The sequence below is a fragment of the Talpa occidentalis genome, unplaced genomic scaffold, assembly GCF_014898055.3.
Source record: "Talpa occidentalis isolate TD23 unplaced genomic scaffold, MPIMG_talOcc4v2.1 talOcc4.8, whole genome shotgun sequence".
Classification (NCBI taxonomy): Eukaryota; Metazoa; Chordata; class Mammalia; order Eulipotyphla; family Talpidae; genus Talpa; species Talpa occidentalis.
In genome coordinates, this window is record NW_023605194.1 from 79864372 (window position 1) to 79936041 (window position 71670).

General features: G+C 42.1%; 2 protein-coding genes and 1 long non-coding RNA gene across 11 annotated transcripts; 1 reads left to right on the forward strand and 2 right to left on the reverse strand.

Annotated features, from left to right (window-relative positions):
* Nucleotides 1-23819: 23819 nt before the first annotated feature.
* On the reverse strand, nt 23820-48193 carry LHX9 (LIM homeobox 9). Of its 7 annotated transcripts, XM_037495877.2 has the most exons (8): nt 48051-48193; nt 47154-47258; nt 46836-46903; nt 41401-41519; nt 39245-39447; nt 37739-38094; nt 31244-31446; nt 27187-30082 (listed from the first exon to the last, which is right to left on the reverse strand). In XM_037495877.2, exons 3-8 carry the CDS (start codon nt 46861-46863, stop codon nt 29825-29827), a joined length of 1167 nt encoding a protein of 388 aa, XP_037351774.1. In that variant the 5' UTR covers nt 46864-46903; nt 47154-47258; nt 48051-48193; the 3' UTR covers nt 27187-29824. The 7 variants fall into 7 exon arrangements, with proteins under 7 accessions (XP_037351779.1, XP_037351774.1, XP_037351775.1 ...); XM_037495878.2 differs by lacking the exon at nt 48051-48193 and having other exon boundaries at nt 47154-47263; XM_037495879.2 differs by lacking the exons at nt 47154-47258; nt 48051-48193 and having other exon boundaries at nt 46836-46930.
* LOC129144954 (uncharacterized) lies at nt 39555-47304 on the forward strand. 3 transcript variants are annotated; one of them, XR_008549817.1, is made up of 4 exons: nt 39555-40239; nt 43846-44015; nt 45466-45623; nt 45921-47304. It is a non-coding gene; the product is annotated as an uncharacterized LOC129144954 (long non-coding RNA). The 3 variants fall into 3 exon arrangements; XR_008549818.1 differs by lacking the exon at nt 39555-40239 and having other exon boundaries at nt 43699-44015; nt 45921-46092; nt 46230-47304; XR_008549816.1 differs by lacking the exon at nt 39555-40239 and having other exon boundaries at nt 43699-44015.
* Nucleotides 48194-51920: 3727 nt separating the features above from the next.
* Nucleotides 51921-56553, reverse strand: CUNH1orf53 (chromosome unknown C1orf53 homolog). Its single transcript, XM_037495951.2, has 3 exons — nt 56296-56553; nt 53535-53636; nt 51921-52298 (listed from the first exon to the last, which is right to left on the reverse strand). Exons 1-3 carry the CDS (start codon nt 56551-56553, stop codon nt 52227-52229), a joined length of 432 nt encoding a protein of 143 aa, XP_037351848.1. The 3' UTR covers nt 51921-52226.
* Nucleotides 56554-71670: the final 15117 nt, after the last annotated feature.

The following is a 71670-nucleotide window of genomic DNA, read 5'->3' on the forward strand; positions in this document are numbered from 1 at the left end:
TAGTTAATGTCAGACTTGAAGATTCCTGATATGGTCTGAAGATATTGCAAATATCAAAATGTTTTGCCTTCAAACAGAGGACCAGATCCAAGGGTAAGAATACCCCACCAAATGATGGTTTCCCTGTGAACCCTTCTAGCTTGCCAGCCCATCTGCTTCCACCAATTTTTTCTCTGACAATGAATCTTTAGCATCAACCATTAGAGCACAGCAAGAACAACTCACTCAGTAGGTGACTTCCACCCACAAGAAGATCAACCATCAGACGTCATTCTCTTTCTCACACATAGAATAAGAAGAACCTCAAAGTAATATATCTTGCTGAAGTCCTTCCATTAAGAGATACCAAAGCAACAATGAACATTCTAAGCTCTACTGTACATGCTGACATTATCTCAAATCCATGGTCATACTTACAGTCATTTATCATTTCTCTTATTAAATAGTACCCTCTATTGCTAAAAGACAATAGTAGGAAAGATTATCTAATAATCTTTACACAGGTATTCAATCTTCGTATACTAATCTACATATTTCATAAAACTTGGCTAATATAGGAAGAGCTGTTTTTATCTTTCCTTTCTGGTTTTCAATGAGAGTCTTCTGATGACTCACATAAGATGTTTGAAAGCTGTTTAAATGAAAGTGGAATCTAGCATTCAATTCTTAAATATAGTCATATTAACACTGCCAAACATAAACTAAATGTCTCCCAAGAACATTAGAGAATTACAGAAAATTTCACAGTTTACTTCTGGTTAAGGATGGTGTCTCAAAATACTAACCCTTTGGTTTTTAAAAGCTTCTTGGCCAAGAGAAACATACCAATCAAAAGGTATATAGAGCTTGAAGAAGAAAAACAAACCCTAAATTATATTTCAAAAATCTGCTAAATTAAAATATGTATTCTATTAAGGAAAAAGAGAGACACTCCCCTCCCCATTTTACTCTCAAAAAGGAGGATGTGTGAAATATTTCAGCCCCCAGAGAGCAATATTTGACTCACAACAAACTACATAGTTTCACACATTTGTTACTATATGAGTCCAAATAGATGCAGAAATACACAGCCACTCATTCAGCAAAGAGTTTCTAGGATACTTAGGAAATTCAGAAATCTTCCCTGCAAATTTTTCTTTTTGTGTATCATGTTGCTAGCATAAAAATATTTTACTCAGTGGACCTAAAATCAAATTTATTGAAAATCTTTTGTATTGCAACTTCCTCAAGTATTTGAAAAAGCAATGAAACCAATACATTTAAATACATATTTTCTATATTAATATTAATAGATTCAGAGACCAAAGAAAAGTGTACTCCACCTTAGTACTATCCATGATTCCAATTCATTGCATAAAGGAGACAGAGGTTCCAGAAGGCAACTGGACCCTGTTCACTACCATGAGCTCTATGCATTCACACCACATCACTCAAAGGCCTGTGAAAATGGCAGAATAGTGATTCACCAGCAAGAAGACCCAGACTGAACTAGCAATTAACAATGATACATGATATTCCCAAATCCTATTCAGTCTCAGGGGAGAGATTGCTCAACATGTCAACAGGAACACAGTTGTTCACAGAAGTGAACCACTATGCAAACTATACATCTGCCCAAGTTCCATTTAAATAGAACTAGTGATATAAAGTCTCCAATATTCCAGCCCTCTTGGGGAGGTGCCCCAGCCCACAGCTTTCTCAAGGAACTTCTGTTACCCACTCCCCTACAGGGAGGATATTGGGCCTTCTGGTGTTCACTCTGTGACCCTACCTCACCCATGTGGCCCTGACCACAATGATCCCTGTTAGAATCTCAGTCTAGATATTTGGAATTTTGAGAGAAGCAAGTTGGTCAGCCACAGTGGCCCTTGACCCCAGCAGACGCACACACAGGAGATGTGGTGCTGCCATGTTGGTCCCAGTTGAACAGCAGGGCAACCAAAATCCTACTGCAGAGAGAAAGAGGAAAGGAAGAAGGAAGGGGAGGGGCAGAGGCAAAAGTCTGAAGGATATGGGCCTGGGAAGAAGGGGAGAGAGAGAAAGATACTGCCCTGTTCCCAGAGTCATTCCACTTCCTATTTCTAGTCCCACAGATTTCTTTCTTCTAGTTCCAATTTCCCTTAAGCTAGCTTGAGTGAGTTCTACAACTTAGTCAATTATAGCTCTTCTTACCTTCCCCTTTGACATATCTAATCATTCCCTACCTTCTTTCCATATGAAGCACACCACCTTGAAATAGCTTATTGCTTCTTTCCTAGTGCTTCTTTCTCAGACTTTTCAGTTAGAATTCTTGGAAAATGTTTCCGTAGGTGTCTACAGCTGTAGTAAATGAGACAAGTTTGTAGGAGTCCATCTTTATTCTCACTTCTTTTTTGAATATGGAGCTTTTAGTTTCCTTTATTACAAAGCATTTCCTTTTAAAATCTGCTTACCTTTAATCAGAACCAGAAACATAGACCCAGCAGGTTACAGCAATCCCAGCAGCAGCAACAGGCCTTAAAGAGTAGTTGTTTCCCTTCACTTTGATTACTACTTGGTCTGTCTGGTACACAAGCTGCCAGCCTTTAAAAAGGAAAAAGAAAAGAAAAGACCTTCTATCTAACTTTCCATATTTTTTAATGATTTAGCGCAGTGACCTGCCAAAAAGCCCAAGGCTCAAGACCCTAATAAGGCCTTGTAATAATAGAGTTTCTCCTCAGAACAAACTTCCCCTCAAGAGCACCTGAGTCAGCTGTTTCGCTAGGTAACAAGTCACCTAACAAGCTCTTATACTAGAAATCCCTGAAAAACCAAAAAAGAGACTTGTGTTCCACAGCTGGAACCAGAGAATTCCAAATACAATTCAAGCTGATGCCAAAAATTAGCCAAGAGATAGTTTCAACCTATGATACAGTATGGATTATTAAAAATACACACACACACACACACATACCCCAAGAGCTTTAGAAATTTGAAAATTGCCCTTTTTTTTTTTTTTTTGATGTGGGGCTCATGAGTTTTCTGACTGAGATTCTGTGCTATTGGCACAAATGTACATGAAGTGAATAAAGGTGTTTTTTTTTTATATGGAGGGGTGAGATATTCCCAAGTCAGGCACTATGATGATTTTTTTTTCTTTTATTTTGGTGTAGAAGAACTGGTTACAGGCCAGAGGGCAGAGGGGTGAGAAGATTCACCAGAGACAGAGTGGGGAGCAGAACAGGTAGATCTACTGAAATACACTGCTGAGGGGAGCAGTGGGCCAGACAGGAGAGGTCTGCTGCACTTTAGGTGAGTCAGCTCCCCAGCTGGGGATAGAACTCAGGCTATAGTGCTGAGACTTAACCCTTAGGCCACCAAGGAGGCCCCATGATGAATTTTCACATGGACCTGATTGCATGAAGGAGAGGTCTCTCTACCTTTTGCCAGCAAAAACCTTTTGTTATCTTATATTTTGTATACATGAAACCCTAAGTAAAAATGTCCTTCTGGTGCTTTCTAGAGGTTATTAAACAGATTATTTTTGACCTGCTTTTCCCTCTCCTGAAGGAAGAAATTTACATAGGCTTTAAATTCACTAAAAGTGTTTTTTAAAAACTACAGCGGATAGACAATTCTAGAGAAAATGAAAGACTGTCAGGAGGTGACATTTTCTTCTCCAAGGTGGGGGGAGGGAGATGTCTGGACTAGGACCTCTTGAAGTTTGCTTCCAGGCATCAGGTTTTATTATTAATAGCTTCCGGGAATACATTCACATTTTTATTTGCCCATTTGTTGAATGAGTCACAAACAGAAGTCACAGCCACGGGGCACTTTTAGACTCTAAAACTCATATTAATTTATGGATTTTACCTGTTAGTCAAAGGCCTCTCTATAAATTGGACTTTTGGGCCAGGGACATAACAGAGACAATCTCCTCATCAGAAGGTCATTCGCTGGCCTCCACCTCCCCTGTTGCAGACTCCAGTCCTTTTCTGGTCTAGGGAACCTCAATCTGTTTATCATGCCACCTTTTCAAGTTCTCTCAGCCCCTGGTGTCATCACTCTTCTCCCATAGCAGATCAGCTTTCCTATTCCGTTGTGGTAACAGTTCCCACAGCCATACCCTTCACTCCCTGGCCCCTCTCTCACTCATCTCCTTCCTCTCCTTCACTGGCCAAACTTCAGCTCCTGGCCTTACCTGCCTGCCAGGAACCTGCTCAGTTCCTGCCTGGAGACAGGGCATCTCGGTTGAAATTCGGAACTATGACCTTTTTTTTTAATATTAATTTTTTTTTACGTCATTGTTCATTTTTAAACAATATTTGCTTCCCCAGCCCTCAAGTGTAGTCCCACATAGAGTTTTCTTCACCAATGCACCCCGTGCACCATCAACTCAGTTCCCTGTGCTCCTCCCTCCCTCCCTCTGATCCCTGTCCCTCCTCCTCTCCTGCAGGATGTCTCTGATTTATAATTGCCCATTTTTGCTTTGTTGTGTTTTGTACTGTTACCATTTTTTTTTACACTGATGTCTTATTTGGTTCCCCTATATTCTGGCTATAAATGAAATCATCTGATATTTTTCTTTTTCCTTCTGGCATATTTCACTGAACATAATTCCTTTTAGTTCCAGCCACATTGCTATGAACGGCGTAAGTTGATCTTTTTTGATTGCTGAATAATATTCCATTGTGTATATATGCCTCATGTCTTGATCCAGTCATCTATTTTGGGCATTTGGGTTGTTTCCAGCTTTTACCTATTGTAAATAGTGCTGCAATAAACATAGGGGTGCAGGTGTTCTTTTGAATCAATGTTTTTGTGTCCTTTGGGTAGATCCCTAGGAATGGAATTGCCAGGTCGTATGGTAGCTCCATTTTTAGTAGACTGAGGAACCTCCAGACAGCTTTCCACAGTGGCTGGACCAGTTTGCACTCCCACCAGCAATGTAGAAGAGTTCCTTTTTCACCACATCCTCACCAACATTTGTTGTTGCTAGTTTTTTCAACATGTGCCATTCTTACTGGTGTAAGGTGGTTATCTCCTAAGGGACTGATCACAAAGATATACAAAGAACTCACATGACTGAACAAAAGCAAAATAGACAATCCAGTCAAGAAATGGGCAGAAGAACTTAAAAGACATTTCTCCAAAGAGAAAATGCAAATGGCCAACAGGCATATGAAAAAATGTTCAACATCCCTTATAATCACGGAACTATGACCTTAAAGGAGCCCTGGTTTGCCAGCCTCTACTCACTCCAGCCTGGGCCCTTTTCCCCTAAAGTTTTCAGTCCAACCTCCTGCATCTCCTCACCTGTTCTCCCTGCTGAGAACCTCCCTTCCTTTCTTGCTGAGAAATTATAGTATAGGTAGGGCCTCCCTGGTGGCGCAGGCAGTTGAGCGCCGCACTGTGAAGCCTCTGCAGCAAGGGTTAGATCCTGGCCTGCTGGTGAGAATCCCACATGGCAAAGCAGACCTCTCCTGCCTCACCCACTGCTCCCCTCAGCAGTGTGTTTTGGTCAGTCTGCCTGTTCTGTTCCCCGCTCTCTCTCTGGTGAATCCGCTCATCCTCCTGCGCATCTGGCCTGTACCCCAGCTCTTGTATAAATAGAAATAAAAATCTTTAAAAAAAAAAGATTAACATACAGGTAGCCCCAGTTCTTTGAAAGATGGAGTTAATGCCACTTCGCCTTTACCAAAGAACCTTTTTATGACCTATATTCGGGAATGGAAAAACCTGAAGCGGACGTCTGCTTTTATGACAAAAGGTGAAGAGTGACTTAGTTTGGGGACTTGCTTTGCGGCAACCACTCTCGAGGAGACCAGACCCCAGGCAGCGAGAGCTGCACCGACAGCCTCTTGCCCCAGGAGCTGATTTATACGCACTGTTTTGCCAAATACAGGTATTTAGCATATTATTATTGCTCTTAACCCATTGTAGTGTGAGTTTAGGTTTAATGTGTTAGGTTTGGGGCCTCCCCTGTTGGCGCAGGTGGTTGAGCACTAGGCTGTGAAGCTGCCCGCAGCCTCTGCAGCACAGGTTTGATCCCGGCCAGCCAGTGAGGGTCCCACATGGCACGGCAGACCTCTCCTGTCTCGCCCGCTGCTCCCCTCAGCAGTGTATTTCAGTCAGTCTGCCTGCTCTGCTCCCCACTCTGTCTCTGGTGAGTCCTCTCATCCCCCTCATCTCTGGCCTGTACTTGGGTTCTTGTATAAATAAATAAATAAATAGATAGATAGATAAATAAATAAATAAATCTTTTTAAAAATGCTTCTTTAAAAAAAAATGTTAGGTTTGGTTTGATTTAGTAGGGTATTTTTGAGTCCAAATATGGAAGACTAAGAACTTTTTGCATATAAATTAATAGTAATTGCTTCATTGATTGATGCCATTTTTGCTTATGAAAGATTTCATGGGAATGTTCTACTTTTAGGTAGTGGGGGAAGCCTGTCTTCAGCAGAAACTTTCCACCAACTCCCAACACCACTCACCCTTCCCTATCCCATCTGTGATACAAACTTAGCCTTTTTCCGGTTATTACAAATAAACTGCGTACATTCCTTGGGGCACTAGATCTCAGCTCTTCTCACCACTGGAAAATCTCATCCCAGAGACCTTCCCCTCCCTCTCACAGCTATCAGTTCTCCATCTCTGGGATATCTTTCCTATCACACATAATGTCATTTATTCCATCTTACCTATCTCACTGTTTACTCAGCATTTGCACTTGAATATTTGGTGGATATCTCAAATTAACTTTTTTAAATCTACACTCCTGGGCCTCCCTGGTGGCACAAGGGGTTAAGACTGCATCCTATGAAGCTATCTGCAGCCACTGCAGCACGAGTTCAATCCCCGGCCAGGGAGGTGACCCACATGGCGCAGCAGACCTCTCCTGTTTCACCCTCTGTTCCCCTCAGCAGTGTATTTCAGTCAGTCTGCCTGTTCTGTTCCCCAATCTGTCTCTGGTGAATCCTCTCACCCCCCTTCCCACATCTTTGACCTGCACCCCAGTTCTTATATGTATAAATAAATAAATCTTTAAAAAATAAAAAAAATCTACACTCCCCATGTCCTACTCCCAAACCACAAGCCTCTCCGCCAAGTCTTCCCCTCCTTCTTTCTATTTGTCATGTTTTAAATTTTTTAAATAATTCTTAATTCCTTTCTTTCATTTCCAAAATCAAATCTGTCTACAGATCCTTTTAACCTGGACTTCAGAATATATCCTAGTGTGATGACTTCTCACCACCTCCTTTCCTGTAGCCTGCTTAAATCCACCATCATTTCTCAACTCAGTAATCACAGAAGTCTTGTAATAAACCTCCACTCTCTCTAGGTTATTTTCAACATAACAGCCCACGTGATAGTGTTAAAACACTGGACATTGTAAGCATTATGTCATACCTCTGTGCAACCTGCCAGTGGCATCCAATCTCACATAAGCTAAAAAGTAGGGTCCAGTGATTTTCCTACAAGTCTCTACATGACTGGCTTCCCTCCACCCAGCAAGGTACATAGCTTACCTCCTTTGGCTCTCCCTGTCCTTTTACACTGGTCTCCATTCTGTTTTCTTCTGTTCTTCAAGCACATTCAGGCCATCTCAGGTCAAGTACTGTCTGTCCCCAGTTAACACATGGCTCACTCCCCTCCTCTTTCAGATCTCCAATCTCAGCAAGCTCTGCATTTGACACTCTGACTCTGCCAGCACTCTCCTTACCTGGATTTTTCCCAGAAACATCACTGCTCAATACTATTTTTATTTTGTACTTCTCATTGTGTTTCTTTCACCAGAATAGTCTATAAACTAGATTGAAATTCCCCTGAAGGCAAGGATTTTGTCTGCCTGCTCTTTTTCCCCAATCCTGGGAGCAGTGCCTGAGACAAAAAGTAAGTCCTCAAAACTGTTGAGTGAATAAAGTGTTAAGTAAGTGATAGCTGCAGCCACTTATTCCCCTAGCTTGCAGCATATCCATGTCTTTAGCAGGGCCCTTTCATCACCTTCAATCATAAACTGTTAAAAGGCACTCACTTTGAGCTGGAGGGACTGCTGATTAATAGAAATTAGGAGCAAAGAGAGGAAAGCTAATGTAGATCACATATATCCTTATTTCTTTGCTCAGGCTCCCTTGACAAAATACTATAAACTGGGTGACTTAAAGAACAAAAATTTTTTTCTCAGTTCTGGTCCTTTCTTTTTATTTTTTCATAGAAGAACTTGGATGTAAGCCAGAGGTGTGGGGCCAGGGAGAGGATTCATCAGAGACAGAGTAGAGAGCAAAACAGGCAGATCTACTGAAATACACTGCTGAGAGGAGCAGCGGGCAAGACAGGAGAGGTCTGCTCTGCCACCTGTGGATCAGCTCCCTGGCCGGTGATCGAACTCAGATCATCGTGATGATTGTGCTGAGATTTAACCACTAGGTCATCAGGGAGGCCCCCCCATTTCTGATCCTTGATGAAGATTGCACTTGAATTGATTTCAGATGCAACTCTCATCCCAGCTTGAAGATAACACCTCATCAAGCTGTCCTAGTGCCTTTCCTCCCTTGTGTGTGCGGGGACAGAGGGAGAGAGAGCTCTCATGTCTCTTCTTATACAGACACCAATGATACAGGATCAGAGATGTACCCAAAGATCTCATTTAACTTTAATTACTTCCTTAGATGTTATCTTCAAATATTACCCCACTGGGTTTTAGGGCTTCAACGTATAAATTTGGGGAGGATACATCCAGTCGACAATTAGGCCCCATTGAATTATCTTGCCTCAGGCCTAGCTTAGAGTGAATGAATTTCTGTTTTACTTCATGAGTCATGATGTATGTAGAACTCAGTTCCTGGAATATCTTTTTGTTTGCCTTCATACATATTACCTTTTTGATGGTATATAATTAGGCTTTTCCTTCCTGGTATGATTATTATGGATCTACATAATGCTCAAATCACAACATTGCATTCACAAAAACAAAATAAAAGCCCGTCTTTATAATGGAGTCTTAAGGATCTACTCATGATCTGATTCCTTAGTAATAATAAACAAGTAGTTCTTCTTACTCCATGAATCCATCTGCCAGCACTTGCTGTGTTCAGGCACAGACACAGGGCCCAAAGACCACAAAAGAAACATGTAACACTGCCCCTGGGTACAAGAGACTTGTGATTCTAGAAAAGAGAAGAGACATAAAGCACAGCAGTAAAACTAATACATGATTGAGTGAAATGACAAATAAGGTGTGACAGACAGCATGAGCTATAGAATGTCAGAAGTTTTCTATGTAATTTGAACTAAATGAAGACTCCTGGTGGCATTTCTATGTATGAAAATAGGGTTGGTTATTTAATCCTGCAGAGTAGATGTGTGAAAAGGGAAATTTTTTCAAGTATTTCTTTCACTTGTGAAAGGACAATAGAGTCTTTGCCATCTTTTAGGGCAAAACACAACTTGCTTGCCTAACTTACAGGGCTGAATACAAAGCATTTAGCGAATTTTATAGCATGTTTACTATGTAGCCTATTTGAACATCTGGCATAAAATATGCCTGAAGTTATCTAGGCCCATGAAAAGAACCCTAGCCTTATTTCATTCAGTTCTATAGAATTCAATTTTATATTTTGAGCATCCTTTACACACAGTCAGGGACTCAACATTTTTTTTTAAAAAGATTTACTTATTTATTTGTTTGTTTATTTATTTATTTATACAAGAACCAGGGTACAGGCCAGATTTGCTGGAGGATAAGAGGATTCAACAGAGACAGAGCAGGGAACAGAACAGGCAGACTGATGAAATACACTGCTGAGGGGAGCAGCAGGCCCGACAGGAGAGGTCTGCCGCAAGATGTGGGACCCTCGCTGGCTGGTCAGGATTGAACCGGCACTGCAGAGGCTGCGGAGAGCTTCACAGTGCTGCGCTCAACTGCCTGCGCCACCAGGGGAGGCCCTGGGACTCAAAATTAATGCCACTTCATTATACTAAGAAATGATCCTGTTTATGAAGTGATTTATTCAAAACCAAGAGTTAACCCTGCATATAGGCCCAAGTGTTTCTATGTGTTTTCTGGTGATTAAAAGATATTGATGACAACTGGGGTATGTGAGGTTTGACACTCTAGCACCTGGTATAATAACGTGAGTGAAAGTTTGTCACTTTTCAAAGCCCAGTACTTTTGTACAACTTAAGTCCTTATATTTGAAGCAATGTTCATTCTGCAGGGGCCCAGAATATAGTACAGTTTATCTCTGAAAATGACTTGATGCAGCAATAGCTATAAAAATGATTCAGAAAAGGGCCTCCCCAGTGGCGCAGCGGTTGAGCGCTGGCCTGCGAAGCTGCCCGCAGCCTCTGCAGCACCAGTCGCCGGTTCGATCCCCGGCAGCTCCCCGTCAACAGGAGGAGGGTCCCACATGGCGCGCAGACCTCTCCTGCCGCCCTCTGCTCCCCTCAGCAGTGTACCTCGGTCCTTCTGCCTGCTCTGCTCCCCGCTCTGGCTCTGGTGAATTCTCTCACCCTCCCGCACTTCTGACTGTACCCAGTGCTTGTATAAATAAATAAATAAATCTTTAAAAAAAAAAAAAAAGTAGTATCTTAACACCTTTAATAAAATCTTAATGGGGGCTGATAACTTGTACCAGGTCTTGCTTTTATCACCCCAAACCAAGTATTACAAAAATTTTGACATTCTCAGCCCTATTATTTTGGTTCCATCAACATGATACAGAGATTGTAGTGATGAAACAGAGCACTGTAATATAGGCTGCCTTGCAGGAAGAATCTTTGGTTTATCCCAGGACCATTGTTCCCATACAAATGATGCAAATAGTGAACAGGGAGCATAAAATCAATATGAATATAATTTGGCCCCACACTAAATGATGTTACTACCCCCCCCCCTTTCTTATGTTGGGCTGCTCAAGGGCTTCCATGCCTCTCTCCATTTCCTGGTCAATTTTACATTCCTCCCTTGTGTGAATCCTAATTTCTCCCTAAATTGACTTGTTCTCTGTCTCTCCAGGCACACGGTTTGCTTCCTTTCCCCTGTACTATTGCTCTAACTTTCCCACTTTCATACATTTTCTCATTCTGCTGCATCCTAAGGGTTCATCCCCTCAAACTTTCTTAAATTTCCTTTAAGGCTCATTTCAAAGCCTGTGAACCATTGCTATAATCATCTCATTCTGAAACAATCTTTCTTTTTCACAAACACCAGTAATAATTTTTGGTCACAAAATTATTTGTGTCGTGTCTTCCTTGTTTCTGGCATCCATAACTTTTAAATGTTTTGTTTGTTTGTTTGTTTGTTTTAACTCAAATTTCTCTTATTACTATTTGCAACTGAGCAAAACAGTAAATTTCTTGATGTCGGTGACCATGTCACAATCATTTATTTAACTCCCTAGAGCAAGGGTCCATGAATTGTGATCCCTGAGACAGCAACATCAGCCTAGCCTTAAACTAGTTAGAAATGCAAATGTTTATGTGACACTAAGACCCACTGAATCAGAAAATTTGGATTTGAGGCCCAATAGCCATTGTTTTAATAAGCCTTCAGGAAATTTTGATGCTAAGGTTTAAGAACTAGTACCCTAAAGCATCTAAAACACTGTCCTGAACATACTGTAATTTATTCAATCCACACTCATTCAATAAATATTTATGGAGCACCTACTACATGCCAGGCATCATGCTAGGGATACAACACAAGAACAGAAATGACCCTGCCCTTGTGAGTTTGTAGGCTAGTGAGGGAGACAGTGTGATTAATTAGTAATCTCACCAGTAAATAGGAAATGGCAGCTGTCAGAAGCTGTATGAAAGAAGGGTGCATGATGCTGTGAAACCTTACAGTGGGGAATGGAGCTTTTCCAAGGTATACCTCTGGAAACAAGTTACCTAAGCTGCAAATGCAGGACAATTGTATGTTTCACAGGTGTGGAGAGACTGGCGCACATTCCAGGCTAATGAGCAGGATGTGCAAAGGCCTATGTGGGGTAAAGACATGGCTACTGTGGCTGGAGCCCAGAAAGTCAGGGGGAGTCTAAGGAAAGATGGACCTTCCAACCCAAGTTAGAAACTGGTCTTTTTTTCTAAAATGATGAAAAGCAATATAAGAAAAGTTTAAAGCAGGAGGATTGGGATAGGGTTGGGATGGTGATATGATCAGTTATGTTTTGCATAGATAACACAGTATGGAAAATGATCACACAGTATGGCAGTAGTGGCTATGGCAGGACCAGATAGAAATGATGGATACGTACCAAAATGGGAAGGTACAGGCTTAGATTGTAAATGCAATCTCAAATCACAAAAGTGACAGATTGGAAGGGGAATTTGAAAAATATGTAGAAGGTCAAAGTTGACAGAATATCTAGATGGATTGGATAGTAGAGATTTAAAAGGAAAAAAAACAACAATAGCAACTAAGTGTCAAGGGTGGCTCCAGGGTTCTGGCTTGCGTAATGAATAGGATGCAATTCCCTGCAATGAAAAGGACCAGGTCAACTGACCACAGGAGAGAAGATGAATGAATTTTCATGTATAGCTCCAGAAACACTAGAGAACATGAGTCCACAGATAGAAGGATTTTATAAAGGAGGGGTAAACCTCCTGTATTGTGTCACATGAGAAGAGGGATTGAATCATGATGTAGCTAGATTGGTATGCTTTATCAGGAGTTGATATAGTTCCTATCTAATTAGATTTTATTTTCTGGCAAACAAGCCAAGCCATTTTCTTATAGAGTGAAATAGGTCATCAATAGAAGTTACTTCTTATAGAGTGAAATAAACCACTGGGTGATGTTATGAGGAGCTGATTTTAAAGGTTTGATAAGAGTGTAGCAAATATGAAGAATTGTTGCGGTGGCTGAGATTAATTTGATTGTAGGAATACTTGAATTGTCAGGAAATACTGAGATTAGTATTGTAAATTTGTTGCAATATTGGTCTGATATATTATGAAAATTTATCCATCAGGGCTCAACACTTTAATTATGGTCATAAAAAAACAAAAAAAGATTCATCCTGATTTGAATTTTTGTCCATCAAATGTGATGGAAAGATGAAATGGGAAATTTGGGGGCTGAGCAATAGTGTTTTGATAAGTGAATGATGAGTGATGAAAGAATTCTAGTCCATAAATATTTTTAACTTAGTTTCTTAAAAATTCATGCATGAAATAATAATAACCAGGCCATAATCTATAGGGTTGTATAGCATAATAACCTTACACTACTTCTACCCTTGCTTGAAGGCAGCCCTCAGTGAACTAATGCATATTTGCTTGGGATTTGGGCTGTCATGTCCCTTACCCATATGTTCTATCTGATAAGCCCAGATTGGCGCAAGCTTGTCTTTAACATCAGGGACTGACCCTGGGGTAGGTTCCAGGTTCTCATTACTGATGACCTGATTGGGAATGAAAGGACTTGAATTCTGCCTGTGGCATTGATAAAAGCCAGTGTGTCCCTTCAAATGCTGCCTATGTTCTAGCAGGGGTGGAAATCAGTCTCTTACCTTCCTCATAAAGTAGTATGCATCTTAATTCTGAAAGGAAAAACAGGTACATGGCCTTGGGAAGTTGAAAATCACAAGGAGGAGGGAGAAGCATGGAGAATTTTTGAGGCCAGCTTTCCAACTGAAAATGCATTAAGAAGTTACATGAAAATACAAAAGTTCAACTTCTTTGTATACTCATTCCCTCTATTTCTGATTCCTGCATTGTCAATATCAAGTGAAGACTTGTTTTTGAGAGGGAGAGAATACTCCAACCGATGAGGTATTTCCAAGTAAATGTACAGTCAGGGGGCATTCAGCCTTTACCTTACAGCTTTCCAGCTGTGCCAAAGGTATTAAAGTCTGGCCTTTATTTGAGCACACCATTGGGCCCCACAAAAGCAGAGCTTAAGGTAGTCAGGGCACACCCTGGCTCTTTGTCAGGTATAAAACAGCAAAAGGTAAAATGATCCAGAGAAAAATTTTATTTCCTTCCTATGGAGGCTCCAACCACAGTGAGTCTGACACTGGCTCTTCCTACATCCTCATTTAGGAAGTACAAAAGAGTAGTGGATATGATCTCTTTTCTTGAATTTTGGACCTACTATCCTCATCTCAGCTTCCAACCGTCTTCTCCAGTCTCCACATTCCCCTTCTACTCCCTTGAGATCTAGCATTTATCCTACCATTTTGTTCTTATGTGGATTTCTTAAAGGATACCCTTAATTGAAACAAAACTTGGGGCACAAAATGTCCATGAAGGGGAATTGTATCATAGTCTCAAAATATAAGGACTTAGGGGATACTACAGGTATTACAGATGATCACTCTTCAAGTTCCTGAAGGACCTACATGTAGACAAGTAAGGGCAAAAAATGTGGGAGAGCTCAAGACTCTCAACAGCAATTGACTGACTTGAGAAGGAAATTTTGCTGTTGGGTTAACCTTTTAGAATACCTATTGTCAAACTACTTGTTCTCATGCTTACATTCTTAATATTTACTGAGGAACCCAAAGAGCTTCAGGGTTTGGGAAGTTATTAGGTCATCAATTAGATCAGCAATTATCAGATCAGCAATGAGAACTTATTCTCATATTTGCTTATGCTTTCTTTTTTTTTTATCTGACCCCCTGCTTATACTTTCAATTTGTTATAATGTGTTGCTTTGGTTGCACAGTATATGAAGATGTATAATTGGAAGTGAGGAGAAGAGTTTAAAAGCCCTTAACATCATGGTGAATAGACTCTTTGACTACACCACTACACACAAACTTAATATTGGCAGTTTCTTAAATGTTAGTTGCAATATGGAATCTGGAAACATAACCATAAACTTCTCAGACTCTGTATGCTCATGACACAATAAGAGTGAAAATGGCAAATAACATCTTAGTGTGATTATATAAAATGACCTTATAGAAGCTCTGAAAGTGACTTGGGAACCCCTAGTGGCCCCAGCACCATACTTTGAGAACCATTACTTTAGACTCTCCATAAGGAGCTTGTATGAATCTGATGAAGAATGGATGGATTCAATTATCATATAAGGTGCTAGGTATTATTACCTCCATCTCTGAAAACGAGTTTTTCACTAACTTGAAACTAATACGGAATTGTGAAGCATTAAAATTGAAAGAGATGTTGAGATCATCCCAACTGTATCACTTGTTTTTTAAAGGAGGAAACAGTTGTGGAAAAGTTTGGAAATGAGTTAAGTGATACCCGTGAAACCTTTGAGAACCAGACTCACCAGTTATTTCCTTGTGGATTGTGGAAAGAATTCTGGGAATTGTAATTGTGTGAAGTATTTTTATTGTTTCAGTTACTCTTGCCACACACCCCAATGAGAAACAATACACCCTGGAGTTACCAGACCTCCTTAAATTCTAGAGGCAAATATCTTTTTTATTCACATCATTTCCCAACCATTAGTGTGTGTGTGACCTTAAAAAAAAACATGTTATGGAATCCTGCCATTTGCAACATGCATTGACCTAGAGGGTATTATGCTAAGTGAAATAAGTCATAAAGAAATACAAACACCAAGTTATTTTCATGTGTGGATTATAAAGAAACAAAGCTAATGAACAGACAAAACAAACTCTAGCCAATAAGAAAAAGCAGTGGTCACCAGAAGGGAAGGTGGAAGGGTGAGTGGGTAAAGGGGTTGAAGGCTGGGAACAAGACTTTTGGTGTGACCATATGCAATATATATGAGATGTTGATTAATGATGCAATGCACATGAACCTATATAATAAAAAATAGTTTTATTTCAATAAATTTTTTTTAATTTTTTTAAATTTTTTTCAAGATTTATTTATTTATAAGCATTGGGTACAGTCAGAAGCATGGGAGGGTGAGAGAATTCACCAGAGCCAGAGCAGGGAACAGAACAGGCAGACTGACGAAATACATTGCTGAGGGGAGCAGCGGGAGTGGCAGGAGAGGGCTGTCACACCGTGTGGGACCCTCACTGGCGGCCGGGGATCGAACCAGGGCTGCAGAGGCTGCGGGCAGCTTCGCAGCCCAGCGCTCAACCGCTGCGCCACCAGGGGAGGCCCTCAATAAAATATTTTTTAAAGAAGTTGTCTTAGAAGTCTGAATGGTAGGCAAAATAAAAGAAAAATGAGAAAAAATAAGAAGAATGGCATTTTTAATGTCATTATAGACTGTAAACATAGTGTCCTTGGACTTATACACTGCACAGCCTGTGCAGGTGTATATGGCAACACAACTTCAGCTTCCAACAGTGGGAGAACATCTAGGTTATACAAATCACTATAGATCTACATTCTGGCACAAATAATAATTATCTGTTAATAACAATGTAGGAAACAATTATCATATAATAAAAAAAGTTTATGAAAGAGCAGGATGTGAAATTATAACTTTTACCTGACCCAATAGTGTAAAAATATAATGTCCTTGAATAGTCTGTTCAGCAGAGAGAGGTGCCCAGATCTACTCTGAGTCTGTTAACCCAGCCTGAGTAAAGCAATGATATTTGAGGGTACAACCACATCACACTGGCTCACATGGACTCTACCTTGAACTAAAACACATCAAATGTTTTCACATATGCTTCTATTTAACCATGCTCCGTCCTCCATATCTTTGTTTGCACACTCATTCCTTCTACTACCCAGAGTCTAGGAGTTCTCAAACTGTTTTACAGACTCTCCTTGGAGGCCACTGGGAGAGGTGAGGAGGAATAAAGAGGAGGTCCCAAATTCCTCCATTCCCACTTCAACTAGAGCAGATTTTATCTTATCTCAGAGAATTCCTGCAAGATTTTATTGATGAAAAAATTCCAGGTGAATTTTAGGACCTAAATGTAGCTTTACATTTTCTTCCTGCTCAATTTTACCTCTTAGTTTCAGGCAGCCATTCTAACCCCTTAGTATCTTTTCAATTCTGATTTGGCCATCCACTCTATTTTCTGTGCCTCAAGCTCTATGCCATCTGCAAGTATGATTCACTTCACAGTTCTGTCCTCAATCTGCTTCAGTAATAAAAATGTTGTAAAGAGCAGAGTCCTTGAATAAGTCCCGCGATGCCTCCTACATGGTATATCAGTTTATTAATTGACTTTCTCTAGGACCGATTTTTCAGATTAGTTATCAATCTACAGAGACTTATAGAGTGACTCTTTCACTTTGAGACCAAATTGAATATTTTGAATATTCACATCTGGCAAAATGCACAGGCCTAAGAAGAGTACACTTGCAAAAGGCAGTTAATTGAGGACTTTTGTTTGAGGCTCAAAGAGGAAGGAGAATTGGAGACAGATGCCAGCATGAAATGAGATAATGTTAAAATGGTATCTCTCCCCCTTGCAGCCCATCCTCCTTGACATCTTTGGGGAGCACCAACCATGGCTAAAGGTGGAAGAAGCACTCTGAGATAAGACAATGCTACTTAGGTCCCAGGTAGGTGTCCTTGTACAGCTTTCCAAGCATATAATGTCCAGGGAAGCCAGAGCATGTGGGGCAAACATGAAAGCACCTCCTTATTGTATGTGACAAACTAAATGAATATAACCCCAAAACCCTCTGGGAGCTCCCAGATGTTTGCAGAAGTGGTGTAAGAGATGGTGAAGTCCTTCAGGAACACAAAGTAGGGAAACAATGAGATGTGGTGTTTGAATTTAGGTGGCATCTCTGTACCCCCAGATTGACAAAACCTGAAAAGATGCAAAAGTGGGTATTTTTTTGTACAGTATACATTTCCTCCCAAAGAATATTGTGCAATACCATAAATACTTGCTTGCTGAGCTCCAACACAATCTTTCAATAGATACCCTAGTTCTGAGGCAAGATTTTTTTTTATTTTTTATTTTATTTTATTTTTAGCAAGCTCTGCAGGTGAAAACTTAAGATCAGGTTAAGTTTCAGAAACTGTGATTTAGGGCAATCTCTCTTTTGACAGATGATGGAAATAAGACTGATGCTATTCAAGTCATTTAAGACCACTGCTTCATTTTGTCATCATTGTATTTCCTCCATCTCCTTAACTACTGCTAGAGTATCACTTTTGTTCCTCTCTATATTTTTGTCAAAATCTTTAATAATATCTCAAGATGGATGGTCCAAACTTGTGGTTTCTAAAGTGAATCTCTAGAAACCTCCAACACCAAGGCAAGACTCGGGGTTGCTGTGTTTGCCAGGGAGAGAGTGTGGTGAAACCAAGTCTTCCTCTAGCCTCTCTCCTTATTAGAACCATCTTATCTTCAGCTGACTTATCAATTCAGTTCTGTGAGAAAGTTTAGCCAAAGATTTTGATGCCTCAAAGAAGAATTTGTGAGCAACTGATCAAGTATCTGCAAAACCTATCTTACCTTGAAACTTCATCTGTCTCAAAAAAAAAAAAAAGGAAAGAAGTGAATCAGTAGCATATATAGTTATTTAAAAGTTGTATTTATTTTATTAATGTAGAGGTGGTCATTACTGGTCATTATTTATCTCAAATATTTCATGCTAAAAATAACTGTTAACATAGATTTGGTGGAAGACCACCAGTACCTCTTTTCTAAAGTGAAGAATAGCAAAGTTGACAACCATCCTTGGAAAATAATAGGATATATAAACAACAGTGAGCCAGTGGCCTCTCAGGGAGAAAACAGCACGTCACTTTCTCTACACACAGTGATTCTCAACCAAAATGAAGCAGCCCATGCAAGCACTGTGAACTCTTCACAGCTATGCTGTGAACACCACAAACAGGTATGATGCCAAATTTTGATCAAGGTGTAAAATTTATTTTTGCCCCAGTTTTACATACTGATAGGGTAGTAGTGTTGGTTAGAAGTTTATGTAGTAAATGCACTTGATGTCAGCAGGAGGAGAAAATGTAGCTTAACACTAATCTGACACCAAGAAATACTTATGCTTATTGAATGTGAAGTTGGCCTTGCAAGTATCAAAGGGAGTCTGGTCAGGTTATGGCACAATCCTACTGAAACTAAGACTCACAGTGAGCAATGCGGCACTGAATTCCTGTACCATTCATGTAAACCACTAGGACTCACTAGCGATTGTTTTGTCTTTGTTAGTGACATTCAAGTGTGCCTCCAATACTAGGGTGGTAAGTGATCATAGCAGTGAAAAGAACTACTACAGTAACACAACCAAAAGATTTGGCATGGCAACCCTGTACTTCCCGATCAAGACACAGTACTAGTCCTACAATGCCTTCCATATCAGAAATTGATGTCAACGAGTATCATATGTAATTTTTCCATTCTGAAAAGGTTAACTCAAGAAACACTTACTGGTCTCAGGAAAGGAAGTAAGACTTGAACAAGCCTGCTGGATCCATATCTGTAGCCTTTTCCCTGATGCCTCATGAAGAATTGTAAGTGACAGCAGTAATTCATCATAATGAAAGTTCTGTCAACCAGAGTTCAGGTCAAAATGTCTTCCTCAGTCTATCCTCTTTACTAATCTGTGAGAGAACAACTGCTTCACAACTCAATATTTTTAAATGCTTAATGAATAGTCACTGTTTCTCTTTTACCTTTAGAAACGCAGTGGAAATATAAGACACATAAGGTATCATATGTGAAGGAGACATGGGACGTAATTAGAATCAAGATAGGTATACAATAAGGGCTTAATGTTACTCATGTCAGATATAAGGGGTATATAGTGAGATGTATGGTGTGGTCAGGAAGAAGGACATTGATTATGACAAGTGTTAATGAAGACATTTTTATGAAGACACACTAGAACAATTTAAAGAAATGAATTACCATTCATTGGATGTTTATTGTGTACCAGGTACCACACTATGAACTTAAACAAATGATTATAATTTAGTAAAAAATAATATTAGCACTGAAAAAGTAGATTTATGTAGATGCTCTATGATGATTTGGGGATTGTAGGTAATTTAATTTCTTCTGAATACGTTTCTTGTTAGTATTATATATGCAACACATAATGAAAAAAGAATTTGCAGGATTTAGGCAGATTAGAAGTAATGAAAATGTTTTATTAAGAGAAGATACTGTGTGTAAAAATATGACAGAGAGAATATGATGTATAATATGGATATTGAAGTGCTAGTTTTGAAAAGGAATAAAAAAAATGAAAAGAAAGACAGAATGACATTATGAGCACTTGACCGTCTCAGAGAGGGGTTTTTATTTAATCATATCTACAATGGGAATTCATTGAAATCCCAAGGAAGAAAGTGTAGCTGAAAGATAAAATTTAGAAAGAATAGTCTTATAGCATGGGGGAAGGCTTCTGAGTGGAGAGAGATTAGAAGTAAAAAGACCCATGAAGTTGTGACTGCAGAATGAGGAATGTAAACAAATAAGGCTTTGGATTAGAATCACAGTGGGTGAGGTAGAATGTGAACTTACTTCTCTCTGTCCAAATCCCATGATCTTCTGTTCTTCACACACCTGTCACATGTAGTGGGAGCCATACAGAACCTTTGAGAATGCCTATTTCTCAAGCCACTAAAGTGTCCTAAGGGACCTAGGAAACAACTGAAGGGTATCCACCTACAAACCCAGTTTTCTTTGAAATAGATTTATCTTTACATTAAAGAAACAACTTCATTTTTCTATTGTGCATCTTCTCTGTTTAAATATGAAATTAATATTTAATTTTTATCAAGTAAAATTAATGTTAAGTATATTCTGTTCTAGTTATACATGGGCTGAGAAAGCTCTCCTTCCACTGTTTCAAATAAGTGACAATCAGGGTCTTTTTGAATTTCCACAGAGAATAGTCACTATCTTGTAGAGCCTATGATTCTACATTAGTGGAAATGTTATTTTGTATCATTAGTTTAAGTATCGTATTTGTAAAATTTCTGACCATTGGTTTGACTCTTACAGGGCATTAGGGTGCAGGGCTAGAGTAAAACAATATCTGAAACAATTTACAACTTCCTGCAGAGACTCTTTCTACAATATAAGAAAACCTAGTTCTAGTGAATACAGTCATGCATCACTTAACAACAGGGATACATTCAGAGAAATGTGTCCTTAGGAGATTTTGTTCTTATGTGAACACAACATTGTAGTGGATTTTGAAAGCTTAGGGGCCATGATGAGCAAAACATTGCGAGATTAAATCAAACACGAGGGAAAAGGTACTATTAAGAGGTGTAGTAAACACAAGATGTAAGAGGGTACTGCTGATGTAAAATGTTATGATGTTTCCACACTACTAGTCACTAGAAATAGGAATTGAGACCACCAGTGAAAATATGTTGTCCTTCCTTGACTAAAACATTATACAGTCTGTGACTTTTGTCAGACCCATGGCAAAAAAAAAAAAGTCCATCAACAGTGTTGATCGAAGACACTTTAAAAGAAACCATCAATGGGATTTGCTAACAGAATGATATAAAATGAAATGTTTAAGGAGAAGCAATGGAAAAATCAAAGACAATGACTCCCAGTCTGGGCAACTGGGAGAAGAGTAATATCATTAGCAGAAATGAAGAAGGCCAGAAGTAAAATCTGGACTTCAGGGGAAAAATGAATTCTATTTCATTTACACTGTACTTCAACTAACAGAATAATCAGTTGGCATTTTATCCCAAGAAATGCATTTGGAGTCCTCATTAAAAAGTTGAACCTCCAGAAAGAAGGCTGCTTCCAGGCAAGCAAACAGAAAGGAGATCCTAGAGCTGGACTGTGATGTGCTTGCTCTGAGTCAGTTAAGCTGGAAAGAGAAGCAGCAGGTGCATTGCCTGTGGCAAATGCCAATCGGATAAATCATTTGAAAGAGAAGCAAGTAATAAGGGGTGTAAAATCTGGCACAAAAGCAAATGTGAATAAAGACAGGGAAAATACCATGATTTTGGTAAGGAAAAGATGATTGCTAACTTGAAGAAAATGGTTTCAAAAGCGTAATGGGAATAGTAGGAAGATGAAAGAGAATTTTGGAGGAATGGGGATGAGTAACTGATGTGCTGAATAGCAGCTGTGACTATTTCTTTAAATTCTGTGAAGTAATAACCACCAGTGCTTTGTAATAATTGTAATATTTCTAAATGATGTAATTTGCACTAACAATATAGCCTCGATAAATAAAAGACTAGTAGTGGACCCATATTGCTGTATAACATTGTTTTAGCAATGGTTAAAAAAATAAACTGACCCTTGATATCCATATTTTTCTGAGGGATGCCCATATTTGTCCCTGAACTAAAACAGTACGCATCTATCTGGATGCTTTGTGTTTCAATTGCAAGGGGAAAAAGTAGGGATTTGAGATTTGAAGTAATATAACAGGGCTCTTTCTGGCATGCAGAGTGATTCCATGAGTTTACCCAAATCTGAGTTAAAACAAAAACAAAGCCATGGTAATTGTTCTTATTGTTGATATGTTCTCTTGCAAGGTACTCTGGAAAAAGAGAAAATACCATCATAACGCATCACTTTAATAGTTAGATACTCAGCTAGTGCAGCTGGCTCTGTGACGGCATGTCTGCTGTTCAGCCCAGAATCTAGCTCCATCTGTGATGTAGTAGGTGCATTAGGCATATACCATGGTGTACACTTAGGGGTGGATAAGCATAGACTTACACCTTAACAGACTATTAAAGCTCAATGAAATCCAAGGCATCCCTCTTTGAATTGTGAAAGACTTTTTATTTCTAATGTGCCTCTCTGAACAGATGAAATAATCTATTCATTCCAACAAAATTTGCCCTTTTCTTGTTGTCATGGTTGTTTTGTTGAAATGTAAGTATTGGTCAAACTTAGTTAAAAGGAAAAGTTAAAAACAGCAACATAACTCCAGTAAAAAGCAAAGTTATGGCCAAACACAGTGAAGACAGTAACCTAAAAGAATCCAGAAAGAGGACTGGTTGGTGGTAGGAGGGATGTCAGCTTCCTGTGGGGAAAATGGACAGCAGGCTTGTTACAGTATCTCCAACTGAAGGACGATGGCCCTTTTTTGCCTTTTTCTTTCACTTTTAGTGAATGGGTTAAAAAGAATGGGTTAAAAGAGAGGAACCTTTTTACTTAAAAATGTTTTTTCATGCATGTCTGAAACAAATATAACACACAAACACACATAATGGCTTGTGATACTTAAGAAGAAAACTGAATAAAGAACTATATTAGAACTCTGGAAAGATAAACATTTAAATATCTAGGAGAATATCTCAGATCTGCACTGAAAATAAAAAAGTAACTATGTAACTGCATTTATATCAGAGAAAATTACTATCATTTTATTATCTAAGTCGTAACATTTTAGAGATTTTTATAGATTTTTAAAATTCCTGTTGAACATCTAGGTCAATCTTGTAAAATGCTCCAAATTTATTATATTTAAAATAATTTTCCATTGTATTTTTCTTCCGCAAAAAAAAAAAGAAAAGAAAACCACTGTAGAATGCCAGCAGCTTGAGTTGCTCAAAATGGTGAAATTCCTTTATGCTTTTCAAAAATCACATTTCATAAAGGGCATTTATCCTATAGAATTAAAGTTTACTGAATAATAAATACAACTTTAAGTGATGCAAGCTGTCAAACCCTTGAATGTCAAAGTTAAATCCAAGAGCCCTTCATGATTTTTGCTGCTTTGGAAAAGGAAAAGCAGCAGAATGCAAATGATGAAGTAAAGGCAATCTCACCTTTGAATTTCTTCATCTTTGTATATTTGTCATAAATAACAATTTAACTATCCTTTGAGGTTAATATTTTCTGGTTCAATGGAAAAGAACAGAAAAATTAATATATTCATGCATAATATGAGGCAACAGAGACTAGAGCATCTTATCTGTAGCAAATTTTATTTCCAAATAACCATAAAAGGTATCCAGTTACTGTTCAGATTAATTTATAAGATCATGCAAGGTGTAAACATAAAGTTCCAAAGGGAAAAAATTGTTCCTGACAATTCTAACATGTGAAGGAAAATTACACAGAAATACACACCAGGAACTTTCTACATATGGCTAATACCTGGATCTTTCTTCCTGCCTGCTTTATGTCATTTCAGCATGAGAAATATGTAGTGCAAAGAAGCAAATATTAATAATCCAAGGGAAGAAAAACTTGTTGGCAAGATGCATGATAAGGGAGGGGTTACTATTAATATTCACAAAGAAATCTTGGCAGCGGGGGTTGCATTAGGTAAAAAATATCTATTTAAAAAGAAATTTAGTTGTGGTGATTATATTGCTGTTCACATCACATTCATAGACTTATGCTTATGTACCATGCACACTTCTGAACTTTTGTTATGGAAACAGGTAAAATGATATGGAAATCTTTCCAGAGGGCATATAAAGTAATATAGTAGCTTAGGATTTATTTTGAAAATAGGATAAACAGAAATATTATTCTGGAAAAAATTTGTAAGATCTGAGTAGGTATTAGTACAACGGTTCCAAATCAACAGCACACCATAAAGAAAACAGTCTCTTATTTTTAACATTGGTTGTAAAGCAAAGGTCTGTGACTTTACATCAGAGGTTTTTTTTCTTTGTTTGAATATTTAGAGTCAGTTCCCAATGACTAAAAATAAAGAGTAGATCTAAAAATGCCAACCCAGGTTTTTTTTGTCTGTATTGTTTAAAAAAAAAAAAAAGTCATTTCTCCAATTTGGACTAACTTGGTAACTAGAGACCATCATGTAAAAGATCGAATCACGTCAAGAATACGCAAACTCTCTGCAAATGAAGCTACTTTTGTTTATAGCACAGTGAAAATTAAATAGCAAAAGTCCATACAAAATTAGGTGCTATATTTATTTGTATAACAATGGTGTTATCACTAGTATTTTTGAGCCTAGAGTGAGTGACTCCAAATTCCATTCAAGAAATTCCCACTTCTAGCACTTTCCACCATGATACCCCCTGCAGGCACACTGCAACAGAAAGGGAGGATAATCTATCGATATCACAAAATGTTTTGACTCCAGTGAAAAGTTATTGTAAAAGAGTGTACAGTAGATTCTCCTGCAGTTTTGTTTAATAACGCTATCTACTTTTTAGGTGATAAAAAATCACCAAGGTTTTAAAAGTGTTAGCTTTGGGTCCTCTATCATGGAATTTTATCATTATTTGAGGTTTAAAAAATCCTATCCAGTCTGTAGTCAGCATTAAGGTGATTACCCAACCAATGCTGACGGATGCTAACATTCAGTAAAGCATTTTTTGCCCAAGATCATTTTGCTAGAAGTTTGACTAACCCGGGCATCTGGGAGGTAGAACCTATGAAAATGTAGTGCCCTGCTCCTTCTTTTCCACACCCAACTGTTAGTATGCCATTGCCTGGGAGCAAAGGCTGCAGTATATCACAGGAAAGAATTACAGACCTTCCAGCTCTCCATCACAGGGTTTTTTCTCTTCCTACTCACATAATTAGTACTCCTTTCTTTTACTTTTAAAAAATGTGCCTGTTTCAAATTTGTATTATTTTTTTCAGATGTCTAATTTCAGTTATGTTCTTTTCCTCCTTGGTTGCTTCCCGCATTTCACATACCAGACAAATATTTAAAGGTCTGTAAAACCAGGCGAGGTTCCAAAATATTTCTAAATGAAACTGCCATAGGTGACAGACAGGGAAAGAAGGCAAAGCTGTAGGACAAAGATTTGAATAAACTGACTGGAAATGTATTGGAAAATCTATTTGAATTGCTCTAGCCATGGATGAGGTTTCAATGAGGCACAAACATTCAGGTTACTGACAAAACCAACATGTTCCATGATGACTCAAAATAGCCTGCTTGTCATGGTGCATTGCTTATTTTTTATTAGTAAGTTGCTCTCTTTAATTTTTTTTTTCTTTTTTAGCATTCAGGAAGTGAAAGCATTTAAGAAAACATTCAGAATTCTGAGAATACATGTAAGTGAAATATTTAATGTCTGTCATTCAAAAAAGTTACATCATTTACATAGGGTTCATTTGTATATAATAAAAATTTCATCATAATGAAAAGTTTTCTGGAAAGTTATATGTTAATTTGCTTAACATATGCTTTGGAAATACAGCTAAATAGGAATAGTTAAAAAATTTCTTCAAATATCCCTTTTATCAATTAAAAAATCTCATCCCTAAATAATAGCTTTACTTTCCACTTGCTCCTTTTTGTAATATCATATGTAAGTTGAACTATGCAAAGACTGGCTCTTTTCATAGTTCAGAAAATATGTGTATACTTCAGGAATTTGCTCATTGCATAGCAAACATGTAAACTTACAGAGGACCTAGAAATTTTACCCTAATCTAAAAAAGTTGCTGAGATTTTGCATGATAGTGTATTTTGAGGTTTGTTTTTGTGTAATTTGGATTTTGTTTTCTCATTTCTAATATATGTGTCAATTGAATACAACAAACAAAAAGTCATAAAATGTTAAAAGCCAAGTAAGCAATTTTAACCTACACTACCAGTATTTAACCTGATTATGTTGTTTGATTTTTTCCTAGGTATAACAAGTTGGAAATGCATTGTGCTGCCTCTTAAGACAGTGTTAAAAATTAATTTCAACAGTGTGTGTTTAACATAAATTTAACTATATTTGCATCAAATAAAATGTTTATTAATGAAAGCTATTTATCATACAAGAAACAGCAAAGAGAATTCATCATACAGAGGTGTACACTAGAAGTGACAGATGTAAAAGTGCATGCAGAGATTTCTGTTTAAAAAGGAAGTAATAAACAATAATACTAAAATTACTGGGTTTTGTTCCCTATACTCTTAAATGAGTGATAGTTTTTCTTTGAATTTACAATTGGAAAATGCCATTAACAGATAGGACTAATACACATTAGCAAGCAGGTGAAATGAATGTTTTTGGACCTTTATTTTACAACTACTGTGCTTGACAAATGTGTGGAATTCTTTTTGTCAGTAAATTTTCTTCAAATATGGGGTGGGCATATTACTGCCAGGTTGCTCTGGTTTATACACGGTTTATCTAATTTCGTTTTAAAGCACATACTTTTAAGCCTTCATTTGCATTAGACACCATAAAGAACAGAAGTTTGGTTGACATTCAGTAAATGACATTTAAGTTTCTCTCTCTCTCTCTCTCTCTCTCTCTCTCTCTCTCTCTCTCTCTGGTTTTTTTTTTTTTTTTGGCTCAATAGATTTTTAAATGTGTGATTATCATAACCTAATATTGTCTTTGTCTTCACTGCAGTGGATTTCCGATCAAACTTTTCCCCTTCCTTTAATACTTTAGGGAATTTTCAAACGTCGGGATGTTTGGCTGTAATGCCCCAAGATTTGTTCTCCCTGAAAAAAATCATAGTGACAATTTATTAACTACAGAGCAACTTGGCTTTTAGGGGTCTGCAATTTCTATTTAGATTTACAAATATCCATTTGTGCTCAATAGACCTAATATTAAATCTTAATCATATTTAAGGTTTCTTTTCATGCAATTACTTTATTGGCTAATTATCTCTTTTTAATTCTAAAAACTGGATTGAGTCAAATCGGTGGGGCATTACTTTTATTATGAGCAATATTTAAAGGTAATTCTAAGTTGAATTACATTGCGTATGCCATGGTGTGGACATTTAAAATGAATCAGAAGTTTGGAAATCTAAAAGCTATTTGTATGTTTGAATATTTTTTAAACTCTGTATTACCATTTTAATCACTTTCACATATATATATAGGAAATACACTAGTGCCGTCAAACCTTAAATAAAACTGATTGGAAATAAAACTCCTTAGATTCAAAATGGTTTATTCACACAAAATTTAATAGGATATATCACAATTGTTTGGTCCATAAATATTTAGGGGAGATAGTTTCTATACAATGCATTTATCAATAAACAAAGAAACATGGACAATTTTTCTAGACCACTTACTGTACTATAAACACGAAGCTCAATATATAAGATTATTGAATTTATCAACTATATTTGAAAGAGTGCACAACTGCTTTCTATGACATGTTTGTCCCCTCTAACAGGATACACCATAAAAAGAGTTTCAGAAATAAGAGGTAAAACAGTACAAAACTAGTGAGGTGTCAAAAGGGTTTAAAACAGTTAATTTAACAAACAACACATATATCCTGATTTTCACAAACTTACTTCCAAGTTATATCATAAGGCACATAGGAGAACTGAGTTATAAGTAGTCTACTTAATAAAGTAGATCTATAGTACCATATATTGTTCTGTCAAAGAACAAAATTTATAAGTATCAATATTTTACCTGTAAAAGTGTATTAATAAGATCTCAGCCTTACCAAGGTTGTTTGGTCTGGTTAGTGGTAAATGCCCAAAATGTAATAGAAATATGAAAAGTCAAGATTTAAGCTCCATATAAGATGATAACCACACTTGCTAAATATATAATGGCAATCACACCTTTCTTCTGTTACAGTGTTAACTTATCTTCCATCATCTTTTTTTTTAAAAAATAAGCTACTTTCTGTGCTAATTTTCTAAAGACCCTGAGCAAAAGTTACAATAATGCACTTTAATGTGGGCAGTGAACTGTCAATATGTAACCACACATTTATACAGCCAGAAGGACACCTTAAGTTCTATTAAATAGCCACTTTGACCGCCAGAGGAGATTTAAGGGGTCCAAAAAGTGGAGAATATGTGCAAAGTTATTCTTAACAATCCACTAAAGCAAGACATATATCTTGACTTTTTTATTTTTATTTTTTTTTAGGAAATCCACAATCTAATTGGTATTTAACTACAACAGAAGCATATAGATGAACATTCACCACTGCCCAGACCATTAAGATTTTAGCTTAAGTTAAAAGAAAAAAAAATGCTACTGTAAACTAGGAAATATATTTAGATCAGCATCCACGAGGCTTCTGAGTTTATCTACTTTAAGACTAATCACTTCAAATCTCTAATATCAGAAACATTTTTTTCTGACAGATATTTTCAACCTGTGCCAAAGTTAAAAAAAAAAGCAACTCAAAACCAAAGAATTCTCATTGTTGGTATTAGTCTTTTAAGTTCTTTTTTAATATTACTCATAAAGAATGTCAGATACAATATCATGGTACAGCTGAAGCTAATTACTAGACTTACCAATTCAATTATACTGATTTTTGACTTCTTAAAAAATTATATTTTGCTTATTTCCATTTTCCCCAGGAAAGATAATTTAGAAAGAATGGTTTCACAGTTATCATTTTTAGGTTTAGAATGTTGAAATTATAGATTTTCAAATTATATCTGAAAGTTTCATGAATACACAGGGAGTTTCAGTATTTTTCAAACATTGAAAAGTCAACAACTAAATATGTGTCTTGAGTTGTACATGACTAAAGGAAGACATATTTCTTGAAAAAATTTTCCCATAGTCTATAATATATGGAATTATTAATGCTTTTTGTTATTGTGGATGCTTTTGTTTAATCATATTCCTCATTTGTAAGAAATAGAAATAAAACATTTTCTCAGTTTTAAAATAAAAAACTACGAAGTTTTCAAAGTTCCATAAGCACACATACAATTGCAAAATTTTTAAAAAATAACTTTCATTAGTTATCTGATTGTTTATTAACCTAATCATTTAACTGGAATTATTTGCCAATCATAATACCACTCTTTTTTTTTTTCCTCCGAGATTCTGGAAATAAGTAACATACAATTTTAAGAGGCACTTATTAGAATGATTCAAAAGCTCCCCTTACCAACTGAAAGATCTAATTAATTTTTAAAAATCCAAATACACTTTGTAGACAAAAAAAAAATACACTTCGTAAAGGAGACAATACTGTAAACTCATTTGCCAAGTGGCTGCAGATGCTACACACCAAGCTGTTGTTTTTATTTCCCAAATATCGTGTGGGTTAGGAAAAAAAAAATTTCTTGTAAATAATAAAATAATAATAATTAGAATAATAATAAAAAGAAGAGGAAGAATTCAAAAAAGAAAACCAATGTTAGAAAAGGTTCGTTAAGGTAGTTTGTGAGGGGCTTCCGGATTCGTGGCTGTCCATGTTAGAGGTCACGGATGTCACTACAGTGATAGTGGGATTGGTCAGGTCTGTTAAAGTGGTCGCAGTGCCGGGTGGAGTGAGAGCGCCGCTGTCTGCTGAGGGCGGGGCCGGAAGCGACGTGCCATCAGCTTTATCAACACCCCCATTCTCCTGCCGCAAAAGGTTCCTTCTGAATTTGGCTCGGGCGTTTTGGAACCAAACCTGCAAACCAATCCCAATTGATTTCTTTACCGATGTTTGTTTTTATACTTCTTTCCTTTTTTTTTTCCTTTTTCCTTTCTGTTTTTGGGGGGTATATGTTGCTCTTTTTAAATATCTATTTTTGTTTTTCTTGGGGGAAGGGCCCCTTTCTTTTCCTTTTTTTTTTTTTTTTCTTTTTTTTTTTTTTTTTCTTTTTGGCTTTCTTTTAAAACATTGTCATTCAAGTAGTACTAGAATCTCTTGACTGTGCATATTCCCTCCCAGCAATAAGAAGTGTCACTTGGGACAATGGGTGCTTAAGTGGAGATACCATGAAATGAAGGCACAGACATAAAGGGGGAGAAATACAACCTCATTCCTCCCTCGTTGTTGTCTTTTGAGAAGGAAGAGAGGCAGGGTCATGGAAAGTTTGCAAAGTATGAATCACTCATATGAAATGAACATCTAGCACACGGTAAAAATTCTTACTCTGTCAGGAAAACTTCAGTAGTGCTACAGACCCTCAGCAGCCAGAATCTAGTAGGAGGAATTTAAAATGCCTTGCTATTTGTTGCTGAGAAGTAGAAGAGAATCGCAGGTGACTCACAGGAACCTGCTGTAATTTCGTGAATTGTATTTTCTCGTGATGAGTTTAGGGAAATGGTTGTATAGCAGCGCTAACTCCCAGTATTTTAGTTTCTAAGTATGGTTTGTTAACATGGGAAAATAGACACTCCAATTGGCTACTTAGACACTAACCATACTTGCACATTTTAGAAATTGAAAAAAGGGTCTACCTGAGTTGAGAAGGTTATAACATGTGAATGAAGTTGACAAGAGTTTGCTGAATAAAGTGACAGCACAAGTACATGCACTGAACCTAACAAAATGGACAGCTCTATAGCCACAGCTTGTGCAAATAACATCACCTGCTTTTGCAGAGCAGTGAGGCAAACTATCCTGGCTCTGGTGGACCCATCTTTCTATCCGTAGGGAGAACGTGGCTGCATTTTAAAAGACCCTGGATCTTTTGTGGGGCACCCTCTGGGAAGCCCCTGCAAAAATCTCAATACCCTCTAGGGAGATGACTAAGGTAAACTAATGAGACACAGTACAGGAAATATCTGTATCATTCTCAACAGGGAAGAAAACTATTTTTACTGACAAGGGGGAGTTTCTTACCTGCAAAACTCTTTTGGTCAGACCTGTTTTCTGAGCAAGCTGTTTGAGATCCTTGGCATCTGGGTTGTGGTTGATGGCAAAGTAGGATTTCATGGTCCGGAGCTGGTGGTGCTTGAAGGAGGTGCGCATGCGCTTGGTCTTCTGCGAGGGTGGGTAAGGCTGCTGATCCCGGTCCAAGTGGTCAGCCTCATTCTCGTTACAACCTGTTGCAGTAACAGTGAAGAGAGAAGTGCTCAATGGAAGCTCTTGCATGAGCTGACATGACGGCAGCTGTATGATAATGCTGTGATAATAAAGCCACAGTGGAAAAGGCTGTCGACCCAATTATGAGCAATGTCTAGACAAAAGAAAGAGGTTAATTGCCAAAGTCAGCCCAACTAGTCTGTTAATGTGGACATAACTGGAGTTATGTAATAGAAAAACATTAGATAAATCTCTTTTGCTTAGCTGTTGCTGAAAAAACTTGGGAAAATTAATAAGCTGTAAGTTGTGGGAGTGAGAGAAACTTCCAAGAGTGAAAACTAAAAATCCTTTTCTGATATATTTGTGGATATCAGCACACTGCCGCCACACACGCACAAACACAGAATGGGAGAGAGAGCGTTCTTAGAGATTCCACATTTTGTCCTATTTGAGGAATGAGACATTCTCCAAATATATCTGAAAATACTGTTGTTTTTTTGTCACAGGGGATACAGTGAACTAGTCATTTCAGTTCCTTCAAATATGCAAATTTCTGAGACCCCACTACTAAAGAAGAATTGTGTCCATTCCAATATTTTAGCTTTTTCTGATATTCCTGGTATTCTCAATCAGGAAAAAATTAAAAGGAGGCTGGATAAAGAGAAGTCACAAAATAAAAAATTGTAGATTTTGTAAGTAATCATAAGAATGATTTTTTTTGAGGACTTTTAGTGATATCTGGTTAGCACAGGGCTATACCAAGAAGAAAACAGTTTTCCCTTGGAGTTATTTTAATAAATATTTCTGAAAGAAAATGAGTCCACATATCTCTTCACTTGGTTCATGCCTGAAGCACTCCCCACAGCTCACAGTTCAGAGACACAAATGGTGCATATTTCTAGGCTCAGATCTTGGCCCTTTTGCTCTGGGTGTGTGTGACTGGGATTTGAGCTGTGCCCATGGTTGGCTTGGCAGAGAGACAGTGGCATCGTCTCTCCCCTTGCAGAGCCCTTCTCAGCACTGAGGGCCAAATAACTCAGCCTTTGAAATCAGTCTGAATGTCATTATCCCCAGGATGTAAAGTTAAACATTTAAAAGGTCATTTCCAATAACCTACTGACTCTGCTTAGGAAATATGATTACAAAATGAAAATAGTTTGCTAAATATTTACTGACTCAGTCAACTTCATACCTTAAAGGGCATGGAAATTTTTCCTCAAACCTTATTTTTATCTGATGTATATATTTTATCTTATGTATATGCAGATCTGATTATCCTCTATTATAATAAAATCTCTAAAATCATCTGATCATATCACTGAGGGTGAGGAGGGAAGAAAATCAAATCTTGAAGAAAGTGAAGTATCTCTTAATATTTGCTCTTCCATTTTGCTTGATAAAAATTGATTTGCTTGTTATGCTCTAGTTAGAATAAACTTTTTTAACTTATTTTATTTATGAATACAAGAACTGGGGTACAGGCCAGAGGTACAGGGTGGGGGTGTTGTGAGAGGATTCACCAGAGACAGAGTGGGGAGCAGAACAGGCAGACTGATGAAATACACTGCTGAGGGGAGCAGCAGGTGAGACAGGAAAGGTCTGCTGTGCCATGCGGGTCACCTCCCTGGCCGGGGATCAAACTCATGCTGCAATAGCTGCAGATTGCTTCATCGTGCTGACGCTTAACTCCTTGTGCCACCAGGGAGGCCCCTAGTTAGAATAACTTTAAAAATATTTTCAATGTTTGTATATATAAGTATATATACAAGAATATTGTAGTCTTTAAAGTCATCAACCAAGAGGTCAGTAGCACCACAAAATCCACTTAACAAGAAATTCTTCATAACGTGACAAGAACAGGCATATATAGGTTTCCATAAGATATATACATAGGGGGGGATATGTGGCAAAAGAGCAGATGAGTTTATTAAGGAAAAGACCATAGTATATTCACCTGTGGGTTCCCTAACTTAAACACAGGACCAAGAACTCAACAAGCATGCAATCAAGATTTTGCATCTTTGTTTATCAATAAAAGTATGTTACTATTGATGCAAAATCAAATGGAATCCAAGTCAGGTATACATATTCAGATCTTTAACATACACTTCTTAAACCCCACCAAAAAGGGTATCAAATACTCACAGATAACAGAGAAAATATACTTTACATTTTATCCTATATAGGATATCCTGATATTCTATCAGTCCAGTGGGGATATGCCAGGTTCAAATATTCTACAGAACTGCACTTTCATATCCTCAAATGGATGTTACAGCTTCTATGACCTACCATAAAATTGTACTTTTCTCCAGTAAACTGAGCTATATTTCACAGCAAGAATTTGTAGCCAGCTACATTATAAATGTAGCTACAACAAAATGGGCAAAGAGGCACACCTTAGTCACTAGAAGCTTCTTCAAATAAGATTTCATTTGTGAGTAATATGTAACTTTTCCTGAACAGCATGTCAAATTGAATATTACACTTGGGATAGAAAACTCAACTTGTGTTTAAATAATGCTCTTAGCCATTCTCCCCAGCTATATTTCTTAGAAATGACTAGGACCCCTAACCTAACTATATAATCATTCATTTTTTAAATGCAAATTATGAAAAGTAATTATAGAAAGGTTTGATAAAATCATTTTTATGAATATGATTTCTATGTCCATATTGCTGATTAAAAACTCAGGAGAGATTGTTAACACATTAACATTTATGAGACTTGTTTCCACAGAGAATACAGTTCAGTATATAAGGAGATAGGTTATATGGCTTTCCTATGACTGTGTTATCACTTATATGATGCAACTTAATAGAGCAATATATTTCTTTTACAGGGTAACTCAATGAATTATGCTAAATTACTTATGTTTAACTATAAATGCATTATGTAAACTTGCAAGTGACTGCGTTTCCCCCAGCATCTACCTCTAAAGCTATAGGGTTTTTTCTCCCTGAATTATGAGAAGAAATGATGACCTCTCAAAATTGTCTCGAACATCCACTTATAGATATACATCTGGCATTAGAAAGTTAGCTAGAAAATCGAAATATTCTTTTCCAGTCACTTAGGAAATGGTTGCCTATGCAACATGATTTTGTTGGGAAAGTGTGTTACCTCCCTGAGAGACCACTAGGGGTCAGTGCCAGGCTAATTTAACAACTAACCAGCACTTATAGAGGCATGAAGTTTTGAACTGGGTACAGTCAGAAAGGGTGAGAGAATTAGTACACTGCTGAGGGGAGCACAGGAGAGGTCTGCTCACCATGTGGGATCCTCCTCCGGTGGCCGGGGAGCAGCCGGGGATCGAACCGGCGCCGCAGAGGCCGCGGGCAGCTTCGCAACCCAGCGCTCAACCGCTTAACCAGTTTGAAGTTTGAATTATTTACAGAAGGGAGATTTCCAGAAATGTCAAAAATTCAGTTTCTCTATTAACACCAAATTACCTATCCTTCCTATCCTGGACTAAATTTTCTCACACCTGGAGGGCTTTATTACAATTCAGCATTCAAAATAAATTTTCCACCTCTCTTTTTGAAATATCATCCTGATATCTGCACAAGGAGGTATAAAGCAAATTAGGAATATTTCATAAAAGCATATTTATTTTCCTTATATCAAGCACTAACTGATCACTGCCAAGATTCACTTCTTCGCTGAGAGCCTTTGAATCATAAACATATTTTCTGTGCATGTTTTTGAAAATTAATCAACCTATAAATTATATTTATTTTGTATAAGTGTTATTCTTCTGAGGCCTGTTACATTTAAAAAGAGATGACAAACTAAGATCCAAAGAAAGAAAAAATTAGTGAGCTAAAATTGTGGATCAGATGTATTTAACATGTTTTTAATTTGCTGAAGCTTTTCTTCTGCTAGTTTTGTAACAAACAACATTAGATACATAAATTTTTTTAAATGATGAATGGATTTCTGGTCAGGCATCATTAAGCCAATTTCTCTAGATTGTTTTCATCAGATGATAAAGAAATATATACTATTTACTGGTATCTCTGGAAAAGTTCAGAAAGGTTGGGATGATGTTAATTGAAAGATTTCAGAACTATTAGTGGTGTGGTATGCATGCTCCTGAGGGTCAAGGAGGCGTCAGCAAGTTTTACTCTTTCAGGAGCAAGATAGCAGCCACTTTCTCAATAACCTTATAGTGGTACTAATTTGCAAACTAAATACCTAAGTGGAAGAAGAGTTTCATTGTTTTGAACAAATAAATTTGTACTCTTCGGTTCTCCTCAGACAAGTAAAGTTCCTCTGCTCTTTCTAACATAAAGTAAATCCAAGGAAAATTCAAATTGAGCTAATTCAATCAAATAAAAAGCTAAAATTCAGGCTTGCTGCTATTTGGCTAGAAATCTCCTCTGTTCTTGCAGACTTCTCCAGCCTGAGGGATTCCTCTTTCCAAAAGACTGGCTAGTGATGTGTGAGAGTCTCTCTCTCTCTCTCTCTCTCTCTCTCTCTCTCTCTCTCTCTCTCTCTGTCTCTCTCTCATTAGGGCATTGGAGCCTTGATGACTGGCTCAAAATTCCAATGTCATTTTCTATTAACAAAGAACAACTAGTGCCCAGCCTGTCCTGCCCCAGGGACCACACATCAGAGGAGAGGAAGTACAAGAAATGGCCAAAGTGGTCCCTCACCAAAGAATTTGCTGACGTGCAGCTGGGGCGAGGGTGAGGCTAGGACCCTCCCTCAGAGGTTGGCCAAACTCATGACTGCCCTGCTACCCTAACACAATTCAATCCTTGTGGGGTCTTGAGCAGCCAGCTGGCCCTTTTCCCTTGTCTAGACACCCTGGCATGGGTTCCTTAGGGACAAGTGCAGCCGGCCCCACTCTCCTAGGAACACTGTGCCTGCCTGGCACAGATTTGTCCTCTTCAGTTAAATTGGCAGAGAACCCCCAAAAGGGAGCTGCGGAGTGGGCTGGAGAGAGTTTGCTGATCTTTTGTGACTTCCCTTGAAAACTCTGTGCTCAGAATAGGATTCTTCATTTCTACTGGCTGTGTAACCTTGGGCAAATCACTTATCTAGCTGGATATCTGTCCTTCATATTGAGCAACAATCAGGCTCTGTAAAAGGCATTGCAACTGCAAAAGATAGACAAGCAAGATCCATGCTCTGGGATGTCCATGCTTTGGCTGGTATCAGGGTACCTTTGGTTAGGAGTCGTGTTGCTACAAGGCAGCCCCTTCTGACAGAATGGATTCCCCTGACCTGAATTTCCTACCTGCTGAGATGCTCAACCATGCCAGGACATGGAAGTGAGAGCAGTTGAATCAATCATTGGGCTCCCCAAAATATTAGCCTAGGACTTTCTGGAATTACTTTTCTTAGGGAATGGAAATCAGAAAGAGCTTCCATCCTGTCCATTGTTACATGATGGCCCCTGGACCCCAACATCCTCACCTCAGAGATGGGGAAGAGGCAAGCTACCAACCTTAAGGAATTGACGGGTTGATATATGAGGGGTTTATCCCCCAACCAAGGAAGAAATGGTGCTCTTAGCCTGTTGCCTGCATTTTGTTTTTAATTAAGAGAGAAGCCTGGCGGAGCATAGAAGAGAAGCCAGAAAGACAGCACTAAGCCTCCCCTACAGACCTGACCTCCATGTTCTTTGGGGGGTGTGGGGCCTGAATGTCCCAAGGGCCTATCACACAGAAATGGAGCTGGCTGCATGAGTACTCTGACCTGTGGAAGGGCAGGCCAGCTCAGCTGTGGAGAGTGGTTCCCACCCCTACAGCTGCTTTTTACCAAGATCAGGGATTTGGTTGTTTCAACACTCTTGCCAACTGTGTTCCTGATTAACTCTGGGCTGGTGACCACAGCCTCTGCCCCCTCTAAACAGACTGAGGTTGGGCTCTGAAAAAAAAGTCAGTATTTAGGAAAACCTCCTCCAGTATCTATAATTTGGCTTCCACACAGGAATTGCCCTGGGGCTATTTTGTTCCAATTGGGAGCCAGAAACTAATGGGCTCATTAACTAATGGGCAACAAGGATTTGGCTCTGCCTGTTGGAGGAGTCACCACAGTCCCCTGGTTATGAATGTGCTTTTTGCCATAACCTAAATAAATGCCTTTCTCCCTTCCCCTCTGCATCTCTCTCTCTCTCTCTCTCTCTCTCTCTCTCTCTCTGAAAGGAAGTTGCAGTGAGAGAAGAGGCTGGTTAAGTAAAGTTAAGTTAAGCAACCTCTACCAACTGAGTCTTGGGATTGGGGTTGAGTTGCCGTCCTTGGAATCCCTCCAGTGGCAGGAGGCTGGGGCTGTTGGAGAGGGGACTGGTGGCAGGGGCCCACCTGAGTTGTAGTTGACGATGTCCACTCCTAACGCTGGGCTCTTTCGCTTCCGGGGCCGCCCCTTCTGCACGGTGCCAGTGCCATTGAAGTAAGGCAGGGCCAAGCCGCCGCTCTTGGCCGCCAGCTCAGTGTAACTCAGCTGCGGTGGATACTCCCCTTGCAAGAGGGTCTCGAAGTGCGCGCGGCAGTACACCAGGCTGTCCTTCATGCCAAAATGGTCGCCCGTGGTCAGGGTCTTGTTACAGGTGGAGCAGGTGAAGCAGCTCAGGTGGTAGACAGAGTCTCGGGCGCGCATGACCATCTCGGAGGCAGAGATGCCAAGGTGGCAGCGGGCACATCTCTGCACAGAGAACCTTCTAGAAGGAAACAGACTAGTCAGGACTCTGTTTGAGGCAAAGGCATTTCCCACTCCTGGAGCTTGGTTAGCAGTGCCCCAAGACAGACAACTTGGGGTGAGAGACTCCAAGAGGAGAGGACACGGCCCCACTTAGACATTAATTTTATTTGTTTATTGAACTGTGCTGTTGAACCAGGACAAAAAATCCTTACATTAAAATTAGAGGAATCGGGTAACTGAGCCTCACTTTCCTTCTCTGTAAAGTGGAGATTAAAAAGAAGCCTGCACTAGTTCACAGTGCTATCGAACGAATATTAAATTGCGATACCAAGGAAAAACGTTTCATCGATTACAAACAGTCTAAGAACTGTAGGCGGGGAGAGGATTATTACTTATAGATGTGTGCGTGTGCGTAAAAGCGTTAAAACAGTCTCGGGAAAATGACAAATCTGCAGAGAAAAGCTTAGTCTTTTTTAGCCACCTCTCTCTCCTGGGCTGAGAGGGGAGCTAGCGCATCTGCACGAAGTTGTGTGTTTCCCAGTCCAGAAACAACCCGGCAGAGTCAATAAACACGCCTGCCGCTGAGTTTACTCACCAGTCTGGCGGGCACGGATTTAAGGGGCGGTAAAGGGAACTCGGGATTGAGTGGCTTGGGTTTGGGCAAAGGCACTTATTCCTCTCCATGGTCATTTACATGGTTTCCCCGCCATCCTCGAGAAATACCCAACACCTTGTTGCTGCCGCCGCCGGGGCCGCCAGTTAAGATGCAAGACGTGGACCTTGCCAGTTCGTAGTAAACGGAAAAAAAAAAATGCTCTAGTTTCAGAGGACGGAGACGCATACGTTTGCATCTTCCGGGATTTCCCCAGGTTCCCTCAAATAAGCTGCGAACTGTACCCCACACACACACCCCTCCGCTCCCCTATGCGTGATCTGCATTGATAAGCTCTAGACCTGGGGTGTCCGTCTCACCCTTCTTCACTGCCTGTCTGGGGGCGATGGAAATTCGAAGGCGATTGCAGTGGACTTCCTTGGTCTGGGGACTGACAACTGAACCCCCAAGGGGCGAAAGGTAGGGGGACAAAGAGGGGACTCTTCGGCTCCAGGCAAACGTCGGGCTGGTTGGCCCGCCAGGTGAAACCGGTGCGTAAGGGTCAGGGGCGCAATACCTGTAATAATCCTCCTTGCAGTAAATGCTACCGTCCTTGGCGAAGCAGGTGAGCTCGGACTCGAGGGCCAGCTTACATTCGCAGCACTTCAAGCACCTCAGGTGCCACTGTTTGTCCACGGCCAGCAGGTAGTACCTGTCCGAGATCTTGCCCCCGCAGCCGGCGCACAGAGCGGGCTTCTCGGGGCTCAGCGGGGGCATTCCCTGCAAGGCAAACACACCGCGCGGCTGAGGAGGGCGCCGGGTGGGGCGGCACAAAGCGAAGTTTCCCCCGCGCCGCGCGAGCCCAAGCGGTTCCCCCAGCGCACCTACGGCCTGGACCACGTGCAAAGGCAAACGTCGGGGGGACCTTTGTAACTGTCCCCGTCGCAGCTCGCTGCCTTTCCGCGGCGTCTGCCTGAACCCCGCGTTCGTGTCCTCCCGGGACTATTCACTTAAAAGACCAGCCATCTCGAGCCGCCTTTTAAAGGGTCTAGGAGCGCATTAACCACAGTTTTGAATGTTCCCGAACTCGAATAATTACAAGCTAAAAATGGTGGGTTTTAACCGCACAAAATAAGACAACGGAAACTGTTACTCGGAGCGTAAAGGAGATTTGAACGAACCCCTATTGTTTTCTTAAACAAACAATATTACATTTCTGTTTCACTAAAATCTCCCAGGCAGCGCTGTAATGGAAAGGAAGGGAAAGATAATGTGTGCGCTCATAGTTTGGTTGACATTGCTTTGATCGTAATATTCTTGGCAGATCTCGTTTTCCTCTAATTTTCGGGGTTATGGGTCCTTCTCCCACAAAGGATGTAAAGTGCTTGTTCCCCGGGAGGGTCCGCTGTCTGGTCTCCTCTGCACGGTCGTCCCTCCGACCCAGGCATCAATATCCCAGGAGATCTTTGTCCTGAAAATCGCAGTTGCCTAAGTTCCCGCCTGCGTCCTACCGATGCGGTCAACGATGGAAAAACCTCACCTTAGAGAGCCCAGTCCCGCCGAGAAACTCAGGTTTGGGATGCTATTTTTTTTTGTTTTTACATAGGATAGCCACAAAAGGGGGGTGCTGAGGGGGGCGAGTTAATCTCTGGACTTTTCCCTCAAGACTAGCAAAAATGTGTTGCAGTACTTCCACGAAACTTTAGCGGGCCTGGAAAGGGAAAGGAAAGTTTCGCCCTTTGCTCAGACCAGTTCCCCCCACCCATACCCTGAAATCATGTTGCAAATGTGGAAGCGCCCACCAACTCCACGACGTGGCGGGACCCGAAACACCCGAAACACCGCCGACTCGCCCAGAGCAGTCTCCCGGGTGGATACACAGTTCTGTTGGGCTGAAATCATTTCCGGAGACTTTTGTAGTTTTCCCTCTTCAGCTGATAAGTGGGAAAGAGCAGCTCTAGAGTATTGACTTGATAAAGCAGAAGTGACTTGTATTATGAATAATAGTGACAGTGGTCGCTGCTTATATCGGGTAAAGGTTAGAATTGCCTCCCTCTTGGGCTACGTGCCCCGCTCCTTTGGGTTGTGTGTGTGTGTGTGTGTGTGTGTGTGTTTCTAATTCCATTTCCCGCTACACGTTGCATCCGCTCTATTAGGGAGCTGAACGCAGGATTGTCTCGCTAGAGAGGCGAACCAGACTGCCAGAGGCCACGAAAAACGCTCATTTTAGGGGTGCCTAGATCCGAGAGTCCGGAACCTCGCGAGTGGCCCAGCCTGTTCAGTCCACTGCAAAGGTGCCGTCCTGCACCCCAGAGGGTGCCGCCAGGGCTCCTGCTTGTCTGGGGCTCCTTGGCAGCGCTCCGTCTGCCCAAGGCCCGCGCCCAGCTGGCCCTCTGGCCTCTGCGCCTCGCCCGGGAGGCGCCCGGGATTCGAGGGGGACCGGAGCGCGAGTTGAGGACTGCGGACGCGGGCATCCCATCGTCTCACTCCCCGGCACGCCCAGCTCTCCGATGGGGAGCGAGCTTCGGGTCTCGACAGTGTAGACGTCTCAAATCCGAAGGGAGGCCCTTTTTTCAGTCCCGCAGACAAGCAGCCTGGAGAAAACCCACCCGCCAGTTCAGAGAGGACGCGCTTACGCCCCGCCATCGCCCCTCGGCCGGCCAGGGAAGCGGCTCGGCTGCGCGGGGCGCGCGCGGGCGCCGGGGACCGCGGGCGCCGCGGGGCCCTCCTTACCGCGTCGCGGCCGTTGAGCTGGGCGCCTTTGGCCAAGCGGGCCTCGGTCTTGGATCTGCGCTCCATCTCCTCCATGATGCCTTGGATGTGGCCTCCGGAGATCCCGTGGAAGAGCATGGCTGGGGGGCGGAAAGGACACGAGTTGTCTTCTGCTCGGCACCCCACTATTTCCATATACACACGCCCGGGGTTTTCAGCTCATCCGAGTGAAGGAGCAGGAGGGAGCGCAGAGCGCCAGGCGGTGGGGAAGCGCCGACAGGCTCGCGGACAGAAAGCAAGAGGGAGAAGGGAAGAAGAAAGCCGCAGACAGATTGGAAATTTGGTCTGCTTGGAAAAGAAAACAGAAGAAGGGGGGGACAAGCCCAGCGGCTCCGCGAAGGAGATGTGCAGAAAACAAACACGGGTGAAGGGGAAAGGAGAGGAAGAAGGCGAATCGCACTGCTCTGAGAGATCGAGTTACTAATGGGAAACAACTGCAGCGGGGGGCAGGAAAACAAAATCTGGTGAAGAAAGAAAATAGTTTTGAACACAAAGAAAGAAAAAGAAGTGGTATTTTCAGAGGTCCCTGGCTGCTTGCAAGTTCCCAGTGCCTGTAGGTTGGGTTGGGGACTGCTCCTGCCGGAGCTGGGTCCAATTTGTTAAGAGACTAAAGCCAGCCCATTTTTGATAATTTAGTAGGAGGAGTTCTCTCCCCGGAGCTGCCACGGATTTTTATTCAGACAACAAAGACCTGTCATACTCCTCTCAGCCCCCTGGTGATGGGCAAGCGGGGACAAACATTACAAAGGGGGGGGGTAATGAAGGGGGAGGCAAGAGGAGGCATTTACTTCCCCAAAAAACACACGCACGCGCGCACACACACACACACAGACACACACTTCTAAGAGTTCCCAGCAGTCGTGTTTCAAAGGGGAAAAGGAGCCCTTATTGTCCCCCGCCCCGGAGCAGGAGGCAGAGAGCCCAACAATTTGGTCCGAGTTCAAGATCAGACCCCAGTTAATGACGTACAGAATGTCAGCTCCAAGTCTGCGTTTCCTTCTTGTGCAATTTCTGATCCCTACCCTATGGGAATAGCACCACAAACAAGTCAATAATGGACAAAAAATGCATGCACTTCACTGAAATGTAGATCATTCTTCCTCTTCTCCCTGCCATCTCTTCTTCAACTCACTTTTTCAAAGCAGCTGTCTGCAATCCATCCTGTCCCAACTCACTCATTAACAGAGGGTCACCTACTCCTGGATGACCTTCCAGGGGCTGTAGCATCCCCTGAAGTGAAAGCGGGCATGTAGAGCCCAGGTTTCTAGAGTTTACTTTTAGTAAAAAGATTTTCATTGAAAAATTAGTGTAAGGGACAGAGCAAGGACTTGGAGGTTCAGGTAGACAAGTGAAGTGTGAGCTAGGGTTATGTATTCGTTTACCCAGTTCAGGTAGGCAGGAAAACTGGCAATTCTAGTGTCTGGGCTGACACTTGACAATGTGGTCAGCAACTCAGAGACTCCCGTGGAGCTTGGCACCCCTTCTCCCTAGTGACTAGCTACTTGCCCTACGTATGTGCTCTCTTCATGCTGCCCTTGCAGGACAGGGGACTTGTAAAACAGGATGCACCACACATTTCGGAGGATGTGAAAGGGGCTCCTCGCTGTGGAGGAGGGGGAAGGTGAGAGCTGACAAGCAGAATGGCAGTCCAGCACCTCACAAGAGGTGGGATTGTTCTCTCTGCCTCTGTTCCTGTTAGTGGCAGCCCCTCCTTGGCCCTATTAAAAAGTGTCCACAATACTCTAATATTGTCGATTCATTCAAATCATCAGAAGCCCAGTAGGGGCCCAAAGCACAGCGGGCCGGGCCGTGGCGGGAACCAATCCAGCTTTAACCAGAGAGAGGAGGTAGCCCTCCGCTCCTTCCCTGCCTCGGGCCTGCCTCTATTGCCCACCGCTCTCCACGGGCTTTACAGACACCGCGGGCTTATGTCCTGAGGAGGCCTGAATCCTTCACTGGAGTCCCATGGGCCGGACACACTTCCCCCTGACTTGCAACGTGGCCAGTCCTGCAAAGATGAAGGAAGAGAAAGAGAGGGTGAAAGGAAAGAAGGAAGAGGGAAGGGAAGAAGGGAGAGAGAGAAGGAGGATGGTGGGGGGAGAAAATGAGGCGAGGGAGGGAGGAAAGAAGGAAAGATGGCAAGGAGGGATGGAGAGAGGGAAAAGAAGGAAGGAAGGAAGGAAGGAAGGAAGGAAGGAAGGAAGGAAGGAAGGAAGGAAGGAAGGAAGGAAGGAAGGAAGGAAGGAAGGAAGGAAGGAAGGAAGGAAGGAAGGAAGAGACAAGGGAGGGCACTACTCTTGCTGCCGCGGCCCGACTTCCTGGACCAAGCATCATCCTCCGAAGCCGCTGGAGTCACCTCTTCCACGAAACCCCAAATTCCACTGCTTCCCTTTGCTCTTTTCTCAGGGTCAAAAATAATGTTATTTGCAGACTGGACGCTGTTACGATCCTCCGGGTGCCAGAATACAGCTCATAAAACACAATTTCACACAAAAATGAAGCCAATCAAGTGAACTAAGCTGGAGACCTCCCCCTCACTTTGGCAGCCCTACCGGACAGCAGGGCTGCTATTTACTGTAAGTAATGTAATTAGCCCCTTTGGATGGAAATCAATGAGCTTTTCAAACCCACGTGCACAACCCAAGGGCCCCTAGGAGGGGGTGGGGGCAGCAGAACTTTCATAGACAACAAGTCCTCTCACAAAGGGGCAGATTGCCTTCCCACCAGCCAGCGGCTAAACCCACTCAGACCCCGAGGAGGAGAAGAGTGGTCTCCAGAAGAACGTCACCCAGTTAGCCCATGCAGCTCCCAGGGAAAAAGAAAACAAGTACCCTCAATCCAGTCACCCGTTTTGTCTGGTTTCTGGGCTAAACTCTTCTCCCCTTGCATATGGGGGGTGTCTGGAATTGGGTTTGGTTCTTACTTCATTTTGGCAACAAAGAACACAAGCACACCACTTCCTTCTTGCAAGAGATAAAACTTTGGAGAATTCATGAAGAGAAAGTTTAACAAATAACTCCAGGAAAAAGCTTGAACTTTGTGAAGTCTCCAGGGAAGCCAAGCACAGAAGTTCTATCAGCCCCCCTCCACCGCCCCCAGCCTTTCATTCATTCATCTGTTCCAACCCGCTTATTAGTTGCCATCTATCAGGCACTGGCAGAGCAGGGCACCTGCTTGGATGCTAGCTTTGTCCTCTTTCTTATAAAATTCAGGTTATAAGTTCCTGCATAAACTGGGATTTGCTACCTCCCATAAAGAAGCAAACTGCAAGGATTCTTCCTTCTCAGCCAAAGCAGGAAGTTTGTAGAAAGTTAAAGCTGGCCGGGGGAGGGGGGCTGATAGAGTTTGGAGGTCCTTGTTATTTCTGCAGAAATTGCTCCCCATTTGTCCAGCCCTGTCCCCTCTCACAGTTCCTTTCAGAGGAGAAGATGGGGATGTGGGTTGCTCCAAGAATTGGGTGTGGGACCTGAGGTGTTCTAGTCTTTTGGAGTCCTGGGAGTTACCTTAACAGGACCCATCATGCTCAAAGGACTTTAAGCACCATAAGGAGAGCATCTTTGTGCCTTGGCCTTCCTTCCCCTCTCATGAGGATAGGCTGGGGTCCTGCTTGGGGCAAAAAGTCCCATTGGAGCTCCATAAAAGGTGGAGAGCTCCTGCTTGGCTTGTTCAGTTCCTGGGGCTGAGCTGTTGCCTTTCTCAGTGGATCAGGTGCCCAAGGTTATCTCCCTCCACCCACCAGGAATAAGACCTGCAGTCATCCTCTCTGAAGTCAACACTATAAGGAGCAATGGAACAGAACCCTGGCAAGGTGCAGCCCTCCCTCATTCTTAGGCACACGCAATTCACTTTTTTCTTTCTGTTCCACCAGCCACCTATTTGGCTACTGCTAACAGGAAAGTGGGTGACTGTTCTCCAGTGGGATAGAGGAGCTGGAATTGAAGGTTTCCAGGTCTGCAATCTCTAGGAGAGGCAATGAGCTTGGGCACCTTGTTCCTGGGTTCCAACCCCATCAAACTCTCTGGACAGGAGGAGAAATGGAGTAAAGGGAACGGATGACTAGGGAACCTCAGAAGCTTTAGGCTCCAGGAAGGAAGATAATCCAGCAAACCTGCATCTCTTGAGAGAACTGGAGACTGAATTTCTCTTTTGAGCTGAATTTTGGAGGCCAAGATCCCTTAAAAAAGGTAGCGGTCACCTTTCCATCAGCCCCTATTATGGAATTGAAGATCCCCTTTGGACTGAAAGGTGCAGCTCCTAAGCAGTGTCCTGCTTTTGGCACGGTTGTGAACACCCTAAGGTGGGGTGGTGGGAAGGCAGCTTTGTCTGGAGCTGGGAACCGGGCACTCCGCACCAGGCCACCCAGCCCTGGATGCTCCGCTGAGCGCGTGGTGAGGAAGTCTGGGGGCCGGGGTGGGGGAAGGGGAAGTCTGGGGCGGGGGACATGGAGAATCTCTAAGTGCAAACCTTCCCCCACCCCCAAGGTTGACAGTGCCAGACAGGCGCTGCTGCACAGGCACTTCTCTGATTCAATCCCACCAGAAAGGCCTCGCTCAAGATCAGATGGAAATGGACAGAGCGGAGCTGGGGTCCCGGGAGCTCTACTGCGTGGAGAGAGAGAGCTGCCGGCGCGCCCCAGCTGCTCACTTTGCCCAGGTTTGCTCCGCGCAGCTGGCACGCCAGCACCCTGCCCTTAGCGCGCTCTTTGCCCACGCACACCCTCCGCACCCTCCAAGCTTCCCGCCGCCTTCTTGCTCCCTTCAAACCTCGGTCCTTCTGCGGTTCTTTTCCAGCCCCGCGGCCGCCAAGTCTAGAACACAGCGCTTCTGAAATCTGAAGCCCCTTTACCCGAGATTTGCCGCGTGGTTGGCCCTCGGTCGCCCCAGGAATAGGGGGAGGCGTCCCGCACTGTGTCCGCTGAGATCGCGCAAAGAAATGGCTGCGCGAGGTTTGGATTGAACAAAAAAACTGGGTGAAGCCAGTTTCCAGTTAAGCTCTACGCGGCGAGAAACGTTGTCTTTCGGCAGCCCCCACCCCTTCCAGTTGGGAAACGCCCCCAGCAACTCCGCGGAGGATCGCGAGCGCGTCCTCAAGCCCCTGAAGACTGGCTCTGTGTCACCGTGACCTCCGCTACCGCCCCCACCCTGTAGAGCGCCAGAGACATTCAAGAAGCAGCAAAAGGGGGGAAAAGCAGAAATCAGTAATCCTGTCTGGAGACTGAACGAGACTATGTTTTAGAGCCGACGAAGCGCGGTTTAATTTCTAAGACAAACACACACCCCTCTTCCTTCGCACCCAATAAAGGTGCGCACACACACACACACACACACACACGAAAAACACGCCGGCCCAAGAAAAAGGATAGAGAAAAATGGGAAGGGAGCTGGCATAGGACTCACCTGCCTCTAGAGTGGTGCCGTTCAGCATTCTTAGAGCAAAAGGTGATCACGCCTTTCCGGTGGCTGTCCTGGAAGAGAAAGCCTTCCTTCAGCACGGCTGGCTGTTTGGTCCGAGGGCCCCAAGCGCCTCCTACCACCCGGTGGGGCGTGTCGGAACCGCTCTCCCCGCCGCAACCTCAGCTACCCAGTGGCTTCCAGGGATGCTCGCCGCGCCAGCCTCGGGTAGGTGTCCGAGGCGCTCCTGGTGCGCACGGCCGTCTGGCCACACTACCGGGGTAGAAAACCACTCGGACAAGAAAATCCATATCGGGATCTTACCTTGAGGTTCAGATGCCCCCCTCAATAACCCGGTCCTGGGCAACGGAGAACCGGAGGCGGCAGCCAGAGGAGCGGACCGGTCCCCAGGTTTCGCCAAGGGGTTCTCTGTTAATCCAAATAAATAAGCCTTGAAAATCTCTCTCTCTCTCTCTCTCTCTCTCTCTCTCTCTCTCTCTCTCTCTCGGAATTGACCCAAATCCTTCACCTCTGACCTTCAGCTCCCTCCACCTGTCTTTTATTTTCTGTTTATGCCTCCAAAAGGGAGGGGCAGGGAGGAAGGAGTGGTGGGCAGAGGGCACCGATGCTGGCCGGTGCCCGGAGACACGCTCTGAGGCTGCGTTCAGCCCTTCCAACCTCTCAATAATCAGAGGAGGTGTTAATGGAGGACTCGGCCGTAACAGAATCTCATAAAGCCGAGAGCATCTTGAGGCTTGGGCACAGCGGGAGTGCTGGAGTCCCGCGGCGCGCCCTGGGCTCCCCGCCCCCGAGCCGGTCTTTGCCTTCCAGGAGCTCGTACCTTAAAGATGCTGCCGCCAGCTGGTGCCTGCATAGACGGTGAATGGGCGGTAGCTCTGGCGGGGAGCTGGGCTAAGCCATTGATTGCTAACAAGCCATACCCCGCCTTCCCCAACCTGTCCTTCCTTCACTCTCGGCGCTCGCAGACTGGGCGCCAGGGACCCAGCGCTTGGAGGTGCACTGTGCGCTCCGGCTCCGCGCGCTCCGGAGGTCAGCGCGCAGGAGGGGGATCCTTTCCCCTTCCTGGCCCTAGCCAGAAAAGCGGGGTTGGGGGTGGGGGGTAGCGGTTAAGCTATTTGGAGAAAACCAATTCAACCCCTGGGAGACTCAAACAGCAAGACACAGACTTAGAGCCAAGGGACAAGGCGGGGGCCACGTTACCTGGTCTCAGGTTCCCGAGGGTCTGTGTCGCCCCAGCTGTCCAGCGCGCAGGCAGGCCGCCGAGAAGCCGAGGGAGAACCAGAAGACTGGGCCTCTGGCCAATTATTTACCCACTTTCCCACCAGTGTGCCCTACACTGTTGGAGATGGGGCGAGGGTTCACTGAGAGGCTCCCGCGCTGAAGGGGAAGTGGGTGCAAGCAGCGAGATTGGCCGCTCCGGGGTGCGAGTCCGGGTGATGATGCCGCCCTCCCCACCTGTCCCTCCCCTCGTGCCATCATAGCGTCTCCTCCCGGGTTCGTGGGCCGACGGCGCGCGGGGCTGCGAGCGCCCGCGCACCCACGGGCAAAAACAGCATGGGCTGGGTGGCACGTGGGACAGTCACCGATAGACCCACCTCGAACCCGCCCCGCAGGCTCCGCCACATAGTTTAGAGGTGGTCAGGGTCCACCAGGAGCTGCGAATCGAAGCCCTTTGGTTTTCTGGTCCCACCCCAAATCCCGGAATGAAGTTCCGAGCACCCGGGGCAAGAGTCCTCTTTCTCCCCCAACACTGCTTCACAGACTAGTCCCAGCAAGCAACTAGTCCCACGAGTTTACCTTTACCTTCTTAGCTCCCCGACCCCGACTTTGATCTTTCCATCCCGACCTCCTTAGCGTTGTACTTTTCGAGGATTCACCCGGTCTCAGTCCGTTTTTTTTTGCAGCCACGGAGAGGGCAAGCCTGCCAGGTTCAGCTTCTGTGTGCGCTGCTGAGGTCCTGGAAAGGACCGACAGCGACACAGACCCAAAAAGGGCTTCGGTGTTCTCATGCATGCCTGTTCAAAGTTTTCATCTTCTTTGGGATCACAAACCATTTTAGGTATTTGGTAAAAGCATACACAAGCGCACCCACGCACTGAAGTGCTCGTTGAAGATCACACTTTAAAATACAAATTTTAGGTAGGAAGATGCCATCGTCACAAACCTCCCAATCTCCCTAAAACCCAAGATGCCTGAGTTACACTCTTACAGCCATAATCAAGGGGGCGGGGCACGAGTGTGGAGGTCTGTGTCATGAACTCAAGCGTGAATCTGTTTGGGGGGCAAGGGTCAACTTGGCAGGGTGGGGGTGGGGAGGGCACCCCATCATACAGCAAGGCATCCAGAAATCCTGGGGATGTTGGATATTCCAGGGACGACCCAGTCTTAGGTAAAGAGAGTTACATGGTCAGAAAACAGGTTCTCCACATGAGGCTCACAGGAGGATACTGGCACCCCCAAAACTAATTCTCTCTCTCTCCCTCTCGCTCTCCCTCTTTGCTTCCCTCCTTCCCCCTATGAGTGTGTTTGTATGTCCCTCTGACTTTTTTCCAAAGGAAGGGGATGCTTTTGGGAACTGTAAGCTCCCTTTAATTCCTGCAGGATAGGACAAAAATAGAACCAAGCTTTAAATCCTCCACCATGCCAGTGGTCCAGTCCACACACCAGAGGTTTTGTCCTAAGGCAACAAGATGAAATGGCAGGTGTTGGCATGGAGTGGAGGGGGAAGTTCCTTCTAGGTTAGCCAGTTTGCGAGGTGGTCCCAAAGTGCTCACAGGAAGGCAACATGCTGATTGCCATTTGCCTGGCAGTGAACCCCCTTGTCTACTTATGCCTTGCTGGTTCTGGTGGATCAGCCAGGATGTGGAAGAGGCTTGTGAATGTTTAGGACAAGAAACACTGCAGTTGAACAAAGACCAGTGCAGGGCTCAGGGAACATTTTGCCTTCTTGCTGCCCCTTCGGTTCCATACACATCAGGTTGGAAGTCCTGTGTCTCACTTGGGGGGAAAAATGGAAGCCTTTTCCTTCCTTGCTCTGCATAATCAGTGGGACCAAAGTGGCTTCTGAAAGGAGGGGAGTGTGCCCCGGGGTAACCCACCTGCTGAGAGGACAAGAGAGCACAGGACCTTTCCCTGCTAATTGAAGACCTGCGGCTCAGGAATCTATCCCCCTACAAGATCCCCCAGCTTCTGTTGGCTCTCTCCCTGTTACAAACAATGTAGAAATCTGTCTTCCTTGATTTATGGGGCCTTTGTGGCAGGAGTCTCCAGAAACCTTGAGAGTGAAGCAGTACCACAGTTGATTAAACGGGGGAGTCTCTATTTCTGGGCATCTGCATGTGTTTGTATACACACATCCAATAAGAAACCTGATTTTTACTTTACAATGTGCGAATACAATATAGCTTGAAGCTCTGGCAGCGAGGCCCATTTATGTGGCCATATTGTGTTTAATGTGGGAGCAGACGCCCCGGCCGCCACCCCTGCCATGTGGTTACAGCATCCCTCCAGAACCACAGCGGAGAACTTCAGACCTTGCCTGGCGGGCTCCAGATGCAGAAAAGAGTAAGAGTGCCCCTCCCTTCTGCTTCCCTCCAACCGGTGCCTCTTTTGCTACTGTCACCAGCAAGTCTTGAAGTTCTGCCAGGAAAAATGGTCCATCACTGAGGTCCACAGAAGGTTCATCCATGGCAGACATCCGGAGTCTTTCCTTTTGGGCCAGTTCCCTCCTACAGGAAAGGGGCTGAAGGAGGAAAGAGCCACCTCTAAGAAGCTCTAGGGAAAGAGATTTCCATACGCCAAAGGATTTTCTCAAAACTCTACCTTATATCAGGGCCCCCTTTCAAAATGATTTTCCTTTCCTCTTTCCCTTGTGTTCCAGAAAAACAACCATTTTAGACTCCACTTCTTTCTCTTCTCCCTCTTTGGATTGCTGAAGAAAGTGTCACCTGGGAAATGGTCTTGGTGATAATCAAATCTAGTGGAAAACCTGGAGCTGGCTGGTTGTTTCTTGACCTAAGAATGGAAAGGAAATGGATTCCTAGGAGTCCAAAAACCTTTCTAGAAAGATTGTTTTCTTTACCACCACACAGAAGATCCCTTTCTCCTATTAACCTCAAACTAATTTCTGCAGAGGACACCACCAGGAGGGGCCAGGGCAGTGCTACTAGGGAACCACAGGTAGAGCACAGGCAGTACTTGGGCACTGAAAATGCCATTAATTTGGGAAAACAATTTGATATTTGACTTAAAAAGAAACATAAGAAATCACAATCAGGGAAGAAAATAGCACCTTACTTGATTAGTTTTTCATTTGTTTTACATTTGAGAAGGGCTTTTGTTTCGAAGGGAATATATGGAAGAAGTCACCAGCTGCTTGATTGCTTAAGATCCTTAAAACCCTTACAACAGGCTTCAGGCAGAGACTAGGAAGCTGCCTGAGATGTTGGAGAACCATTCAGATTCCACGGGAGGTGGGGGGAGGGGAGGCTGAAGATCAGCTCGCAGGAAAGCCAGGCTTCCAAATGGACAGCAGCTTCATTTTACTAAACAGCTTCCACAGACAAGAAAAAGATCTCAGGGCAGGGGGAGAGGGGCAGGTATGTGGGGATTGGGGGTGGGGGAGGCACTGTTCTCTGAGGGAAGCAGAGAAAGTTTGGAGAGAATAGTCCTTGGTAGCTCCCCACCAGTTTGGAGACTGATGTCCACAGCAGTAGATGGCTGGCTAAAGATTAATAAAATATTCCTAGACAGATTTGACATAAAAAATGGAGCAGGAAAATGGAGGAGAAGAAAGAATAGTCTAGTGGAGGTCTCTTAAATGGCCTGAATCCAAGACAGAATGATTTAAAGATTTTATTGAGAGAACAGATGGAAGATGAGAGCATTTCTTGACACAGAATGGCACTTCTTGTGCACTCATATGGGCTGCATAATATAGCATTATATTAATCTCCTTATAACTCAAAATAAATAAAATGAAGAATGTATTCAAACTCTTGTATTTGCCAGTAACCTCCCTTGGGTTGCTAACACTGAGGAGAAAACAGTAGGAGAATTTAGACTACAGGAAAAATCAAGAGCTACTAATGTGACCCAATTGCTACTATTTATTTAATGGAACAGTCATTATTTTCTTTCTTTAACATATGTGTCTGATAATAAAGCAAAAGTAAAGAAAGATAACTATTGATGTGCCACTTCAGAAACATACAAACAGTTGCTAGCTTCTTCATTTATTGACATTTTAAAAATATATCTGCTTAAGATTAAGTTAGTGTTCAAATACTAACAGCACAATGGACAATTCTTGATTAAGGTTTTAATTATTTATTTTTTAGAGTCTCAAATAGATGGAGAACAGAGATGAAATTGTTGTCAAACATAAAAATACGAATTGAAATGCTTCCGTTTAGATGAATCTTTAACATTGACTTGACCATATGGACACTAGAAGAAATAAAAAAAATAATTATTGAATTATTTAACAATCATCTTGAAAAACTACAACACTCTCATTATTTAAAAAAAGAGTCTGCTAGTAATGTTATGGAGATCATTTGATCTGTCAGGTCCTGCAGGCTGAGAGGAGAATAATGGCAACCTCTGGCAAATGGTCCTAATTAGGGTCTAAGAATCACTTCCTAAATGCATCCTTCCAGCTTTAAGAATTTTACTGTCAAAACCACTCTTAGAAAATCCTTACGTCCTCAATTTATGTAAAGCTTTTATGCATTTGATTAGAAACATAATGGCACAGGTAGGAACATAAAAGTGTGCAAGCTTAATTTTTCAATACTGGTTACAGTTCATATATGTACTTAGTGTCTATTCCTTAATTATAAAGTGGTCAGCTAAAAGAAATAATACCTTTTGCCCCAAAACATACAAAGTAAAATCTGTAAACAGATCACTGTTATTATATAATCTTAATTAGAATCTGTTTATAATCTTAATTCTCTAACAATTTACCTTACAAGCATGCTTGTATAAAGCTATTGAGAAGAACTCACTCCCATTTAATTTTTGCTCTAAATAGGGAAGAAATAGTTCATTTTAATCATTGAAGAACAGAAAGACATATCAACTGAAATATACATTTTAGGAAGTATACAGCACTAAGTCTGAGATAGCTAATTTCATAGTTAAAGACAAGAAAGGAAGTAAGGGTGGGAGAGAGACAGAGACAAAGAAAAAAGGGAAGATGAGGAGGAAGGAAGGAAGGAAGGAAAGAAGGAAGGAAGGAAAGAAATGACTATCATTTAAAGGGAATCCATCTCAATACTGGGCAAGTTTCAATTTATTCAGCTAATAATGAAGAAATATGCTTTCTGGGATCTAGTTTGCAACATTCTAGATTTCTTTTCCTGCTCTCTTTGTACTTGCCTAGTGAACATGACTTATTTGAAACCTCATGAAAAGTTTCCTGGTAATAAAGAACTCCCATGAATTTCAAATCACAGCATTTCAAGGAACTGATGCTCACAGTGAAATGTTACAAAATGTCATTAACTTTAAAGGTCCTATGTTGGTCCTAAGGACTTCATTGTCCTTGACTAAAGTAGCTTGTGAAATGTGCACTCCAGGTCTATTGACTTTTTTATTTGACTTGTTTTTCAAATAATCAGTATTTACAAAGTTACAGAAGCACGGAAAACTGCTGTAATGTGAGAATTTGCTACTCACGTGTCTGCAGGCAGAGCCGCAGCATTTTCCTCTCTGTAAGTGGGCGAGCTGAGTGAGCACCACATAACCAGTAGCTGGATCCACATAGGTTAGCTGGCCAGCCTGAAGAGTAATGAAATAAAACAATTCATTAATCTCAATATTCATCATATCTCCTCACCATAATTTCTACTCATAAAATACTGTGAAAATTTCTTTAAACAATATTAAACTTCTACCCAGCAATTTTAGTGGCATTTGCAATTAAAGACTGAATGCATTCCAATATTAGACACACTCCAACTTTATGTGACACAAGGAGAAAATATATAGTTTGAGAAAAATGAGAAGTTGATGGAAAAACAAGAACTCCTCTATAACCAATAACTATGTAGCTACTTCTCAGGTATTTTTCATTCAGTTTCTAAGTAACAAGTTTAATAACAGGTGATTTAGATGATTTTAAGAGCTTAAGAGGCTGAAAATGAACTTTCACTCAGAAGTTGCAGTTGCAATTTTAGTACTTAAAATATGTGGGTAATGATTGAAACTTACAGAAAAGGTGCTAATCAAAACCAACAGTTCTTCCAGAAAAGTATTACCTTCACTATTATTGAACACTTTTCTTTACCTTCATGATGTGTTACTCCACTGCACATTTTACACTATTTTCCTTTTTTGGAGTGTTAGTTTGGTTTTTAAAGGTGGGGGGAGTATTGTTTTTAACATTTAACACTCAATGCTTTCACCAGTTTGAGCAAAAGCAACTTTTACTATACCCCTTCAAATGTCAAAGAAACATTGTCTATCTACATTGAAACAGGCTTTAATAAAAAGCGTCCCAAGCATTATGTGTGAAGGCAAAGTATAAAATGCAATGTCTACTGTGCATTTGTGCCTTGTCCATGATACTACTTATCCCTGGAATTTTGTGGAGGAACTTTCTCTGTTTTTTAGCAGATCTTTTGTACCTCACAGTCACTCTCCATCACTCTTACAGAGTCTTTTCATTAAAATACACAAGAGACTTGAAAGTCTTCTAAAATACCTGTTTGTATGTGCCATAAACAATTTATTTCCCTTGATGGTTGAACAAAAGGGCCAACAGAGTTCAAGTCTGGGTCTACTCTAAGGTATTCCAGCAAAGCAAGGCCAGGGCAGCAGAAATATAGCAAATAAGTCCCAAGGCCAGTCTAAGAAGGGGGTCACAAGCCCTTTGGGACCACAGAAGAGGATTACATGAAACCAGGACCACTAAACACTGGAATGACCCATTGTCAAGGTCTCACTTCTTTATTTACAAAGACTGTTTAGAGACTTGGAAGAGCAACCAAAAAAAAAAAAAAAAAAAAAAACACTGTCAAGCCTGTTAACAACTTTCTTTTCCCTTCTCATAGCTTCTGAAGGCAATTTATCCGGCAACCTGGAAGCCTAACAGATTGTTTCTGTGCTTTTGTCTGCCCTCCTGCTTTTCACTGCTACTGAGAAACTGAGCTTGTGGGCTGCATGCACAACTCAGTCAGGGAGCCTCAGGGAATGGTGGCAACAAAGATGCTCAGGAGTGACACTGACAGGTTGACTCCAGAGGGAGATGTTCAGTGACACACAGCAGCACAGAGAGAGAGGTAAGGGAGCTTCCTGCCTTGAGGTGTGGAAGGAACACTTGTGAGTGGCTCTGGTTTGTCAAAACAGAAAAACAATATATTGTTATTGGGTTTACTTATGGAGTCTGGGCAGCCATTGCACCTATGGCATTAACTCTCACTCAAGAGTATGCAAGTCTTTGCTTCCTCAGGCTGACTGAGCCTGTCTTTACTGGTGTCTGCTCTAAAAAGAATGAAACTTGTTGCTTCATCTTCTAGATTTATATGGTTCACTTCATGGTTTTCTGCCCTACTCCTTGACTCCAGCCACCTCAGAGAACATAGTCCTGTCAAGCACTGGTCATACACAGTTTATTAAGTAGTTTACTTTCAAATCACTAACAGCTTTCACTTCTCATAGTTTCTGAAGGCAATTTATCTGGCAATCCGAGAGAGCTTTGCTCTCTCAAGACAACAAAAACATGAATATGCTACTGTTCAATTCATGTAGTCTGAGGTGTTGGAAACCATAAGGAGAGATGCATGGTTTGACACTGGCACTAACAAGCAATTGTCAAATCCCTAACACATAACTCAAGACCGTCTAGGTTGGAGGTAAACACCTAATGTTCGTTTCTTTTGAAATTGTGCTCATTTAGGATGGAAGGAAGGATGGAAAAGATGGTAGCAACAATTAAAATATATTTTACAATGTTAATGCTTTGTTTTAGTCAAATCACTGAATAGCAATCTGATAATGCAGATGAACACACAACTTACTTTTCCTGTGACTGCCCAGTTCTTCCATTTACACACACACACACACACACACACACACAACCCCCCCCCCCCCAAAAAAAGCTGCTAACAGAATTTAACCAGGACGCTGAGGGTCACACTCAAACTCAGGACAGACACACGTTAAACCCTTTGCCCGGAACAGGAAACAGGGACCAGTTTTCCAGCGAAAGGTCGACGCGAGACGCGTGTGGCGCGTAGAGGCCAGAGGCTGCGCCGCGGGCGCCCAGGACCTCTGGCCGGGCCCGCGGCCTCCGGGTGCGGGCACGGCCCGGGCTGCGCAGGCGCTCGGACCCGAGCCGCCGGGGGGGCCGGGCTGGGGTGCGCGGCGGTGGGGGGGAGGGGGGGCGGGAGGGGTAGGGGGGGAGGGCGAGGTTGGGCGCGGGCAGGAGGGGCCTCACCGCGCAGGCGGCCGCGTGCAGCTCCGCGATCCTCCGCTCCGCGGCGGTTAACTCTTCGCGGGCCGGACGCCTACCCGCGCGCTCGGGCCTGCGCGGAGAGCGGGGCCCGGGGCGGGCTCCCTCGGAAGCGGAGCCGCGTGCTAAGCTGAGGTGCTGTCGGAACCCTGCTCGGACCCATAGGGGTTTGGGTGGCGGGGCGGCGGGCCGTGGCCTTCCGAGCGCGGCGCGGGCCCACGCGGGGACCAGCCTGGCCGCCATGGCCGCCCCGGCCGGTGGGGGGCGGAGCGCCCGTCGCAGGGCCGGAGGGCGGCGATCGCGGGCCTGGGTGCGCCGCGGGTCCCCGGGGCGCGGCCGCCCCGCCGGGCCTGGGCCTCCGACCCGCTGGGCCTTGCCAGGGCGGCTGGTGAAGGGCGCACGGCCCGAGCAGGACGCGTCCGTCCCCTACCCCGCTGCGGGAACAGCATGGACTTTTAAGGCAGCTGGTGAAGCGCAGACAAGATACGGGGACGGAAAGAATGTGCCGTTTCCAGGTGTCTGCACCGAAATTCCGAGTATACTTTTTGTCGGAGATGGAAAGTGGGCATTTTTTTTTCTCCTGTTATTTTAGACTTGGGGTCAGGCGACAAAATCGCCCCAGTTGCTCCAGTGCCAGAAAGTGATCAAAAGTCTCCATATTAGTTAGTAACCAGCTTGGGCCTATCCAGAAAACACAGTGTTTTCAGGAAATGGTGCTAGCAATAAATAAAACCGTTCATGAATTGGTTCTTTGGTCCCACCCAAAAGGAGAACCAAAAGTGAAATCGCACACTGAATAAGAAAAGGTAATGTTCTCAGGTTGCTAAGTATTTGCGAAATCTAAACTATTAATAAGATTATTTCTTTCCTGAAGGATGTAAGTTGTCCTGATACTCCCCCAAAATTGAATTTAAGGGTTGGCATAAACCAGGAGGTAAAGCCAGGTGTTAGAATTAAGGTAGCATTACTTCCAACCTAAGTATTAGGAAAAAGAAGGTTGAAAGTAGCAGTTTTTTTAGTGTTCTTTAGTATTGAAGAACTGATGGCAAGACCTGATCCCTGAAGACAAGTGGGTCCTTTAGTTGTACAGGGGAAGGATGACTAAGCCACCTAGACCACCACCCCTTTTATACTATATGCATCAAAGATCAACACTGTAGTTAAATTTGGGGTTTCTTAGGTGCTATTTGAAAGGTCCCTATTGGTCTCTTTCAGATCTTGTAAGTGGCTTAATGTTGCATATCTATTTCCTTTGTGTTGAATTAGTTATCAAGATGGGGAAACTGGTGATCTGAGCAAAGAGATTAAAACCTGGAAGGCCAAGGAGGGAATCTAGGGAACGCAATGGAAAGATGGGACCCAATTTGAGATGACCATAAAATGTGCAACTGTGATTAGAAAAAGTAATTCACCGTAAGTCTGGTTTTCTGTTTATTTTTGCCAACGAAATTCTTGAATAAAAAAATACGTGTCAAAGTTCAGTGTTTTTTTGCATGGTTTTTAAAAGTGAGGATTAGGACCTATTAATAGGTCATGACATTAATTCAAAAATTTGGGACAGAATTTTACCAAATGAAATTGATTGGCCTAAATTCAAATAGAAAATAAAGAGTTAACTTATTTAGAAAAAGTATTGTTACTGGGAACTTCTGTTTTGATGTGGATGAGAGGGGTTTGTGACTATAAAGGGGTTGGCATGGGAGCTCATTGGGGTTATAGAATAGTTCTGTGTCCTGATCTTGATGGTTACATGAGTGTACACATGTGCCAAGATATCATAGAACCATACATACCTCCTTCCAATGTCAAATTCCTGGTTTTGAAATTATACTCTGAGTATATAAGATGTAATCATTGGGGAAAACTGGATGAGGGTATGTGGTACCTGTACTATCTTTGTAATTTCCTGTAAGTCTGTAATAATTTCAAAATAAAAATAGTAATTAGGGCCTCCCTGGTGGCAAAGGGGTTGTCTCAGCTCTATCACCACCACGACCTGAGTTTGATCTCCAGCCAAGGAGCTAATCCACATATAGTGCTGCAGACCTGTCCTGTCTCACCTGCTGCTCTCCTTAGCAGCATATTTCAGTAAATCTGCCCATTCTGCTCCGCACTCTGTCTCTGGTGAATCCTTTCACTTTCCACATCTCTGGCTATACCCCAGTTCTTCTATGCATAAATAAGTATTTTTAAAAAATAAAAATAGTAACTAAAAAAATGTAAACATGATTTTTAGATTACTTGTGAAGACAGATCACTGAATTAATCAGATACTTTATCTCTTCCATTCCCAGGTCTAAAAATTATCCTGATTAATTAAGGCCTATAGGCCGAGAAAACTGTTTTGTACTAATCATGTCATGTTACTTGTGTAAGCATTTTTTTTTTTTTTGCTTAGAAGAACTGGGGTGTAGACCAGAGGTGGGGTGGGGGGAGGGGATGGGGAGGGAATGAGAAGATTCCCTAGAGACAGAGTGGGGAGCAGAACAGGCAGATTTACTGAAATACACTGCTGAGGAGACAGTGGGTGAGTGAGACAGGAGAGGTCTGCTGTGCCATATGTGGGTCAGCTCCCTGGCTGGGATTGAACTCAGGCAATAGCAATGATAGCATTGAGACTTAATCCCTAGCACTTAATCCTTAATCCCTGGGATACAGGCCAGAGGTACGAGGAGTGAGAGGATCTACCAGGGAGGCCCCAGGCGTGCATTCTTATAGATATGTGTTTATCATGTAATCAAAGCTGAAAATCTGTATAATTGAGACATAGCAAAGTATCTTCACTACTCTGGAAAAATTCTATAAGATTTTTAAAATTAGCATTCTGTACTAGATATTTTAGGAAAGTATCTGTACTAACGTATGTATATTTCCAAATACTTGATAATTTAAGAACAGTATTATTTAGACATTGGACTATCTGACTCCTCCAGTTTTCCTTTGATTTTCAGACATTAAAAATCTGTCTTTTAACATCGGGGAACTCATTATGTCTCTTGTTTTAAAAGAGTCTTTAGGGTTTGACCATTACCTTATTCTAGCCTGTGCTCATTTCTTCTCATTTTCTCTCTGCTCACAATAGACAGAAGTGTATGAAAGTGTGGGCACAATGTTCTACCTTAGAATGGTAATTAAGGCCTTTATTTACAAAACTTTTATTTTTTATTTTTTTTTTTTATAGAGGCATGTTTTTCATTTATTTATTTATTTTGTTTGTTTGTTTTGTTTATACATGCACTGGGTACAGTCAGAAGCGCGGGAGGGTGAGAGAATTCACCAGAGCCAGAGCGGGGAGCAGAGCAGGCAGAAGGACCGAAGTACACTGCTGAGGGGAGCAGCGGGCGGCAGGAGAGGTCTGCGCGCCATGTGGGATCCTCCTCTGGTGGCCGGGGAGCAGCCGGGGATCGAACCGGCGCTGCAGCCGCGGGCAGCTTCGCAACCCAGCGCTCAACCGCTGCGCCACCTGGGAGGCCCTATTTACAAAACTTTTATATAACTATATTTGCTCTGGAAAGAGTTGGTTTGTGTCTATCTCTTCATGTAACATGATACAGGATTCATTTTATAATCCTTCCCATTATTTGAGATGTTTATGTTGATATTAAACATGCAAGTTATAGTGATGGGAGTTCAGAGAAATGTATTTTTAAATAGGTACATTACACCTCTTCTTGGTGGCAAGATGGACTTCACAAACAACCCCGAATCTTTTTTTTTAAAGATTTATTTACTGCACCCTGATGGTGCAGGTGGTTGAGTGCAGTACCGTGAAGCTGCCTGCAGCCTCTGCAGCATGGGTTCGATCCCTGGCCAGCCAGGAAGCTACCCACATGGTGGGGCAGACCTTTCCTGTCTCACCTGCTGCTCCCCTTAGCAGTGTATTTTAGTCAGTCTGCCCTGTTCTGTTCCCTGCTCTGTCTCTGGTGAGTCCTTTCACCCTCCCGCACATCTGGCCTGTACCCTGGTTTTTGTATGCGTGAATAAATAAATCTTTAAAATAAATCTTTAAAAATCTTTTAAAAACTCTGCCCCTTCTGTGCCAATTCCCTGTTCAGGCAGACTTTCTTTCTTTGGTGAAAGGTGGCTGAAAATAGCCATCTTCCCATCCTTGGACAAGCTCCTGGACAAAAAGTTTTTTGTGTCCCACCTCCTGAGGTCCTCACAGCCATCTCTTCAGCGTGTGTCCATTCTTGAGCCAATATTCATAAGTGTAGGTTATACTTAAGCCATCAGGACCCATGCCTGGGACACCATCCGTACACTTCCCCAACCCCTCCCAAACCATGGCTGAGGATGACCTGCATTAATGCTGGGGCACAGTTAACAAGGTCTGCTATGTGTGACTTGCACAGGCAAAATAAATTCCACCTGCCCATCCAGTCCTTTTGGTCTTGAATATTTGATTGCTTATCATTTAAAACATTTTTTGTTGTTCCTCTGGTTGCTCTTTAGACATCCTTCCTTTAACCTTCCAAAATTATTTGCTCTATTTTAGCTTCTTATACACAGTAATATTTTTTGGGGAGCATTGTTATCTCAGGAGGTCGTAGACAACACAATAAGGAATATATCATTTTCATTTTTGTGGCTCCACGGATCATTCTGTACTTCTATACATAGGACAGTGACACATAATAAATAATTTTTTAATGGATAAAGGAGTCACTGTTACTTCATGCTCAATAGATTTTCTTCACTACTAAATGAAAATTCTGTATGAGATTTTAAAATTAACATTTTGTATATAATGAAGATTTGACAATATTGATTAATTGTTGCAAATAAATATTTTTTTAAGATTTATTAATGCATACAAGAGCTGGGGTACAGGCCAGAGGTGTGGGGGGTGAAAGGATTCACCAGAGACAGAGTGGGGAACAGAACAGGCAGACTGACCGAAGTACACTGCTAAGGGAAGCAGTGGGCAAGTCAGGAGAGGTCTGCTTCGCCATGTGGGTTGCTCCCTGGTTGGCCGGGAATTGAACTCGTGCTGCAGTGGCTGCAGATTGCAGTGGCTGTGGAGCTAGGTTGCATCTTAAACCTTGTGCCACCAAGGAGGCCCCCGCAAATAAATGCTTTTTAAAAACTGATAAGGATGCTAACCTGAAGTCTTACTCAACTATATTTATTAAGTAGTATTGGTCTATTTTACTGACAAGACAGAGGCATACATGATCAAATTATCTGATCTAAGACCCTGAAATTCTGCCTCTAATCTACTTGAAGTGTTATCTTTTAATGGATTATGAATGTGTCATGCTGTTAACGGACAAATTAGCGTTGAGTCACAGAGCTAACCACAGATTTCTTGTCCATGTACTGAATGTTTAGCATGGTTCTTTTTGGACACTGATTTATGTATTTGATGATTTTCAAATAGCTGAATGGTTAGGACATGACATGCAGGTGTAGAGTGCATTTTCACTATCAATTCTTATGATTGAGAGCAAATGTTACATGCCCGTAAGGTTGCCTATAGGGAATCTTTGTTTCATTTAATCGGACATCCAATAGCACACTTTGTTTCAGAGAACTAGTCTTAGAAAATTCCACTGGGAATTCTAACCACTTCTATTTGCAAGCTCAACAAATCCCTGCTGACTTCACAAGGGATGCTACTTCACCAGTGCTGCATGCCCAGAGCGGAACTGTATTTGGCTTTCATTTTGTGTTTGCTCTTTTGGGCAAGCTATAGATGGGCTATACAATGCGGAGTGATCTAGTCATTTATCTCCTCTTCCATCCTCTCACACAGTGTTTGATGAATAGTATCCGACTTCTACCCCCACTGCCACCTTAAATCCAGCACCCTTATATAATACTTGTCTGATTAAACTCCATGCAGCTCTACAAGTGGCCAATCATTTAACCCTTTTCAGCAGCTTTCAGTTCTTCTCATTGGACAGTGCTTTCCCAAGTGATTTTATCTCTGCTTATGTTTTTAGTCTTTGGCCTCCATGCTGCTGACCCTGACTCTGCATGAGGGTCAATGCTGGTGCACACAACACAGCTGAGTGTCCATCCTGCTGGACACATACTCCAAACTCACCACATCCTTTGAAAGCTTCCTTCCCTGTGTATTTTCTTTTTCTTTTTTATAAGATTTATTTATTTATACAAGAAGCCAGGTACAGGCCAGATTCGCTGGAAGAGTGAGAACAGAACAGGCAGACTGACGAAATACACTGCTGAAGGGAGCAGGGGGCGAGGCAGGAGAGGTCTGCTGCACCCTGTGGGACTCTTGCCGGCCAGCTGGCACTGCAGAGGCTGCCCACATCTTCACAGCATGGTGCTCAACTGCCTGCACCACCAGAGGAGGCCCCCCTGTGTATTTTCTATTTTAAAGGCACAGCAAATTCAGAGACCTTAGAGGGATCCTAAACTCTTCCCACAGCTTCCCATCCAGGTATATGCTGAGTCCTACCTGTTTTACTTAGCAATGACTCAAGTTGCCCCCCTCCGCTTTTCTTCTACCATGGTTCTAGTTCAGTTCATTACCATTTCTTTCCTCATGATGACAACTAGAACAGAATGGTTCACTGATGTAAATAATAAATAATGAGGACCTACTCTGTATCAGTGTTCTCTGCTAAGTGTTGGAGACTTATAATCCATACTCTGTGTGTGCTTTTTATTCTGACAAAAATATCCCTCATCTTTACATAGTGGTATTACATTGTCCATAAAACTTTATTCTAAATGTTACCTCTTCTAGTACAGGGCCCCTGATTTCACTTTGCTCATTGTTCCCTGATTCCCTTCTGCAGACTGGACTGGGCACACCACCTTAGTTCTCCCAGAATTCCAGGGCCTGTCCCTACATCTGCACTTGCTTAATACCTGGTTTTACGTTTATGAGTTCATGTTAAAGCCAGATTGTGAGATCTTTAAGGTAAAGAATGTCTGCAATATCTTTGTGTCTCTAGTAGCACATGTACATAGGAAATGAGTAGATGAATGGTTAATGGTAGCAAAACCCCACATCTGAATGGCTTTGTAAAGAAATGATAGCAAGGGGCCTCCCCGGTGGTGCAAAGGGTTAAGCACAGCACTGTCAAGCTATCCACAGCCTCTGCAGCAGGAGTTTGATCCCCAGTTGGCCAGGGAGCTAACCACATGGTGCAGCAGATGTCTCCTGTCTGGCCTGCTGCTCCCCTCAGCAGTGTATTTCAGTCAGTCTGTCTGTTCTGTTCCCCATTCTGTCTCTGGTGAAGCCTCTCGACCCCCTGCGCCTCTGGCCTGTACCCTAGTTCTTGTATGCATAAATACATAAATCTTTAAAAAAAAAATAAAAGAGGGCCTCCCCGGTGGCGCAGCGGTTGAGCGCTGGGTTGCGAAGCTGCCCGTGGCCTCTGCGGCGCCGGTTCGATCCCCGGCTGCTCCTCGGCCACTGGAGGAGGGTCCCACATGGCACGCAGACCTCTCCTGCCGCCCGCTGCTCCCCTCAGCAGTGTACTTCGGTCCTTCTGCCTGTTCTGCTCCCCGCTCTGGTGAATTCTCTCACCCTCCCGTGCTTCTGACTATACCCAGTGCATGTATAAACAAAACAAACAAACAAATAAATAAATAAATAAAACATGCCTCTATAAAAAAAAAAAAAAAAAAAAAAAAAAAAAAAAAAAAAAAAGAAATGATAGCAAATGCATTTGCCCCTAGTATATTATGGGTTGGGATCAATAATGGATTTTAGCAGCACATTAACTGTTCTCAGGCTATTGTTTGAAACACAGTATAAGATAACAAGGTAACTGCAATTTTATTTGGCAGCTTATTTGGTAAGTTCCCCCACACTGTCATTGAATTAATGGTAAGTGTATGGATGGGTTGCATTTCAAATCAAGTAAGTTTATGTGACAGTGAAGTAAGCCTTCTTAACCATGCACAATCATTCCAATTATAAACTCCACATATACAATGACTGTCACATGAAATATCCAGACTAATTACCTCTAGTCCTTTTGTTATGCAAGTATTAAAAATGAAATCTACTTTATGTATATTCCATGTAAACACTGTAATCCCCAGAAAGAACATTACTAAGAAAAAATTGGGGTTTTCAAAAAAAAAATAAATAAAATTTTAAAAAATGGGGTTTTCATTCCATTTTCAAAATTATTACAATAGGCAGATAGTGTTATGCTTTTAAAATGATATGGGGAGCCACTGCTTTGTAGGATTTCCCACATACCAAAACAGTTGTAAAAAGATCTTGGTTAAGGCCATAAATACAACATACAAATCAGAGCATTCTCTGTACTCTTGCTGCCGCCTGAGGGAGAAAAGCATGTCCACTGTTCCATGACTGGAATGAAAGGCACACTGAGTTTCAGGTCAAATATCCATGACATTGACATGTATGACTACTCTACTGAGTAGGATACATGTTCATATCTTCCCAGCGGTGGGCACGAGTGAAATGCCTCAGTGATCAACATAGCACACACAGCCCCTTTAGGTTTTCTACAGGTGTAAAATGGATGCATCTTTTAAATCCTGTGGAATGTGAATCTTCTGTGTGCAGTTAAACTGTAAGATTGCTGGGTGAATTGTCACATTTGTACAATTCTGGAAGGACATCACCAATACTATTTGCTCTCTCTGATGATATTTCTCAATGGCTTATTTTGGATAGCATTGTTGTTAATTGTTCACATTGTGGGACCAACAAGAAGAGGAAAATAAAAGCCTCATGGCTAATTAAGCACTGCAAAACAATACTGCTCTGCTTGTGTTGTGAGCTTTGCAATAGTGAAACATCTGGAATATAATTGGGTCATTCATCCAGTAGTTCTATGATAGTAGAACTATATATATTCTGCCAACCACTTTATTCCTCTGTTAGGAACAATGCCTGATTCACAATTCAATGAATGAATAAATCCTTGAGTGTATCATGGTGTGTGAAAAGAACATTGTCTTTGAAGACATACAGACCTGATGTTGTATCTATTTACTTACTAGTTATGTGACATTGAAATTATTTAAACTTTCAAAGCTTGGGTTTTCTTCTATGTAGGATATGAATCATAATTCAGAACTCAGTTATAAGAGATATTGTATATAGGTGTCAGGCTTATACACGTTAGCTGGTGTTATTAAGCCATTTTGGGTTTTCTGTCCTATTGTACATTAGCCTGCAGCTACTTAGGTGTTCAATTGTCTGTTTTAGCATCAATCTTTTATGACATGAGACTTAGCTTGGTTGAATGATAATTGATTTTTACTAATAAATGACAACATTTGTCAGATGTCTGCATAACGAGACAGCTCTTTCAATTAATTAAAAGAAATACCTGCATCGGGGGGCGGAGCAACATGGCGGCGAGGAGACACTGCGAGTAAGATCTCCCATTAAAAAAAGTGAATAGGGAGGAAAAGCGGCAGGTCCCAGTGAGAACTGGGACACGGAAGATAAACGGGTGACTCCAGCAAACTACCCGAAGAAGAAAGTGGCCATAAAAGAGGACTAGAAGGGAGGGAAGCACAGAACCCTGCTCCCCTCCCCCGCCCACAGAGGCGGCACTCTCCGACCGGCAGAGAGGAGGAAACAACAAACCAAAACAACCCACAAGAACAAACGACGCAGCAAGCGGGACCGTGAGTGGAAAGGAACTATTGCAGCCACCACACCCCGTGAACGGGAGCTGAGGCGAACCCTGCAGGATTCGCCGCGGCGAGCGAACAGCTCCGGGCGCCATTAGAGAAGAACAAAGACCCCGGGAGACGCGCACACAGCCCGGGCTGCCGGTAAGCTGGCGCGGATAGCGGCGCGCTCGGGGAACTTGAAAAGCAAGTGCAGACCTGGATCGCGGCTGCCCAGGTCCCCGCGCCTGCGACCTAGGCTTGCGGGGAGAGGCACGGAGGTCCTCACTGAGGTGAAGGTCCCTCCCTGAGTGAGCAGGAACCAGGCGCCCAGGCACGGGAGCGGTGCAAAAGGCGCCATTCCCGCGCCACTGAACTGGGCTACAGCCCGCGTCCTGGAACTGAGGGCTTTGAACTGAGACCCGGGGCACGAAAATTCGGGGCGTGGTTTCTCCACGACGGTGGGGCACAAGGCAGACACAGCACCCCAAAGCTGTTGAGGTGTACCCTACCATTCCCGCTCTGTTCCCTGTCCCACGGGGTGGGGGGGGCGAAAAACAGCCCCCCAAGGACAATAGGAGAGATCTCTGGCGCCACCTAGTGACCAAGAAAAAAAAGTCACTAACACCCCATAGAACAGGATTTCTTAAGACTGCTTGAAAAGGGCAGAAGGCTTCTGCAGTGGCTAGCCAGGAAGTTATTCCATGCCAGGCCCCTTCCGACCAGCAGTCTGAGCCCACAGAGGGAGCAGGCACCCACGTCCGGGGCAGACCGGGGGAGCAGAAGAGTGTGCCTGAAACCGGAGGCGCAGGGACTGCATCCCGCTTCGCCATTTGAGAACAGGGACATTTCTTCAGTAAAAACTGCCTAAAACCAGCAGCAGAAGCTCCCCAGAAGGCAGAGATGGCTCCTGGAAGAGCCAGAGGGGAGCGGAGAAGTTCACCCAAGATGCCAGTCAGTCCGAGCATCACAGTGTCCCAACGCATACGACAAATTAGAAAACAGACAGTAGGGAGTAGAAGAACCACACGCAACCTAACAACTCCTCAGGAAAGAAGCACACACCACAAAAAGAAAACCCTCCCCAGATTGCAACGACAGCAACTTGGAAGAACTTCTGAGCCTTCCAGAAAGAGAATTTAAAATTGCCATGATTAAAAAAGTGATAGATCAGAAGAAGGAAATTGAGTCCCTAAAGAGGGAAAACAATGGTCAGAAGAATGAAATTGAGTCCCTAAAGAGGGAAGTAAAAGAAATGCAGGAGATCAAAGAATTAATGGAGGAACTAAAGAACTCCGGGAAAAGCAAGGAAAGCAGAATAGATGAAATGGAAGAACGAATAAGTTCTCTTGAAGACACAGAAATAAAAAGAACCAAAACAGAAAAGGAAAGAGAAGTACGAAGGAAAAAGAATGAAGAAAGACTTCGAGAAATATCTGACTCCATGAGGAAAGGAAATATAAGAGTTATAGGAATTCCAGAAGGAGAGGAGAGAGATGTAGGAACAGAGAAAATATTCCAGGAGATAATTGAAGAGAACTTCCCAAATGCGAAGAAGGAGCTGAAATTGATATACAAGAAGCAAGAAGAACACCAAACTTCCACGACGAAAGGAAAAACACAGCAAGACACATAATAGTAAAGCTCCCTAGAATCCAGGACAAGGAAAAAATAATGAAAGCTGACAAGAGGGAAGAAACAGATAACATTCAAAGGAAACCAATCAGGCTGACATCAGACTTCTCTGAAGAAACACTACGGGCAAGGAGAGAGTGGAGGGACATAGTCAACAGACTCCAAGAAAACAGATGCCAACCAAGAATACTCTATCCCGCAAAGCTCTCCTTCCTCTTTGAAGAAAGAATATGGACTTTCCAGACAAACAGAAACTCCGGAATTTCATTACGAATAAACCCCCACTCCAAAAAATACTACAAGGAATCCTAAAGCCAGAACCTCAGAGGGACGAATAACAACGAAGAAAGAAGACAAAAAAAAAAAAAAAAAAAGTTATTAAAAGAATAAATAAAATCAAAGGAAAGACAAACATAATGGCAAATACAGATGCTAACATATCAATATTAACTCTAAATGTAAATGGACTAAACTCTTCAATAAAAAGACACAGAGTTGCAGCCTGGATTAAGAAACAAAACCCAACCTTTTGCTGTCTCCAGGAAACACATTTAGCTACAAAGGATAAAAATAGGCTCAAAGTCAAAGGATGGAAAACAATCCTACAAGCAAATGGGCCAAAAAAGAAAGCAGGAACAGCTATACTTATATCAGATAAAACAGACTTCAAACTCAAAAAAATAAAAAGAGACCCCAATGGTCACTACATTATGATTAAGGGGACAATACTTCAAGAAGAAATAACACTCATTAACATATACTCACCAAACGAAAGAGCACCAAAATATATCAGACAACTGTTGTCCTCTCTGAAAACAGACATCAGAGAAAACACATACGTAGTGGGAGACTTCAACACACCACTATCAACAATGGATAGATCAACAAGACAAAAAATAAGTAAAGAAACTAAAGCTCTAAATAAGGACCTAGAGCATTTGGGCTTAACAGACATCTATAGAACACTAAACCCCAAAAAAACGGAGTACACATTTTTCTCAAGCGCACACGGATCATTCTCCAGGATCGATCACATACTGGGGCACAAGGCAAACATCAACAGATACACCAAGATTGAAATCATACCAACCATCTTTTCTGACCACGAAGGCATCAAACTAGAAATAAATCATAAAAAGAAGGCAAGGAACTATCCTACCTCATGGAGATTAAAAGCCACACTACTGGAAGACCACTGGACTAATGAGGAGATCAAAGAAGAAATTAAAAAATTCTTTGAATTGAATGACAAGGAGGACACCATATCCTAAAAGTATGGGATGCAGCAAAAGCAGTAATAAGAGGAAAATATATAGCAATAGAAGCTCACATCAAAAAACAAGAAAGAACTCAAAGAAACAACCTAATCTCGAAGCTCAAGATCTAGAAAAAGAACAACAAAAAAACCCCCAAAGCCAGTAGAAGAAAAGAAATAATAAAAACCAAAGCAGAAATAAATGAAATTGAAACTAAAAAAACAATCCAAAAGATCAATGAAACCAAGAGCTGGTTCTTTGAAAAAATAAATAAAATAGACAAACCCCTAGCCAGGTCACAAAGGAAAAAGGGAGAGAAAGCACAAATACACAGGATCATAAATGAAAGAGGAGAAATCACAACGGACACAGCAGAAATCAAAAGAATAATCAGTAACTACTATGAACAGTTATATGGAAACAAGTTCAACAATCTAGAGGAGATGGACAAATTCCTACAACTCTACAATCACCCAAAGCTAGATAAAGAAGAAATAGAACACCTAAACAGACCAATTACAAGCAGCGAAATTGAAATGGTAATCAAAAACCTCCCCAAAAACAAAAGCCCAGGACCTGATGGATTTACAAATGAATTCTACCAAACATTCAGAGACGAATTAGTGCCTATCCTTCACAAACTCTTCCAAAAATTGAGAAGGAAGGGACAATACCAAACACGTTCTATGAAGCCAATATTACACTAATACCAAAACCGAATAAGGACAACACAAAAAAGGAAAACTATAGGCCAATCTCCCTAATGAACACTGATGCAAAAATCCTCAATAAAATTTTAGCTATCAGAATCCAACAATGCATCCATAAGATAATTCACCATGACCAAGTTGGATTCATTCCAGGGGCACAAGGATGGTTTAACATCCGAAAATCAATCAACGTTATCCAACACATCAACAAAAAGAAATATAAAAACCATATGATAATATCAATAGATGCTGAGAAAGCTTTCGACAAAGCGCAACACCCATTCATGATAAAAGCCCTTGAAATTCTTGGGATACAAGGAACATACCTCAACATCATAAAGGCCATCTATGACAAGCCAACAGCCAGTATCATTCTCAATGGTGAAAAGCTGAAAGCAATTCCATTAAGATCTGGAACAAGACAAGGATGTCCACTCTCACCACTGCTTTTCAATATAATACTGGAAGACCTAGCCAGGGCAATAAGACAAGAGAAAGACATCCAAGGAATCCAAATAGGAAAAGAAGAAGTCAAACTATCACTATTTGCAGATGATATGATAATATACATAGAGAACCCCAAAATCTCCACAGAAAAACTAATTCAACTCATCAGTCAGTTCAGTAAAGTGGCAGGATACAAAATCAACACGCAAAAGTCAGTAGCCTTCCTATACACAAACAATAAATCTGAAGAAGAAGAAATCAAAAAAAACCACCCCTTTTATTATTGAAACAAAAAAAAATCAAATATTTGGGAAATAAATCTAACAAAAGAGGTAAAGGACCTATACAAAGAAAACTATAAAACACTGTTAAAAGAATAGAAGAAGACACAAAGAAATGGAAAGACATCCCCTGCTCATGGATTGGAAGAATAAACATTATTAAACTGGCCATCCTACCAAAAGCAATATACAGATTCAATGCTATTCCAATCAAAATCTCAATGGCATTCTTCAAAGAAATAAACAATTATTGATGAAATTCACATGGAATCACCAAAAACCCCGAATAGCCAAAGCTCTACTGAAAAAAAGAAGGAAATGGAGGCATCACACTCCCAGACTTCAAACTATACTACAAAGCCATAATCATCAAAACTGCGGTATTGGAACAAGAACAGACATACAGACCAATGGAATCGAATAGAAAATCCAGAAATAAACCCACAGATTTAGGTCAACTAAACTTTGACAAAGGAGCAAAGACTATGCATTGGAGCAAGAAAGTTTGTTCAATAAATGGTGCTGGGAAAACTGGGTCGCTACATGCAAAAGAATGAAGCTTGACCACTACCTCACACCATACACAAAATCAACTCAAAATGGATTAAAGAACTAGACATAAGACCTGAAACCATTAAAATACATAGAAGGAAATATAGGCGAAACACTACGGGATTTGCACATCAAAGACATCTTTACAGACACATCACCCAAAGCAGTGATAGTGAAGAGAAAGATAAACAGCTGGGACTACATCAAATTAAAGAGCTTCTGCACAGCAAAAGAGACAATAAAAAAAACAAGAGAACCCCACCAACTGGGAGAACATTTTTGCACCCAACACTAATGATAAAGGACTGATCACAAAAATCTGCAAAGAGCTGATGAGACTCAGCAACAACAAAGAAAATAATCCAGTCAAAAAATGGGCAGAAGAGCTAAAAAGAAACTTCTCTGAAGAGGAAATGCAAATGGCCAACAGACATATGAAAAAATGTTCAACATCACTTGCAATCAGGGAAATGCAAATCAAAACTACCATGAGATACCATCTCACACCAGTGAGAATGGCACATATTAAAAAACTAGCAACAACAAATGTGGCGAGGATGTGGAGAAAAAGGAACTCTTCTGCACTGTTGGTGGGAGTGCAAACTGGTCCAACCACTATGGAGAGCTGTGTGGAGATTTCTGGACCTACTAAACATAGAGCTTCCATATGATCCAGCAATTCCACTCCTAGGTATTTACCCAAAGGACACAGAAACATCAATTCCAAAGAGCACCTGCACTCCTATGTTTATAGCAGCACTGTTTACAATAGCTAAGCTTTGGAAACAACCCAAATGCCCAAAAGTAGATGACTGGATCAAGAAGATGTGGTACATATATACCATGGAATATTACTCAGCATTCAAAAAAGATAAACACATGCAATTTGCAGCAACA

Excerpts from the sequence above, each read along its gene's own strand:
- LHX9 (XM_037495875.2), bottom strand. The coding sequence starts at position 41,574 with ATGGAAATAGTGGGGTGCCGAGCAGAAGACAACTCGTGTCCTTTCCGC. Across the intron at positions 38,095-39,244 it reads TGCAAGGAGGATTATTACAG|AAGGTTCTCTGTGCAGAGAT; the intron begins GTATTGCGCCCC and ends GTTTCCTTCTAG. Across the intron at positions 31,447-37,738 it reads CATCGTCAACTACAACTCAG|GTTGTAACGAGAATGAGGCT; the intron begins GTGGGCCCCTGC and ends TTACTGCAACAG.
- CUNH1orf53 (XM_037495951.2), bottom strand. The coding sequence starts at position 56,553 with ATGGCGGCCAGGCTGGTCCCCGCGTGGGCCCGCGCCGCGCTCGGAAGG. Across the intron at positions 53,637-56,295 it reads TGCACGCGGCCGCCTGCGCG|GCTGGCCAGCTAACCTATGT; the intron begins GTGAGGCCCCTC and ends ATTACTCTTCAG. Across the intron at positions 52,299-53,534 it reads GCGGCTCTGCCTGCAGACAC|TGTCCATATGGTCAAGTCAA; the intron begins GTGAGTAGCAAA and ends TATTTCTTCTAG.